At 44.2% G+C, this 72,089-nt stretch overlaps 1 protein-coding gene and 1 long non-coding RNA gene across 2 annotated transcripts; one reads left to right on the top strand and one right to left on the bottom strand.

Annotated features, from left to right (window-relative positions):
- Positions 1–31,347: 31,347 nt before the first annotated feature.
- Positions 31,348–34,813, bottom strand: LOC147857483 (uncharacterized). The gene is made up of 5 exons (XR_015530625.1): positions 34,633–34,813; positions 32,872–32,909; positions 32,635–32,752; positions 32,435–32,532; positions 31,348–31,696 (listed from the first exon to the last, which is right to left on the bottom strand). It is a non-coding gene; the product is annotated as an uncharacterized LOC147857483 (long non-coding RNA).
- Positions 34,814–58,733: 23,920 nt separating this feature from the next.
- On the top strand, positions 58,734–66,061 carry LOC147857482 (ABC transporter C family member 8-like). Its single transcript, XM_087328938.1, has 11 exons — positions 58,734–60,220; positions 60,555–60,875; positions 61,513–61,599; positions 61,698–62,342; positions 62,426–62,590; positions 63,021–63,309; positions 63,405–63,619; positions 64,336–64,641; positions 64,960–65,023; positions 65,191–65,430; positions 65,573–66,061. The coding sequence occupies exons 1-11, from the start codon at positions 58,775–58,777 to the stop codon at positions 65,686–65,688; spliced, it is 3,894 nt and encodes a 1,297-aa protein (XP_087185064.1). The 5' UTR covers positions 58,734–58,774; the 3' UTR covers positions 65,689–66,061.
- The last annotated feature ends 6,028 nt before the right edge of the window (positions 66,062–72,089 follow it).

Here is a 72,089-nt window from a genome sequence, read left to right as displayed (position 1 = left end):
GGTAGATCGAGACGAAAAGCAACATCATTAATCTTTCCAATAATACGGAAAGGACCTAATCGCCGATAATCCAACTTCTCACATGGGCGAGTAGTCTTGATGTGTCGTCGTAGTAGCCACACCCGATCTCCAATATTAAAACTAGATGGAAGTCGATGACGATCCGCGTAGACCTTGTGTGTTTGTTGAGCTTGCTGGAGATGAGTAGATAAATCCGCTTGTATCTTGCGTAACCGCTCCAAACGATCCTCCAAGCATAAAATGGCGTAACTTTAGTGGATGCGTGGATAGAGTTGTTATAGGCAAATTCGGCGAAGTGGAGAATATCTGCCCAATCGTCCTGATGATAGCTGAGAAAGCACCACAGATACTGCTCCAATGTTTGATTTGTTCGTTCAGCTTGGCCGTCAGTTTGTGGGTGGTAGCCGGAAGAGAGGTTACAAGTGACCTTGAGCATGTTAAAAAGGTGCTTCCAGAATTTTGACACGAACTGGGGTCCACGGTCGCTGATGATACTATCGGGGAGTCCATGATGCCGACATACTTCACGCATGACAATTTCGGCAGTGTCTTCACTAGAGATCTCCTTAGTACATGGCAAGAAATGAGCCATCTTCGTATATCGATCGACCACCGTTAGAATCTCATTGAACCCCTTAGAGACTGGAAGATCTGTGATGAAGTCTAGAGCAATGGATTGCCACGGCTTGCTTGGAATTGGTAATGGTTCTAATAAACCATATGGATGATGCCTTGGCATTTTTGCTCTGCAACATGTATCACAAGTCCGAACAAAATCCTCGACAAATTGTCGCATACAGGGCCACCAGAATTATCGTTGTACTAAATGTAATGTTTTAGTACTACCAAAATGCCCAGCTGTATATGTGTCATGACAGTTTTGTACTACTCGAAGGCGGCAAGAACCATTAGGAACATACAAAAGTTCTTTAAAGAAGAGTAATCCATCATGGTATTTGAATTGTCGATAGTCCATACCCGGTGGTTGCGATTGTGAACACGACGCTCGAGAGGGATCAATTTGTGCTAGTATAGCTTGGGCGAACGCATCTGTCTTCAAGTCTTCACGTATGGTATCGATAACGCGGGAATCCATAGGCATGTCAAAGATTTGTGTTGCTTGTAGTCATGTCGGTCCCAAGATGACTTGTTTTTGGTTATCGAAAGTTGGCTCGCCGGGACGGGGTGCTAGATATGAACGCCGTGATAATGCATCTGCCTTCCCTTGGTGCCTCCCCGGACGATATGTAATTTTGAAGTCGAAACGCGTGAGGAAGTGGGCCCACCGAGCTTGACGTCGATTCAACACACGAGCATCCTGAAAGTAGGCAAGATTCTTGTGGTCACTAAATACGGTGACTGGATGAGAGGATCCCTCCAGAAAATGCCTCCATTGCATAAAAGAATCCATTATTGCCAATAGCTCCTTATCATGGATTTCGTAGTTGATTTCGGCGGCATCAAACTTGCGTGAGTGAAAAGCCACAGGATGTAGCTTTTCATCATTCCCCTGTTGTGATAGAATGCTCCCCAATGCAAAATCCGATGCGTCAGCTTCGATAATGAATGGTTTCTCCGGATCGACATGAGCTAGAATTGGAGTCGATGTAAATGCTTTTTTAAGACTCTCGAAAGCCATGTCCGTTTCTTCAGACCAGATGAACGGTTGTCCCTTCCTGGTAAGTTGTGTGAGAGGTAGAACGATCTTTGAGTAATCTTTTATGAACTTCCGGTAAAAATTGGCAAAGCCTAAGAAGCATTGCACATCCCGTACCGAACGCGGAGTCTGCCATTCTACCACCGTTTTGACCTTAGCTGGGTCCATGGAGATGCCTTCTGACGAAATGATGTAGCCGAGAAATTCCACTTGGTTGCACCTAAAACTACATTTTTCTAGCTTTGCATACAGACCATGTTCTCGAAGTCGTTTTAGTACTAATAGTACATGAGAATCATGTTCTTCTTGGGTCTTTGAATAAACCAGTAGATCATCCAAATAGATGATCAAACAATCATCCAATAGATCTCGGAATATATCATTAGCCATGTGCTGGAAGACTGTCGGCGCATTAGTGAGGCCGAACGGCATGACAATATACTCGAAGTGCCCATATCTGGTGCGAAACGCGGTCTTCCATTCGTCTCCTGGTCGGATCCGTACGAGGTTATATGCTCCCCCGTAAGTCGATCTTCGTGAAGAACCTGGCACCATTGATCCGTTCTAAAAGACTTGAGATAAGGGGAAGAGCATACCTATTCCTGATTGTAACCTTATTCAAGCCATGGTAATCTACAACGAGACGAAGCGATCCATCTTTTTTCTTGACGAAGAAAATGGGCGCACCGGCTGGAGATTTCGAATGCCGAATGAAACCATTTTCCAAATTCTCCTCTATATAGGCCCGAAGGACTTCCAGCTCGGTTGGTGACAAATTGTAGATCGGTCCCCATGGCAGCTCTTTTCCTGGTTGTAAATCGATGGGGCAATCGTACGGTCGATGATGAGGAAGTGTGTTGGCTTGTACTTTATCGAACACATCGGTGTAATGGCGATACTTCTCGGGAAGTTGAACGGTGGATTCTTCTTTAGTGGTGTTGGAGGGGTTTACTGATATTGCAAAGAGGAACATTTCCTCCTTGTGCCCTTCTTTACGCAACTGACGTAGCGAAATGGTTGCCATCTTCTGAGTTGACCCTTGGGTTTGTCGACACCGGATTTCTCTTGTTCTCCAATCTATGTCAGGGTTATGTAACTCGAACCACGGTAGTCCTAAAACTATAGGATGTTCTGGGATACTAATAATATTAAATGATACTACACATGCTTAGTTATCTAGGACAATATTAATGGGCTCTGACTCTTCTAGGATATTTCCGGAAGCAATGGGACGTCCATCAATGACTACTACAGAGGCTGGACACTGGAGTTTTCTTAGGGATATCTTATGAGTTTGAGCAAATTTCTTATCCATAAAGCAAGAGTTAGCTCCGGAATCTAGGAGTGTTAGGACATGTACTGGAGGGGTACTTTTAGTACTAACTATTACTTGGGCTACGAACACATCACTAACTTGCTTAGAGGGAATGGAACCACTAATGAGTTGCACAGATCTAGGGCTGTCCAACCAAACGGCTCCTATTTTGGCTGGACTTAGTCGTTTAACTCTTCTTCTAACTGACTAAGGACATCAAATTTGTTTGCTAGATCTGGGATATTAGTACTATTAGGACTATCAGATATCCCTACTGAAATAGACTCGGATTTAGTACAATTAGAACTAGCGACTATTTGGTTTACCTGTCTTCTTGGCCTATGGGGGCAATTTATTGCGATATGTCTTGGTCCACCGCAGTAAAGACATAATCGATTTGTACGGCGTCACTGCTTTTCTTTTTCGGATAATGGCCCTCGACGACGTGTAGTGTCAATCTCCATCGGAGTCGGAGTATTCGCTGGAGACGCATTATATGACTCCCTCGGAAAAGGTCTTGCTACCACTGAGGCGTAGGTGGGCTCTGATCTTGCCCTCGGCATCTGTAGCTGTCGTTCCGAACGTCGCTCAAAGAGGCGGTTGTCACATCTCACCGCGCAACTGATTGCTTCTGTTAAGGACTTTGGCTCTTCGGGGAAGGTCAAGAGTAAATCCTTGACGTCGTTGCGTAAACCATAACGGAATTGCTCCATCAACGCTTGATCATCCCAAGGGATATCGGCGGCAAGTAGGTGAAAATCTGCAGCGTATGCGGAGGCTGGACGGTCACCTTGGCGTAATCGCCGGATTTTGTTTATGCGGTCCTGATGCTGTCAGTATCTCCGAAACATGCTTTAAACTCACCTAGAAACTCTTCAAAATTGTTGAGTAACGGAGATTCCTTTTCTAATAGTGGAGCGAACCATGACAACGTTGAGCCACTTAACAAAGTGCCTACTAAACCCACTCGTGATGCATCGGTGGGATATCGGGAAGGATGCATTTGAATAACTAATCGTACCTGGTTAAGGAACCCTCTAAACTGCGATCGCGTTCCATTGAACTTCGTGGGAAGGCCAATCTTAGGTTCTTTATGAATCCCTTGTGTTCCGGGCCCGTGTTGTTGCATCGCTACGATGGTGGCTTCGAGTTGTTGCACGCGTAACGCAAGTTCCCCATGTTGTTGTTGCGTTTGCTGCTTTTCTAAGGAGATTTGCTGAAGATCCCCCAGCAACCGTTGGTTTTCTTGTTCCAAAGCATGGAACTTCTCCTTCAAGAGTCTTAAGCCTTTTAGCCACCGTTGTATATTCTCTTCATATAATAAATATCTTTCTTATCATCACTCTCTCTCTCTCTCTTTCTCTCTCTCTCTCTCTCTCTCTCTTTCTCTCTGTCTCGCTCACTTCTTCCTTCTCTCGAAGAAGTTCCACACCTCTCATAGTACTAATCCTTCGTTTAGTACTAATTCCTTCTCTGCCTCAGTACTGTTCATGACAGTTTGAACCAATTTGATTCAACATAATGCCTAGTGCCCTCTTTTATAGTGTTTTCAGGAGTAATCCTGAAGCTTCTAGAATGTTCTAGAGAAATCTGGAATATACACTAATTTCCTATAATAAAATGTAAATGAAAATAATATCCTACGTATTACAATAGATGGTCTAATGGTCAAGAGGCTCGACCCATATAACCTAAGGTCATGGGTTCGAGTCTTGCCATATCATGACAGCAGATGGCCGAGATAAGAGCCCAGGCCGACCAAAGGATACACGAGCAGAACGAAGCACTAGGCCGGGTACAAGCGCAAGCTGCGGCCAAGGAAGCCGAACTCAAAAACAAGCTGGAGGAATACGCAGCCACAGTGGTGAAGAAAGCGACGGAGGTTCTAGACCTACAGGCCGCGCTCGACAACGTACACGACTGGAACTAGCGGCAGGAGGAAAGAAATCGCGAACGGGAGGAGAGGATGAACGTGGAGAATGCCGAGCTGCAGAGTCAGCGTACGACCCTGAAAGAGATGGCTGACGAGTTTTTCATCAAATGCAAGCTACTTTCGGAGCAAAAAGACGCCTTATCGGATTCCTACTTCGCCCTACAAGAAGAGAGAATCGTCGAACGAGAACAAATCCGGACCACGTGTCAGAAAAGAACGGGAGCAGGCCACCAAAGAACTCACCAAGCGTTACGAGCAGGCTCTCCAGCTCATAACCACAGATGCAAAGAACAGTCAGACCATCTATGAGCTAAGGACAAAGAAGATTCAGGCCGAGGTCGACGACTTAAAACAGGAATTAGCAGCCATCCGAGCACAGCCCGGCATGGATGAGACACGCATCCGCATACTGCTCGAGAAACAACGCCAACACCTTACCAAAAAGGTCGAGGAAACATTAAGTCGCGCAGGAGACGAATGGGCAGCCCAAGCTGCCGAATTGCATATTTTACGCGCCAACGCCGAGAACCGACAGAAGGAGGGCCGCGGCTTCTACAAAATGGACGACGCCAGCATTCAAAACCTGCGCGCAGATTTAACCGAGGATTACCAGTCCTTGGCAAAATCTCACACCGCGGCAATCGAGCAAATAATGGAGGACTTCAATGATGGTCACATGTTGTTTCGCCTGGAAGCAGAAGCCTTCGAACGAGAACGACTCGCAGCCATCCCCACCAGCCCTCCAAAGGCCACAGAGCAGAAAGAAGAACCTCCCAGCGAGGAGATCACGGACACGGCACAGGAGGAACTTGCCCTGGCCAACAGATATCCCATGGACGTCCACACAGTACCAGAGCCTGTCGAAGGAGAGGCCAGCGGCCACGAACCCACACCCCCACCAGAAGAATCGGCCGCACCCGGGGCGAACGCCCGAGAAGATATGCCACCCCCGGACCAAACTCAACCCCCCGCACCGACAGTCCAACCAGACCACCCTGCCACCACCCCGGACCCCGAAAGCATCCTCGACATCTTAAAGGAGGAATGAAATGAGGATCACGCCTAAAAGGCAATTTTTGTAATATTTTAGTATTTTGTAAGTCGTGGGTCCGACGGACAAGGTCCTGTCCCACGGGCGTGCCAGGTGTTGTCCAGAGGACAGAAATGTAAAATTAGGAAATTAGCAAACGCTGAGTCCGAGTATCACGGGCCACCGATGGCTCGGCTGTGTGTTAGGGGAAAAGTTATTTAAACGAGGAGTAGTACCTCAGAAAGGGAGAAGAAAATATAGGCGGAAACCCTAGCTTAGTCATTCGAAGTAGATAAACTCGTAAGGTCACCGGCCATAGGCCGTGTTCTGTAATCCTTTTCTGCCATAGTAATATATTTTAATTGTGCCTATTTTCGCTGCGTGAGTCTGTGTTTCGATCTATACCTATGAGTTTCACGCCGCCACGTCTATCAAAACCTCGCTAGTGTTTTCTCTCTGAGCCCTGTATCTCTCTCGACGCCTCTGTACGAGCCTTCACGTACCACGCCCTTGAAGACCGATAGACGCCGATCTATCGAAGGTGTTCACCCAAAGGAACGGGTAACACGAGGGTCAAGAGCCAAGATGGGAAGCATTCGGTCCAATTCCTTACGGTGAGGCCCAACCATGAGCGCAATCAAGCCTCCCTCAAAGGGGAGAGCCAAGAGGATTTTTGATGCGGGCTATTAAAGAGTGGGGCCGCAATAGCCCGAGGCATACTAAGACCCTAAACCCTTGCAAAACTATTAAATGTAATAGGAAACAATTTTGGTTCTCCGGAAATGGAGCTTGTAAAATTACTAGTTTAAGTGATAGTGATAAGCCTAGGGCCAAGAGATACAAAAGGTATCTCAAACAATGTAATTTATTGGGGGAAGATGACACCATAAGCGGCGCCATGGAGGCAGTCTCGTTCGATGACACTATCAGAGAGATGGAGAGGATAGTTGTTTCGGGCCTCAATGAAGACAAGGTAATTCTAGTCAACTTAGTTGACATGTACACCGCCATCGAAGAGCTTGGGCGGTTGATCGAGGAAGCGAGGACGGTCAAGGTGCAAACAAAGTACAAGACCGTGGACAAGAAGGTGAAGCCTGTGGCTGCCCCATTGCCTAACGATACTTGGGATCGGATAAAGGGGGTAGTGGTTCATCCTAGGTTGTGGGACCCACGAGGCATAGGGCACCGGCTCACTGATGAGACACGACAGAAGCTCTGGATTGGTGGGGGTGGCTTCCTATTGCCTAGGGAGGAGTAAAGATTTAGAAGGATGATCGAAAGCCACTGAAGGTCTTTCGCCTTCTTGTCGAGTGAGATAGGGTGCGTAAACCCTAAGATCGTGGAGCGAATGGTGATCTTTATTGTACCACATGTACCATTGAACATCAAACCAATCCCAATTCTGAGAGCTCACATCCCGAAGTTGATTGAGCTACTCAAGGAAAAGAATGAGATGGGTATCCTTGAGCCATCAAGTGCCCCATACTCGAATTGGTGGTTCACTGTGTCAAAGAAGAACGACACCTTACACTTCATCTAGGACCTACAACTTGTTAATCAAGTGACAATTCGAAATGCAGGGGTCGGGCCAAGCGTTGATGAATTTGCCGAGGCCTTCGCTGGAAGGTTTATTTATTTAATCGGTGATCTATACTCGAGGTATGATCAATTCCAACTAGCTATGGAGAGTAGGGACTTCACGACGATGCGAACCCCTATCGGCCTAGTGCAAATGTGTACCTTGCCACAAGGAGGCACTAACTTTGTAGCCCACATGGTAAATGCAATGAACAAGGTATTGAGAGATTGCATCCCAGACATCACCATGCCATTCCTCGATGACATCCCCATAAAAGGTTGCTCTGAAGCGGAGAAAGATGAAACCTTGGACGAGGATGGGTGCAGACGTTGTCGCGTTATTACGCGCATGCGTGTAGAAGGGGCAGGACCACGGGGGTCTCGGACGAGGGAGAAGAGGGATGCCAAGAAAACCAACACCGGACATGACCCGGATGCAACCGAACACGAGAGTGAGAGAGAGAGAGAGACAAAGGAGAGGGAGAGCGTGAACGCGACACCGACTCTTATGCACAGGAAGCGAGGGGTTCTGCTTTCGACACCACCAAATACACCAATATGCACAAACAGATACGAGTATGTATATTATAAGGGAAAGAATACATTCCCGGCTTCGAGCCAGACCGAGGTAGGTTAGTTTATAACAACAGTCTGCTGCCAAGCTGCAGATCAGGGGAGCTGTCGGGCTCGTCGCGCCGAGCGGGGTCTTGCACAGGAGACCAAGTAGAAACTAACCCTAAACAGACACAAACTCTCGACCCATACGACGAAGAAGAAGAAGAAGAAACTACTTAACCTAAATCTAACGGTATACCCTCCTAACTCAAAACGGGCAACCCCTTCACAAAGGGCGCTCCCTTCGTTTTATAGAACAAGGAGAGGGATGCGTAACAATGTGGGATAAATCCCTTATTACATGGGATCCTCTGTCCCGACTTAACTCCTATTATTCACACGTTTTTACAAGGGTAAGTGCACATGGTGCACTCTGCCGATTCTTCTGATATTCCCCGATTTCTCACTATGACCCGGAATCTTCACGACATCTGCCCCCACCAAACCGCACGTCCACCGGTACGTGCCAAGTTCGGAGAAGGGTGAGAGATTTCGGCCGGTGAGGAATCTGTCTTCCGTAATTCGCATTCCGGTTGTGCGTTGGCCTCGCCGGTCCGAACCGTCGGCTCTGGTTCCTTCTTTGCGTTTGCCTCCCACAGGCCCATTCGACCCGTCGATAGGCCATTCGCCGTGATCCCGTGGTGCGCGTGTTCCTCCGTTGGCCCTATGCACACTTCTTGTTCCGTCTGATATGCGGTGTCCTCCGTCCGAGGAGCACCCGTGATGGCCCGCTTGGCCTCTGTCGACCTCCACGTCGTTTGGATTCTCGTTCTTGGCACTGATCTCTATCGTCTTCATTGTTAGGAAACAGGTCCCTCAGGATGGGAAGTGAGAAGAACAGTGTTGATGAGCAACTCGGCCGAGGCCGAATCCGGATGACGAGTACCCGACAACAGAAGACCCGGTGAGAACGAGATGACGAGTACTCGGCAAGGAAGACCCAGTGAGATCCGGATATTGCAGGCCCGGTGAGAACCTCTCACCGGATGAAGGGACATATATTTAAATATGTTCCAGAGACCCAATGGGGCTATATTTGTAAATAGCCCCAAAGTCATATTAGTATAAATATGACCTAGGGCAAACTTAATTGATGATGTAGAGTTATTGGTGTAATAGAGAGAGAGAGAGAGAGAGAGCGATATACAGAGATTGTGTCTCTGTTGTAACCGCCTGGTGGCGAAGCGAGGGAGCAAGAGGTCGTTGCCTCTATGCCCCATTGTTGTATTACTTTACATAGTGATAGTTTGCAGTCTGAGGGCTGTCGTGGTTTTTCCCATATTTGGGTTTTCCACGTTAACATCCTGTGCACTCTCTTCTTTATTGTTTCGTGCGTAGATACATCTTCCCACATCCTTGTTTTCTGTGATTGATCCGACGTCTCAGTTGTGGCCGAGCATAGCATAGGGGAGCGTATTCCTGTCATTCATCCCCTCGCCGCCACCTACCTTCTCCTTGGTCTTACGTTGCCACGGCGGCCGAACTGCCAAGGTCTCCGGAACCAGTGTGGAGGGTCCCTCTCTGGCCTTCTACGTGAGATCACCTGGACCGAGAACCCATCTTCACGCCTGTATTCTCGCTCTGGCATCTTTGTGTGCCGCTCCTTGACCAAGTGTTCCTGACAGCTTACCGGAAGATCACCCTTGTCGCATCCCGGCCCGCATGGCCTCCTTCGTTCACGTAATGCCTCGGCTAGTCGGTGCCACTCTTGTTGCCGCCTTCATCCCCTCGCCGCCACCTTACATTACCCTCGGTCTCACATTGCCACGTCCGGGGTCTCCGGACAAGGGTGAAGGATCCTTCTTGGGCCTCCGTTTTCTTGGGTCACCGACTCGTGTACCAAGCGCGTCCGATCTTTGTCTTGCCGACTCTGCCGGTCGGGTCCGTATTCGGTTCGTGGCCACCTCGCTGGCATCATACCTCCTTTCGCTTTGCTTTCTGTCGTCCGATCTCGTTCACCTGCCGTCACCGTCCTTTCCTATAGGACTCACGCCGGCACTCGGGCCGACTGCCGAATCGGTGCGAGGATCTCCGCAGACCTCCCCCTTTTTCCGTCTCGGTTGCCCGCCTTGCCACCGCCACCGTTCCTTTCTTTAGGTCTCGGGCCGGCTCTCGGGCCGACCGCCGGAGTGTCTAGAACCGGTGTGTGTAAGGTCGCGCCAACACCGCTTGCCGTCTTCTCGACCTCTACATCGGCCTCTTCGGCTTGTCACGTTCACTTGCCGCCATCGATCTCTCTTATTGGACTCACACCGGCACTTGGGCCGACCGCCGGATCGGTGTGAGGATCTTTGTAGACCGCCCCTCCGCTGTCATTTCGCCTTCGTCCCCTCGCTGCCACCGTTTATCAATCTAGGTCTCACGCCGGCTCTCGGGCCAACCGCCGGAGTCTCTAGATCTGGTGTGAAGGATCCTCCTCGAGCTTGTCGTATCTCTGACCCTTATCCCGGGTCTTCCTTCTTTGCATGTCGAGAGGGTGGCTTGCTCCACACCCTCTCCCGTATTGGCACCCTCATGCCGATTCTGGCCCAGGTCGAACAATCCACGACCAGATCGTGCTCCACCCAAATCGGAATGGCGCGTGGTTCGGTCCCCGTTCGGGTCGTCTCATGGTCTCTTCGTCGACCTTCTCGTGGGCCACTTCCCATCCATCTTCGCTGGCATCGTGCAAGGACTCCTCGATACAGTCATCCATCTCCTCGGTCTCACATGGGAGTACGGGCCCGAATGTCGAGTTCTTCGGAATCGGTTCCGAGGGTTCTTGTTCGTTCCTTCCCCGTATCGTCTCGCCGGTGATTCTCAGTCTCACGCCACCACCTTCCTCCTCTTCGGACTCACGTGGGCACTCGGGCCCGACTGCCATCGTCTCGGGAGCAAGTGTGGGAAGAAGTGAATAATCGCCTGTCCGTTTTTCGCCCTTGTCTGTAGCCACCGGCTTCTCGTGGTCAGTGGTCGTCTTCTTACCGATCGCGCTAGCCATGCTTGGGCTTGCTTCTCCAACGTCCAGAGTTTCAGGCCGATGCGCCCGAAGCCGCCGGTCCCAACGTTCTGATTTTGTGATCGGTATCTCGACCTTGTCCTTGGTCGTTCTGTCTCCGCAAGCCGAGAGAGCGTTTTGTTCCGCACCCTCTCCTGTGGTACCGTCGTACCGATCTTCTGCCATCTTGTGGGGCAAGTCCGTCTCCTCGACGTTGGCTTGCGGCCTCGATCTTTCCTCATCCTCGAGCATTGCCTTGAGAGCTACGTATGCCTTCGCAATACTAGCCACGAAGCCGAGCCTTGCCGACTCTCTTTGCCGTTCGACCTCTTCCCGCTGTGATGGCGCGCCGTCGCGCACCTTCCTCCTAGCCTTCTTGGCCCGCTCGTCATCTAGCCGTTGGCATACCCTTCTGACCTTCGACCAGTCGTACGTAAGGCTATTCCCTCCGTCCTCATCTTCGAGCTCAATCCCGATGGCCTCCTGTTCCGCTCGATCGATCGACTTAATGAACAACAGGACTTTGTCCGCCCCCACCAAACCTTGTTCCCGCTCCGGGAGCCGAGCAAGCCGCCGCTCGAATTCTCGGAACGCCTTCATTGCGCCCCGGTGGGTCTTCGCCGATGCAACCCACTCGTCGAAGTCGCGTCGTCCCCGGCTCTTCCACCATCCTCCATATGCCTGCAGGAGTGCCTCTTCAAAGGCCTCCCACGAACTATGAGCTTCTCGGAGCTCCTTCACTTCCACGTGCATGCGGACGGCGACGACCCGACAGAAGAACCCCAACCTCAACGCCTCGTCTATGCCTTGCTCCTCCATTTCCGCATTGTAGGCTTCCAAGTAGAACGGGACTTTGTCCCCGTTGAAACGGCCAACTCTTTCGACCACTCACTCAACCGCTTGTTGCACCGACTCTCGTCTTGCTGTTGCTCGTCCGAACTCCCTCACCACTTTGACAAAAAGTTGCGCGAAGTCGTCTTCTTCCAACTCCATTCTCCCTTGCCGCCCTTTCACGTCGGGTTCACCAAATATGTCGCGTTATTACGCGCATGCGTGTAGAAGGGGCGGGACCATGAGGGTCTCGGACAAGGGAGAAGAGGGATGCCAAGAAAACCGACACCGAACATGCAACCGAACATGAGAGAGAGAGAGAGAGAGAGAGAGAGACAAAGGAGAGGGAGAGCGTGCGCGCGACACCGACTCTTATGCACAGGAAGCGAGGGGTTGTGCTTCCGACACCACTAAATACACCAATATGCACAAAAAGATACGATTATGTATATTACAATGGATAGAATACATCCCCGGCTTCAAGCCAGACCAAGGTAGGTTAGGTTACAACAACAGTCTGTTGCTAAGCCGCAAATCGGGGGAGCTGTCGGGCTCATTGTGCTGAGCGGGGTCTTGCATAGGAGACCAAGTAGAAACAAACCCTAAACAGACACGAACTCTCGACCCATACGACGAAGAAGAAGAAGAAGAAACTACCTAACCTAAATCTAACGATATACCCTCCTAACTCAAAATGGGCAACCCCTTCACAAAGGGCGCTCCCTTCCTTTTATAGAACAAGGAGAGGGATGCGTAACAATGTGGGATAAATCCCTTATTACATGGGATCCTCTGTCCCGACTTAACTCCTATTATTCACACGTTTTTACAAGGGTAAGTGCACATGGTGCACTCCGTCGATTCTTTTGATATTCCCCGGTTTCTCACTTTCGCCCGGAATCTTCACGACAACATTTTGTGGCATATCACATCTCCAATTGCGAGAAGGTTCTACAAAGACTCGAAGATGCACGCTTGACCTTCTCAGGTGAGAAATTAGGATGCCTCCAACAGGAGATTCTTGTGGTGGGACACTTGTGCCAGGCATACGGATAGAAGCCATCCCCTACAAAGGTGGACGCCATCACAGACATGAGGGAAGAATGTAAATCCCAAACAGAGGTGAGGCGATTTCTTGGTGCCTGTGCATTCTACCACATCTAGTCGAGCCCTTGTATGGGTTACTCAAGAAAGGGCGGAAGTTCAAGTGGGAGGAAGAGCACACAAAGGCAATGAAGAGGCTCAAAGGAATGTTTGTAGCGGCACTAGCTTTACGAAAAGCCGTATACAAGGAAGGGATGCCCATCTACGTGATAGTAGATACGAGTCCGATAGGGATCGTATGGATCATCGACCAAGAAGGAGAGGATGGTACACGCTACATCATCCAATTTGGAGTCAAGTAAGCGAGCGACAACGAGGATACACCGAAGTAAAATGTGAGCTTTGGGGTATTGTGTCCGCAGTGAAGGTGGATAAAGATTACCTAATCGGGTCAGAGGTGGTAATAGAGACGGATTGCCTTCCAATCCTAGGGATGGTTTCGGGATGTGCAACATCTTTCTTAGCTATGCTAAGATGGATTGCTTACATCAAATCATGAACCTGGAGATTTGCCATATTTCAAGGAAGAACAATGCCATGGCAGATATGCTATCAAGGGCAACATTCGAGGGCGAAAGCGACATGGTGTCTGAAGACAACGATGTCACTCTTGACTTCTTTAAGACAACCCAAGCGTCTATAGATGATCGAGATGTGCGAGTACTCCACGCCTTCAACGAAAGTGAATACGAAGGGGAGTGGCTACACATTGGCAAGTTCTTAAGCTCAATGACGGTGGATAGTTCATGGTCGAAGGAGGAAGCACAGAGAGTCCGAAAGAAAGTGTACAAGTTCTTCCTACGAGGGGGATTTCTCTAGAGGCACCCGAAGAGAAGGATAGGGATGCCACAACGAGTGGTCATAAAGGAAGAGGACCAAACAACATTGGTGTCTGAGTTCCACGAGAGTCCTTGGGTGGGCCATAGAGGAACGTGGGCAACATTCGAGAAGTTAAAGGAGAAGTATTGGTGGCCGGGAATGTACAAGGATATCCCATTTTGTGGGGACGTGTGAAAGCTGCCAGATACACTCCAACATACGCCATAGGGACGAGTTGCACCCGACCTTCCCACTCACCATACACTTCAAATGGATGGTGGATTTGGTTTTGATGCCAATGGAAGTGGGCCAAATGAAATATTTGGTGCTAGCAAGAGAAGACCTAACAAAACAGGTAGAAGGGCGAGCCTTAGCAAACAAAACAACAATGGGGGTGTGTAAATTCTTACTCGAGGATGTCATCTACCAGTACGGATGTGTGGGAAAGATAGTGGCCGATAGAGGAGAGTTGAACGCTCATGAAGCTACAGAGCTCTTTGAATGAATTGGAGTGAAGCTCTCTCTCACGACCGCTTATAACCCGGAGCCTAATGGAAAGATAGAACGCGGACACAGGCCTATCGTAAAAGGCATTGTAAGAGCTTGCGATGGGCGAGTTGGGAACTGGCCTCGGTTACTACCTTATGCCTTGTGGGCCGACAGAACAACTCACAGCTCAGTTACAAGTTTCATGTCAGTTGAACTCATGTACGAACAAAAGCCGGTGATGCCCATTGAAGACACAATCGTGTCATGGGTAGCGATGTCGTGGGAAAACAAGATGAGTCGAGAAGAGCTTCTAGCAACAAGGAGAAGGCAACTTGAGAGAAGACCTGAAGACTTGGAGTTGGCAAAGGAGAGGTTAGAAGCGGCTAGGCTAAGTAACAATGCCCGGTTTGACAAGACACACTGACTACGCCCTCAGAAGATCGAAGAAGGAGACTGGGTGATTGTGTATGATAGCAGTCTCGGCAATCAACATAACTCGATGCAGAAATTCGCAAAGCGATGGTTCGGGCCATACGTGCTAACGAGTGCAAACGATAATGCTACCTACCACCTCGTTGAACTTGATGGGACTAAGGTGGCAATACCAATAGCAGGGAAGCGGGTCAAAATCTTCAAAAAGCGACACGACAGGGAACCAAACCTCGACGACCTTGATGAAGATAAAGACGAGCAAACAACAAGCCACGGGGTCAATGAGGAGGAGGAAATGAACTATTGACCACCCTCAGCCCACCATTCTTGGCACATACCGGAGGATGTGCATTTGGTGGGGATGGATGTCGTGATGTGGCGTGCTCAAGAGTGGCAAAAACCGGCGAAAGGGGGGGTCCAAATGTGCATGTGGAATGTGTGTGCACACAAAGGCAATTAATTGTGCAACCGACCTCACAAAAAGGGGCAACGAGCCCTTGCTCGGGAAGGGGTTGGGAAGTAATATTGTCGTAAAGCAAACCTTGGGTCTTCTCTATCCCTTCAGTAGTCCCTAGTCCCGCCCAAGTAACACACACGCGCGAAACTTCGCGACACCAGAATGAGGTTATCCTCAACAAGCTTCCACATCCTTGTCTCGCTCATGTGGCACACCCTATTGTGCCACAACTCACCGGTTCTCCCGGCTACCACATTTACTTCCTCCCGCCATAGTCAAGCATGCATTTGTCCTCTGGGCTCGGGCCATGATCATGTTTCCATTGCAGAATTTTAGAGTGTCGTTTTGAAAGCTACTCGTGTAGCCTTCATCATTTAGGCGATCGATTGATATCTGATTCAATCTTACCTCCAAAACATGTCGCATATTTTTCAACACTAGTCTGTACCCGGTTGAGGTCATCAAACAAAGACACATCTCCTATGCTGACAATTCTGCATGCTCTGTCATTCCCCATCTTCAAGAATCCATGATCTCTGGCTTTGTATGATGAGAAGCATTTCCAGTCAAGGGTCAGGTGGAACGACGCTTCGGAGTCGATCACCCACGTTGTTTCATTGCTTACAAAGTTTACTTCATTTTGCTCGCTAATAAGCAACAACTCCTCCTCACTTGTCACGATCATTGAGGTGCCTTTTCAGTTTGGAAACTTCTTCGGCTCCGCACCATCAGCTCCCCGTTTCTCTTTCCAGAAGTGTCGGAAATTCTTTTGGAAGTGCCCTGGATTCCCACAATAGAAGCAGGTGGGCCTCCCCCTCGACTTCGACCTCATCCCCAACTTTTCCCAATTATGGGGACTTCATTCAAGCCTCTTCCCCAATGCATGTCACATTTTGAGACTAAGGCCTTCGAGTCAGTTACAGAATCTTTGTCCTTCCAGCGAGCTTCCTCATTTAATAGGCTCGACTTCACCATCTCTAGGGATAAATGATTCCCTTCCGGTTTGGCGTTGCCCAATGTGACAACGAGCATCTCCCAGTTGTCAGGAATGTAACATCCAACTACAAAAGTGGGCAAATCATCGTCATGCCTATGTTGGTTGTGTTAGGAGACGCCACGACGGTGGTATGGGACGCCGATCGAGGCTCGAGTCTGTCTCAATCCTTTCGCTCGGGGGTGGTTGGGTGGATCACCCTTCTTTCTCTCTATCCTTTCTTATTTAGACACCCTTCTTTTATCCTTATCATATGCTTACATTAGTAGCTAAGCTCTAACAATTGGTATCCGAGCCATGTTTCTAATGTTTCTTTTGTTGATTGTTTTTTTTCTTGTTGGATGGTGATCGATCGATGTACGATCAAGCTTGATTCAAATAGCTATCAACAAAGGAACTTTGGTAACTCTTTCTTTCTTTTTTTTCTTTCTTTTTTTCTCCCAATCTAATAATGTATATTTAATATGTGTTTTCTTTCATTGATTCAATGATGTTGTAGTGGTAATTAATTGGTTGTATAAAACATTGACATATTTGTATGAGGTATATTTGATATGTGATTCGTGTCGTATGCATACGAGGTTAATACCTCAATTGCGTATTACGTTCACATACATATGTTACGTATGCATATGAGGTCAATACCTCAATTTCTATGTAAAGGATATGTGATTTGTGTCGTATGCATAAGAGGTCAATACCTCAATAGTGTATTACGTTCACCCTTATTTTTGGATGTTTCGTGTGAGTGGAGGCTATATGCCTCGATTACGTTGTCATAATGTTTCTAACACAAAGCGTGAAACCATCCTCAAAAAGAAGAAAAATAGTAGTTTAAATAAACTAGTATTGTGAAGTCAACTTTATTGGTAGAAAAAAATACTTTTTCATTTTGCCAAAGATAATTCCTTATAAATAAAAGGTCAAAGGATTGAACCTTACAATGAATAATGATGAATATTAAGTTAGAGGTGGTTTTCAAAAGTAGACAAAAGTAGAGAAAAAGATGGAGAGAAAAAGATGGATAAATAATTTCCTCGTCAGATGTCCAAATTAGAAAAGAAAAGATGCATAAGAAAGCTAACCCAAAGAGCTTTCCAAGAATATTTTGCATGTGAAATTTGGGGCTAGAAAACAGAAATAGTGAGGAAAAGAAAAGTCAACTCATATAAACAAGCTTTTTTTTAGGGGAAAAAGGCAAGCAATCCTAAACCTATAAATAAGAGCCTATTCTAGTGAAGGGGGGGAGGGAGAAGGAACGCAGAAGCTCTACTCAATTAGAAGGCAAAAGAAGAAGGATCAACAAAATCTAGAGGCATCATCAACAAAGAATCACCTTCTTCTATATTCCACTCTCTTCTTTCCTCCACCTCTCTTCCCCCTTCCTTTATAAATTATCTCTCATATTCATATCAAACCCATTGTAAAATTGATTCTTATTTTATAAAAGAATCTATTATATAGCAATAAACTAATGTTTGGTTTCACCTACATGTCTTATACGTTATCATCAAACTAATGTTTGGCATTCAAACTTACGTATCTTATATGTTATTGTCATTTGTGCTTATTTTTTTGTGTGTCTTGTGACAAGGGAGCGTTTCGGGCTTGCCCATGCACCTCTCCTTTCACAAAGGCGTTCGAAATCGTGTCTTGCATGTTAGTGTAAATCTTGCTTGTGTGTTCGTGCAACTTGTGGCAAGGGAGCGTTCGGGCTTGCCCATGCACCTCTACTTTCACAAAGGCGTTCGAAATTGTGTCTCTCGTGTGTAAACCTTGCTTGTGTGTTCGCGTTGATGGTCATTGATGGTCGTCCCATTGCTTCCGGAAATATCATAGAAGAGTCAAAGCTCGTTAATATTGTCCTAGATAATTTAGCGTGTGTAGTATCATTTAATATAATTAGTATCCCATAACATCCCATTGTTTTGGGATTACCATGGTTCAAATTACATAACCTAGATATAGATTAGACACCAAGAGAAATCTAGTATCGACAAACCCGAGGATCTACTCATAAGATTGCAACCATTTCGCTACATCAGTTGCATGAGGAAGGACACAAGGAAGAAATGTTTCTCTTCACAATATCAGTAAAACCCTCCAACACCACTAAATTGGAGTCCATTGTTCAACTTCTAGAGAAGTATCGTCATTATGCTGATGTGTTCGATAAAGTACAAGCTAATACGCTTCCTCACCATCGACCGTATGATTGCCCCATCGATTTACAACCAGGAAAAGAACCACCATGGGGACCAATCTACAATTTGTCACCAACCAAGCTAGAAGTCCTTCGAACCTATATAGAGGAATTTTGGCAAATGGTTTCATTCGACATTCGAAATCTCCAGCCGGTGCACCCGTTTTCTTCGTCAAGAAAAAGGATGGATCACTTCGTCATCATAGATTATCGTGGCTTGAATAAGGTCACCATCAGGAATAGGTATGCACTTCCCCTTATCTCAAGTCTTTTAGAACGGATCAATGGTGCATGGTTCTTCACAAAGATCAACTTATGAGGCGCATATAACCTCATACGAATACGACCAGGAGATGAATGGAAGACCGCATTTTGCACCAAATATGAGCACTTCAAGTATACGGTCATGCCATTCGGCCTCACTAATGCGCCAACAGTCTTCCAGCACATGGCAAATGATATATTCCGAGATTTCTTGGATGTTTGTTTGACCATCTATTTGGATGATCTACTAGTTTATTCGAAGATCCAAGAAGAGCATGATTCTCATGTACTGTTAGTACTAAAACGATTTCAAGAACATGGTCTTTATGCAAAGTTGGAAAAATGTAGTTTCGAGTGCAACCAGGTAGAATTTCTGGGCTATGTCATTTCCTTGGAAGGCATCTCCATGGATCCAGCTAAGGTCAAAACGGTGTTAGAGTGGGAGACTCTGCGTTGTCGTGCCTTTCAGCGCCAGATCGTTTGCGTGAGTCGGGTGGGAACTGCTGGGGTTTTGGACTAGGAGAAAGAAGAATATGAGATAATGTTAGTTAGGAAGAGATTGTAAGAAGAAGATATGAAACTCCTGAATCCCACGAGTATAATGTATTAATGGGTAATTAGATTGTAAGAGAGAATTAGATGGTAAAATCGTGAATCCCACAAATATTTTGTATTAATCAATCCTTCTATAAAAAAAATCAACAACCCCTATACATCTTTCTCTCTTCCTTATATAGTGTTGGAAGAGTCTAAGTTTATCACATGCAAGCATCATGCTTTTCCTAACTTTAGTTTTCATGCACACTGCATGTGAATGATTAGCTTTCTATCCCATCTTTTCTTTTAACTCAAGTGTGTATGCATGAATAACTTTTTGTACCATGCATATCTAGAATATTTACACGGGATAAAGTTTAGTATAACTTTAAAATTCATAATATGCTAGTAGTAGTAAGGCTTAAAAATCGTTAACATGGAGGTACAGGTTCGAATCCTGCCCTATGCATGTAACAATCTTTTCTTCTATTTACAAATTTGTCTCTTCATCCGGTGAGAGATTCTCACCGGCCTTCTTTATCCGGCTCTTGCCGGTTCTACTTGATCCGGTTCTTACCGATTCTCCTTACCAATTCCATCCGGAGGGACAAAAATATAATTTTCACGTAGTGTGCGAATTACACTACGACACTCGCCCCCTCCAAACCCGCACATCCTCCGGTATGTGCCGAAGTTCCCGATGCTCGTTGTTCCTCTTCATCCGTAGCACTCTCCGATTCTTCCCATATGTCGATTATCAATTGAAGACCACTTTCTTCACTTTCCGCATCACCGCGATCTTTGTCCGATTGCTCCTCGTTGTCGGGTCTTGTCTAAGCTTACATAAGGTTCTTTGTCAATTCACTTCTTGAAAATCTTCACCTGTTTCCCCACTATAGGCACCCGTAGTATCGTCCCATCCAACTCGCATAGTCGGTAAGTTCCGTTGTCGAAAACTTTCCGAACCTCATATGGCCCAAACCACCTTTTCGCGAACTTCCGTATCATTGTATGTTGATGATCCAAACTACTGTCATAGACAATCACCCAATCTCCTTCTTCAATCTTCCGCGGTCGTAGTTGGTGCTTTGTATCGAACATGCGTTTGTTCCGGAATCACGCTTCTTGTTGTTGGCGTGTTGTTTCTGTTATTTCTTCCGGTCTTCTCTCTAGTTGTCGTATCCAAACCGCTAGTAGTTCTTCCCGGCTCATCTCTTCCTTCCACGGTAGCATTGTCCATGTCGCGATTGCGGTTTCCGTCGGCATTACCGGTGCTTGTCCGGTCATAAGTTATGTCGGCATATAACCGGTTACGAAGCTATGCGTCGTCCGATCCGCCCATAGTGCATACGAAAGCATCTGCGGCCAATCCTTCACCCTTCCATCGCATGCCTTCGCAAGTGCTTTGACGATCGGACTATGTCCTCGTTCGATCTTCCCGTTGGCTTCCGGATTGTATGTTGTTGCCAGTGTTAACCGAACTCCATGTTTGGCGAAGAATCCCCTAGCTTTGTCAGAGTCAAGTTCTCCCCGATCCGCAGTCACTTGTCCTACGCACCCATACCTACAAAACACCTCTCCGAAATTGGCATACTGCGGAACACGTTTTCCTTCGTAGTGCTCGACCTTCTACTTGGTTTGTGAGATCTTCCCGGGCTAACACCAAGTACTTCTTTTGTCTGATCCCGGTTGGCATGGCTACAATATCGACCATCCATTTGAAGTTGATTGTCGGTGAGAATGTCAGATGTAACTCATCTCGGTGTCGAACTCCGGAGTAGATTTGACACTTCTCATAGCTTTCCGTGAACTCCGCTATATCTTTGTACATATTCTTCCACCAATATTTTTGTTTGATTTTCACAAAAGTTGCCCATGTTCCTCGATGTCCATCCCAATTGAATTCATGAAACTCAGACATTATCCGACACGACTCCCCATAATTCTCTTTTTACTTGTGCATATCCACATTGCCTTTCGTTGAGAACCTTTGCTCCGAATCGGATCGGATATTGCGAACCATCCGAGTCGGCTTGATTGATGACCCATTCGATTCCAATTGGACTTGTGTCAACCGTTACTATGATCGATCGGTCATAGTTCAGCTTCTTTAGTGCTTTTTCCCTCCGTAGTGATTTCTTGAGCTTCTTCATGGCTTTGGTATGCTCCAGTTTCCGTTTGAACTTCTTACCCTTCCGCAACAAGTGATAGAGTGGGTCCGCAATATGTGCATAGTGCGGAATCCATATGTGATAGAATGCACATGCTCCAAGAAACCTTCGGACTTCGGATTGTGACTCACATACTTCTTTCATAGCTTGAATCGCATCGATCTTGGTTGGTGACAGTCTTCGGCCGTAGGGCCCACATAGATGTCTGACTACCAATATTTCTTCTTGCCTGAATGCCTATTTCTCACCGGAAAGTGTTAGGTGCACATCTTCTAACTTTCGAAGCACTTTCTCGCAATCACGAATATGGTCGACTACGAACTTTTGGCATAATAGTTTCATCTTTTTCTTCTACCGCGCATCCTTTCATCGGAATGTCATCTAGGAACGGCATCATTATCTCCGGAATGCAGTCTCGAAGCACCTTGTTCATTGCATTCATCATATGTGCGACCGAGTTCATCGCGCCTTGTGGTAGCGTACACATCTGGACTAATCCTATCGGTGTCCTCATGGTAGTGATGTCTCGGCTCTCCACGGCTAGTTGGAATTGGTCATACCCCAAGTATAGGTCTCCGATGGAGTATATCGCACAACCGGCAAATGCTTCCGCAAATTCGTCCACTATCAGACGGACTCTGGAGTTCCGGATCGTGACCTTGTTCACTGGTTGCAAGTCTTGGATAAATCAGAGTGACCCATTCTTCTTCGGAACTGTAAACCATCGATTTGAGTACGGAGCGTTTGATGGCTCTAGAATCCCCATCGCCACCTTCTCCTTGAGCAAGTCGATGATTTTGGGAATATGCGCTCGTGGCACCGGAATCGGCTTCAGGTTCCACGGCACATGGTCAATCATGAAGATCACCATCGGCTCCACTATCTTCGGATCGACACACCCTATCTCCTTTAATGTGAATGCAAATGCTTTCCCATGTTGTTCCAACATCCCACGGAATCATTCTTCTTCATTTTGTAAAAGGAAACCACGTCCACCAATCCGAAGTTTCTTCCGGGTCTCATCCGTGAAGGCATGTCCGATATCCACGGACTTCCGAAGTGTCGGATCTCCCGAGACTTCTTTCCTCTTTTGCTCACTATCGGCGGGTAATGGTCTCGCGGCCGGTTTCACTTTCTTCTCCACGGTCTTGTATTTCGTACTTACCATTGCTTCTTCTTTGCGGAGCGCATCTGGCCCCATTTTCGCAACGATCTCGTACATCTCCACCGATTCCACCGGGACTACCCGGTCTCCTTGGCTTTTATCCTCCACAAGCTCTTCAAGCCGTTGTAGCGTGTTCCCATAGAACACTTCTTCAACTACCCCCACGATTTCTTCGTCTTCTTTTATTATTGACGCCGACCACAACTTATCCTCTACTTTTCGGTATTCTTTCTTCATTCCTCCGGTTATGGCCGTGTACATAGATGCCCCATCCGGACCGATTCGTACTTGTTTTGCTCCGAGATTTTTCTTCCTGTGTGGGGTATCAGGGCTTCTCGGACTATCACTTCCCCACTCCGCAACAGTCCACTCTAAAAATCCATCCTTGTTTGGGACAAGAGCTCTCTCTTGTTCCTTTCATGATTTGCTGGCACAGTTAAGAATTGGACGGATTTCCCTCCGCTTTGGCTCCGAATTCATGCGAAAGTCGCACCGCTATCTAGCACCTTCGTCTCCATTCGTGATGCCGTGATAAATGGTTGCCCGAGGATCACGGAATGTGAGACCTCGTCTTGTACGAAGAAATTTTGGTCGATCTCGACATCCCCGATCTTCACCATCACATCCGAACAAGCCGCAAATAGATCTTCCGTTCCCATATTTGAACACAAAAATCCAATTTCACACGAGCCAGGTATGAACATTTTCATTTACTCACGCGCTCTTGTCTACGAACTCCTCAACTTTGTTATTTTCATCATGTCTCTCTATCTGAGTTTCAAAATCATAATTTTTCATTTTCATATCATAGCTAGCGAAATTAGCAACGATTCGCAGATTTGAAGACAAAAATCCGATATCACACGAGCCAGGTATGAACATTTTCATTTACTCACGCGCTCTTGTCTACGACCTCCTCAACTTTGCTATTTTTTTCATGTCTCTCGATCTGAGTTTCAAAATCATGATTTTTCAAACCCATATCATAGCCAGCGTAGTTAGATTCGATTCGCATGTTTGAACACACAAATCTGATATCAGACAAGCCAGGTATGAACATTCTCATTTACTCACGTGCTCTTGTCTACGACCTTCTACACTTGGCTATTTTCTTTATGTCACTCGATCTGAGTTCCAAAATCATGATTTTTCAATTTCATATCATAGCCAGCATAGTTAGCTTCGATACGCACGTTTGAACACAAAAATCCAATACAACACAAGCTAGGTATGAACATTTTCATTTACTCACGCGCTCTTGTGTACGACTTGCTCAACTTTGCTTTTTTGTCCTATTTCTCGACGTGAGTTTCAAAATCATGATTTTTCAATTTCATATCATAGCCAACGAAATTAGCTTCGATTCGCACATTTGAACACAAAAATCTGATATCACACGAGCCAGGTATGAACATTTTCATTTACTCACGCGCTCTTGTCTACGACCTCCTCAACTTTTCTTTTTTTGTTCATCTCTCTCGATCTGAGTTTCAAAATCATGATTTTTCAATTCCACATTATAGGCAGCGTAGTTAGTTTCGATTCCCATATTTGAACACAAAAATCCAATTTAACACGAGCCAGGTATGAACATTTTCATTTACTCACGTACTCTTGTCTACGAACTTCTCAACTTTGTTATTTTCGTCATGTCTCTCGACCTGAGTTTCAAAATCATATTTTTTCATTTTCATATCATAGCCAGTGAAATTAGCAACGATTTGCAGATTTGAAGACAAAAATCCGATAACACACGAGCCAGGTATGAACATTTTCATTTACTCATGCGCTCTTGTCTACGAACTCCTCAACTTTGTTATTTTCGTCATGTCTCTCGACCTGAGTTTCAAAATCCTAATTTTTCATTTTCATATCATAGCCAACGAAATTAGCAACGATTCACAGATTTGAAGACAAAAATCTGATATCACACGACCCAGGTATGAACATTTTCATTTACTCATGCGCTCTTGTCTACGACCTCCTCAACTTTGCTATTTTTTTCATGTCTGTCAATCTGAGTTTCAAAATCATGATTTTTCAATCCCATATCATAGCCAGCATAGTTAGATTTGATTCGCATGTTTGAACACACAAATCTGATATCAGACGAGCCAAGTATGAACATTCTCATTTACTCACGCGCTCTTGTCTACGACCTTCTACACTTGGCTATTTTCTTCATGTCACTCGATCTGAGTTCCAAAATCATGATTTTTCAATTCCATATCATAGCCAGCGTAGTTAGCTTTGATACGCACGTTTGAACACAAAAAACCAATATCACACAAGCTAGGTATGAACATTTTCATTTACTCACGTGCTCTTGTGTACGACTTGCTGAACTTTGCTTTTTTCGTCCTGTTTCTCGACGTGAGTTTCAAAATCATGATTTTTCAATTTCATATCATAGCCAGCGAAATTAGCTTCGATTCGCACATTTGAACACAAAAATCCGATATCACATGAGCCAGGTATGAACATTTTCATTTACTCAAGCGCACTTCGGATTTCATCATGGTCGGCTTTCTCGAAGTTTCTAGCACTTCCGGCCAAAAAGACGCCTTTGTTGCAGATGACTCCTCCACACGTATTCCCGTTGTTGTTGCATAATTGTTTTTTGCCGCGATCTCCTCCTCTAGGACCTTCTTCATGCCGCCTTTTCGGAAGTTCGGTCGGAGTGGGTTCCAAGAATCCATCGAATGAATCTGATTTCCCTCGTAGTAGATAAGATCCCGTCGTAACGCCTCCCCTTGTGCTCGTCGCAATCTCTCCGATCATGTTTGGTGCTATCGCACCATATGCATCGAGGTCCATGTACTTGGAACTTGTGGGACGGTCTTCCATCTTCTTCACCATCGAGATTTTCAGATTCTCCATCTCTTTCAGCAATTGCTCCACCGTGGTTGCGCCGATTCCCTTCTCAGTCGTAGTCTCCCGAGCCCGCGGTTGATGGTCTTCCAAACTGGATCTCGGCTTCGGAATCGGTTCCAAAACCCTCTTTTCTTCGTTAGCAAGACATTGCCCCCTCTTTGTATATCGTGCGACGATATCTCGCACATTATCCCATGTATCGGTGAGACCACTCTCGGTGGTCGTGTCCTCCAGAAGCACTCCAAGATCTTTCTGGTCCCGGATGTCCACGACTCGTAAGAACATGATAACTTTGTCCGATGCGAGGATAGCTTGATCTCTCACAGACAACCTCCCGAACCGATTTTCGAATGCCGAAAACACATCGAGGACCTTCATCCCCTTGTCCGGCATTTCCACCCAATCCTCGAATCCTCTCTGTGTTGCCTTGGAGGAGTCCTCGATAGCGAACGTGGTCTTTAACGCCTCTTCAAACGCTTCCCACGTTGGATTTTGTTGTCGTAGCCCGTGGATACTTGCTTGAAGCCCGTCGGTAGCTACCCGGTTGAAGGATGTCACATGCAGTCCTTCCGAAATCCCACACCGTATCATTTCTGCCTTGTAGTCCTGAAGATAGCATGATGCGTCCTTTCCGTTGAATTGCCCGATCCGTTGCACGAGCCGCTCTACTATTGCCACTATCTCCGACATCGCACGTTGTTCTTGAAGCATCCGCTCGAACATCATCATCATGTTGTTAGTGTTGGGAATAGACGCTTACATTCACCTTCTTCGCTCGGCCACAACCGAGTAAGCGCGAATCGATGGTGCAGAAAATGGGAACCACACGGAGAAACAAAACGCGGGTACACAGTGATTAACGTGGAAAACCCTGGACGGGAAAAACCACGGGAGTACAAGACTCCAAATCAACACTATACAGAGAAGTATACAATGGCGAGCTACAAGGCGACGACCTTGAGCTCGCTGTCCTCGCCACAGGCGGCGGAAATACACAGAGGCGTCTACCTCTTCCTCTCTCGCGCTCTATCTCTCTCTCTCTCTCTCTCACGGCTGCTCACACTTCACTCCTCTTGAATGGGAAAACAGAAAAATGAGAAGCAACAGTAAAACTGTTTGCCCTAAGTCATATTTATACTTATATGACTTTGGGCTATTTACAACTATAGCCTCAGGGGCCCATAGCGAACATATTCACGGATATGTTCCTGCATCCGGATCGCTCTCCGGGTACATTCTTCATCCGGCACCGAAGCCGGGGTCTTCGTCATCCGGATCCGAAACCGAAACCGGGCTTGTCGGCATTCATCTCCAATATCCGACCATCCCATCCGAAAGGGACCGAAATCCCAACAAACTCCCCCTTCACTTCGGCATGGGATGTCTCTCCAATCCGATCCTCTTCCGGCATGCTTCCAGCTTGTCGGGTGTGAGCACTTTGGTTAGCATATCCGACCCGTTCTCGTCCGTGTGGACCTTCGTCAGCACGAACTCCTTGTCTTCTATCCTTTCCCGGATCCAGTGATATCTTCGCTGGATGTGCTTCGTCCGGGAGTGATAGGCCGCGTTCTTCGCAAGGTGGATTGCACTCTGACTGTCGCAGTAGAGTCGGTACTCCTCCTGTTGGATACCGAGCTCTCTAATGAAGTCCTTCATCCATATTATTTCCTTGCCGGCTTCTACAGCCGCCATGTACTCCGCCTCAGTGGTTGACAACGCAACCGTCTTCTGCAGCCTCGACTGCCATGAAACAGCTCCCCCTGCATACGTCATCACATACCCTGATGTGGACCGGCTGGTATCTGCATCAGCCGACATATCCGAATCGGTGAAACCGTCGAGTTCGGGTTTACCGGAGCCGAATCGGAGGCATACGTTTGCCGTGCCCTTCAGGTATCGGAGTATCCACTTGGCCGCGTTCCAATGCTCTTTGCCAGGATTGCTCATGTACCGGCTCACCACTCCGACTGCATATCCTATGTCCGGTCTCGTACACACCATGGCGTACATCAGGCTCCCGACGGCTGAGGCATACGGCACTTTCATCATATCCTCCTTTTCAGCCTTTGTCTTGGGACTTTGCTTGCTGGACAGCTTGCAGTTTGCCGGGAGGGTCGATCCGACCGGTCTTGCTTCCGACATGTTGAACCGGTGAAGCACCTTCGTCACGTTGTCGTGAAGAAAACCGTCCATAGGCGGAATCGGCGCACCAAGCCGTGGGAACCGGTTCTTCACGCGCGCACGCTCCGAGTTGTACATAGAAACGAATTGAGAGGATAATCGGCAGGAACGGGCCCTAACTCAAGTGGAGACAAAGACCGCGCGAACAGTCTTTTCGGTCGCGCGCGCGAACTGTACGAGTCGGCGGCGTAACTACGCGGATCCGTGAAAAACGGAGCGGATCCCTGTCCAAAAGGGACAGGGAATAAAGCTGACACGACGGCCTGTTCGTCGGCCTATATAAGGAGCGGGAAAGAGCTGTTGCAGGGAGCTGGCGCGGAGAGGACGAAGTGCTGTCGGACCGTTTCTGGACGCTTCGCTCTCTCTGTTTCCTTCCTTCTTGAGCTCCAAAGCTTTCTGTGCAGGGTTCCGGGGAGGCTCGCGCTGTTTCGAGGAACGCCCGAGTGCTTCCGGCAGCACCTCCGACCTGCTACCCCCCCCCATTTCCCCGTTTGTGCGTCGAAGCGAACAGGCATCGGCATCTGTTCGCCGGCCTGTTCGGTTGCAACCAACCTGTGCCCCATCGGGGGTTGTAGTCGTGTTAGCCATTTTTGTTAATACACATATTTAGTCATTCGCATCCGTCTGTGTCGGTGTCTGTTCGCGTTCTCCGTGCTAAAGGGCCGTGTCCCTGTGTATCCCCGGTCCTGCGTAGCCGGTTCTCTCTCTTTCTCCTCCCTCGCTTGCTCTTTGGTTCGAGACCCCCGCGGTCCCGCCTCTATTCCACACGCACTTGCGTAATATCTCTACATCTTTGGTGAACCCGACGTGAAAGAGGCGGCAGAAGAGCAGAAGATGAGGGGGTCGGATCTCGCAGAGGCCATGGCTTCGGCCGTGGATCGGATCGTAAACGCGCGCGAGGGTACCGGTGCCCTCGACAGAGCTATTGAGGCGGTCGTCGGCACGATCGGCCGGTTCGATGGGAGGGATGCCACGAAGTATCTGGCGTCCTACGGTGCAGAAATGTTGATGCGGGACATTCCGGAAGAAAGGCGTCTTGCCGGTTTTCCCCGAGTGGCAATGCCGAGCATCCATGCGGAGGTGCTCGAGGTGCGGGCGGAGAGTCGTACCTGGGAGGAGTTCGAAGGTCGGCTCCTAGAGAAATACGGGCTGGACGACGCGCTCCGGCTTTCGAAGCGAAGGTTCATGGAATGGGTGGAGTCCCCGGGGAAGGGAAGAAACGCGTCGGCACTCCTCCGGGAGTTCGAGGAAAACTTTGCGCGCCTTTCGGCGCTCGACCGAACCATCCTGGACACGAGCCGGGTCTTGCTGTTTGTCAAGTCGGTCGACGAGCGGGATCGGGAGCAAGTGGGCCTCTTGCTGGAAACCGAAGACGGGCTCACTACCGACTGGGCGGCTGTCAGGAAGGTCTGTGGCCGTTTCGACAAACGGCGAGAATGGGCGGATAACGGGGCGACTGGGTCGGGCTCGGTCGCAGCAAGGAAGCTCGAACCAGCGCCACAGGTGCGCAAGGAAGAGACCCGGGAGTGGTTGGAAACCGGTTCGGCTTCGACCGGCGTGGTCAGAGGCTCAACCGGAGGAGCGGCGCTGGAGGAATTGACGAAGGCGATAAAGGACCTCCAAATCGCGCAGGCCCGAAGGGAAGGAGGCGAACCGGCTCGTGACCGACGGCCGGCGGCAGGAAACAGGTGCATGTGGTGCGATGAAGTCGGCCACGTTCGGAAGGACTGCGGCGACTTCGCGGAGGCGCTGAGGGACCGGGTGGTGTACCTGTGGGAAGGACGGGTGCATGCCAGCGACACCCGAAGGGCCCTGAGCCGAAACGACGGAAAGGGTGGTATGAAAAGGTTGATGGAAGAGGCGGCGGCCCGACACGCGGAAACCGTCCACTACTCGGCGTCGGCCGGCATTCGAGTCGGGGGCGGCGAGGCCCGAAAGGAAAGCAAAGCCGGATTCTGGCCGACGATGCTGGAAGGCCTTGCCGGTGCAGGGCTTAAAAGGGAGGAATCGGACCGTGCGGAGAAACGGGTACGGGAGATGACCGGGTGGAGCGACCCGGTCGAGGAAAGGACGGGCTTCGTGGAAGCCGCTTGCCGGAACTACGAGGCTCTGGTAGAAGAGAAGCGGGTGGGAAAACCCGGGACGACCGGGCCCTCACAACGATACGAGACCCGGTCCGGGCCACGACGGGACGAAGCCGGCAGGGCCGGTACGCAAGATAAACCCCAGAAGGGCGGGTACCGTCTGGGGACGGAGATAGAAAGAACCACGGACTTACGAAAGGTCCTGGAGGAACGGATCCTCGACAGCAAGGTGGAGCTGTCGCTACGGGAGGTGCTTGGAATCGCCAAGAAGGAGTTCCACGACTCCATCGTGGACTTGGTGAAACGGAAGAGGCTGTCAACGGAGACAGAACCGGAAAGACCGGTGGAAGTGCGGACGACGCACCTAGACGACATGGCGCTGGGAGACGAGTGGGCGGAAAGCCACTATTCGAGACCGCACTGGGCCCGAGCGACCACGGAAACCCCGGTGAAGATCGGCGATGTCCAGGAACCGGTGATAGCTTTGGTGGACCACGGATCGGAGATCAATTTGATGTCCATGGACTTCTATAAGAAGGGCAAATGGCCGATCAACACCAAGCACGGGTGGAAAATAAGGGCAGCAACGCGCGCCACCGAGGAACTGCACGGGGCCTGTCCGAATGTGCGAGTCAAGATCGGCGACGTCGAGATTGACCAGCACTTCTTCGTGCAGGAGACGTCTTCGCATCCGGTCATACTGGGAGAGCCGTACATCACGGCGGCGCGAATGGAGACCAAGGTGCTGGACAATGGTTCGGCCTATGCGCGGGTCAAGAGCCAGGACGGCCGCCATTCGGTCCAGTTTTTGACGGTTAGGCCGAACCACGAGCGTAACCGCGACTCCCTCGGTTCCGATAACCGAGAGGATTTTTAGAGAGGGCTGCCAAGGCGTGGGGCCGCGACAGTCCGGACACCCCGGGAAAACCCCACACCTGTACGATAAAACCGAAGAAACCTTCCCGGGGACTCCACTATATATAAGAAGGTTGTATCACGTGCGTTCATGACATCATTTATAAACCCCTTATACGTATGTTTTTTACTATTTTAGAGGCCCTTTTGTAAAAAAAAGATTAATAAAAATACCCCCTATTACCAATATATTTTTTGATAACCACCTATTTTAAATGCCCTTACATAGAAAATATACATGCACACATAGTTTCTAATCCAAGAAACCTAGAATGGATCTATGACCCTCTTTACAATTGATGACTCACAAATATGTGGAAGAACATTAAACAACATATGCAATTTTGTAGAAAGGTTTCATCAAGTACCACATAAATTGAAAACACAATGTGTAAAGTATATAGTAATGCACAAACAATTCAAAAACATTACCCAAAAACATTAGAGGTATATCATATATAAGCCACATATAAGTTCATGTCAATAGTTTATTTCAACATATGAAGAATATGAAGTGATAAAAAAGAATGTAATTTACAAAAAAATCAATCTTGAACTTGACATGCATATCTCAAAGAGCACACATGGGACAATCCAAATGCATATCAATAATGAAATTACTAACAAATTAACATTATGTTTGGTTTCATGGATAAACTCATAAGAAGCCACTACATTATTTTTTCCCAAATACATTGATCAAACAAATGACAACATATGTTATATTTCCATTTGAAATATAGGACATCACACTATAAAAATGAGATAAAATTAATCATTTTGTTGTTCAATGTCTACTTAAAATACTTATTACAATAAAGGTTATCTTCATAAAAACCAAGTATATAAATAGAAAACCCAAAGAAGCTTATTTTAGGTTCTAAATTTCATGTAGTTTCTATCTTCAATGTTGGACCTGTATTATAGCCATGACATCACTCTACGCCCTCTCCACATCTTTGGTTTGTTTCATACTTTCTTTTTGAATCTCAATAATATGACCTTTCAGGGAGGATGACGCTTGTTGCTCTCTTGGTTACTCGTTTCCTTCTGAATAGTTCATGCATGTAAGGCATGAGGAAAAGCAAAAGTTGCATTTCTATCAAAATCAGTAACTCATAAATAGAATCATCATAAAAAATACCATAATAGTTATAAAGGATCATTGATATAGGACTTCTATATAATTGGGTCCAAACAAACCTCTTATACTTTCTTTATGACAAAACAATCCAATCTTAGCTTATGTATTTCAAATATCAATGACTTACGTTCAAAAAAAAAACTAAATTTTATCCAAAATATGTTCTTTTCCAAATTTTTGGGGGTTTCAAATTTCTTGCTGTAAAATTCAGAAACCTATTTGAGAATAAGTCAAGTTATTAATGTTCATAACATGGGACACAAGTACGTACCTACACCAATGGGCCTCATATAACTCTTATATGGTTTCTATAGATGATATATCATATCTAAGGCATCCTTGGAAAAATAATGCTTCAATTTCTCAACTTTAGTGTTACTACAAGACCATATGAGAACCATCGTATATTATCAATATATCAACCATATGTGTGCATATCCAAAACTATGAACATTTATGGTAAATAATTATGAATAAATAGATCCACAACTATGAGGATTCATGATCAGTAATAAAAAACAAATTTACATATTTAAGAACAACCTGGACAAAGATGTATGTTTTCTCTCTAGCGGAATTGTTTCTACCACCATCAAACAAGCAAGCAAGCAAATAAACATGGTTGGCCACCAATGACAACTAACCGTTTTAAATAATTCAATAGAAACCTGGGATACAAAAAGTTGGGCCTATCCCCTCCACCCAAACAATCCTTGAGCATACGTAGATGATACTCGAGCATCTAATAATGGCAATAAAAAAAGAATCTTCATAAAAATTAGAGAAGGCTCAATCAATACCATTATAATTATGAAATTATACAGTAAACCAAAGTTTATATTACCTCTCAATATATGAGTTCCCTTACATCCTTTTTTGAAACTCTTTTCCTCTCGAATTCAAACTCCAACTTACTGATGGGTTACCTTAGCTAAGCCCTTGAAGTAATGATTTACTAAGGCCTTCACAAAAACTAGTAAAACTTTTAGCAATCTCTTCTTGGACTCAAACTACAATAAATACAAGCACAAACTCTACTTTCCTATTCATCAAAGATGAAACAAGTTCAATGAGAGTGTACCTTCTTTGCAAAATAATAAGTTAATTATCTCTCGTCACCTAAAGATTGCAAATTGTGTGTTAAGAACATGAAATGTGTATATTTAAATAGATTACTATACTATCTAGAATATAGTCATTAGGTTGTCATGAAATACAACTTTTGTCAATCCGAAATCACATATTTTAACCTTGCAATCAACATTTGCAAGCACACGAGTGTGTGTGTGTGTGTGTGTGTGCGCACATATGTATGTATTGTATTGTATTCCATGTTCTGTATGTATGTGTGTACATATTGTATTGTATTCATTGAATTGCATGTGTGTGTATTTACATATTGTAATGTATTCATTGAATTGCATGTGTATGTATTTACATATTGTATTATAATGCATGTGTTGTATGTATGTAATGTGTGTGTGTTTGTGTGTGTGAATTTTCTATACATGTGCATATGTATGTATTGTATTATATGTATGGAATGTGTGTGTGAATGTTCTATACATGTGCATATGTATGTATTGTATTGTATGTATGGAATGTGTGTGTGAATGTTCTATACATGTGCATATGTATGTATTATATTGTATGTATGGAATGTGTGTATGCATGTATGTATGTGTTAGATGTGTGTGTGTGTGGGTGTGTGGGTGGGTGTATGTGTGTGTTATATATATGTGCATATGTATGTATGGAAAGTGTGTATGCATGTATGTATGTGTTAGATGTGTGGGTGGGTGGGTGGGTGTATGTGTGTGTTATATATATGTGCATATGTATGTATGGAATGTGTGTATGCATGTATGTATGTGTTAGATGTGTGTGTGAGTATATGCTCTATACATGTGCATATGCATGTATTGTATTGCATGTGTGTGTATGTATGTGTTGTTTGTGTGTGTTATATATATGTGCATATGTATGTATTGTATTGTATGTATGGAATGTGTGTATGCATGAATGTATGTGTTAGATGTGTGTGTGAGTATATGCTCTATACATGTGCATATGCATGTATTGTATTGCATGTGTGTGTGTTATATATATGTGCATATGTATGTATTGTATTGTATGTATGGAATGTGTGTATATGTGTATGTGTATGTGTTATGTGTGTGTGTGTGAGAGAGAGAGAGAGAGTATATGTTCTATACATGTGCATATGTATGTATTGTATTGCATGTGTGTATGTATGTGTTGTTTGTGTGTGTTATATATATGTGCATATGTATGTATTGTATTGCATGTGTATATATGTATATGTGTATGTGTTATGTGTGTGTGTGTGTGTGAGTATATGTTCTATACATGTGCATATGTATGTATTGTATTGCATGTGTGTATGTATGTGTTGTTTGTGTGTGTTATATATGTCCATATGTATGTAATGTATTGCATGTGTATATATGTATATGTGTATGTGTTGTTTGTGTGTTATATATATGTGCATATGTATGTATTGTATTGCATGTGTATATATGTATATGTGCATATGCATGTATTGTATTGCATGTGTATATATGTATATGTGTGCACGTGTATTGTGTGTGTGTGTGAGTATATGTTCTATACATGTGCATATGTATGTATTATATTGCATGTGTTTGTATGAATGTGTTGTGTGTGTGTGCGTGTTCTATATATGTGCATATGTATGTATTGCATTGCATGTGAATATATGTATGTGTGTGAGAGTATATAATCTATATATGTGCACATGTATGTATTCTATTTGCATGTGTGTATGTGTTGTGTCCGTGTGTGTATTTCTTTTACATACCTGTAAATATTTTATGAACAGTAGTTGTGGCAGCAGCTACAGAGGATAGAGGCGACCAATGGCGGCACAACGAGGCGACCAATGGCAGCACAACGAGGCGAGCAGAGGCGGCAATGACAATACGAAGAGAACAAAGGAAGTTGCAAAGAGAGTAGAGGCAACAAAAACGAGAAGAATAGAGGCAACACCAAAGAGGAGAACAAAGGCGGCAAAACCAAGAGAGTAGAGGAGGCAGAATTAGGCGGCAAAATGGGGCGGCAAAACTCAAAATTAAAAAATGTCAATGTATCAATGTTATGTTGACTATGAATGTATGTATGTATATGTATATGTCTATAATATACATATGTAATGTATGTATATATGTATGAATGAATATATATATATGTATACATTGATATATGTATATATCTAATATGTAATATGTAATGTATGTATGTATGAATGAACATATATATATATATGTATACATACATATGTGTATATATTGAATATGTAATATGTAATGCATCTATGTATGAATGTACATACGTGTATATGCAAGATGTAATGTATCTATGTATGAATGAACATATATATATATATGTATACATACATATGTGTATATATCGAATATGTAATATGTAATGCATCTATGTATGAATGTACATACGTGTATATGCAATATGTAATGTATGTATGTATGAATGAACATATATATATGTATACATACATATGTGTATATATCGAATATGTAATATGTAATGCATCTATGTATGAATGTACATACATGTATATGCAATATGTAATGTATCTATGTATGAATGAACATATATATATGTATACATACATATGTGTATATATCGAATATGTAATATGTAATGCATCTATGTATGAATGTACATACATGTATATGCAATATGTAATGTATCTATGTATGAATGTACATACGTCTACATGTAATATGTAATGTATGTATGTATGTATGAATGTACATACATGTATATGCATATATGTAATGTATGTATATATATGTATATAATGTACATATGTAATGTATGTATGAATGAAAATATATATATTGTGGTGTGCATGTGCACAATATGTATACATACATATGTTTATATGTCTAATGTGTAATAGGTAATGTATCTATGTATGAATGTACATACGTGTATATGCAATATGCAATGTATGTATGTATATGTATATAATGTACATATGTAATGTATGTATGAATGAATATATATATTGTGGTGTGCATGTGCACAATATGTATACATACATATGTGTATATATCTAATGTGTAAATAGGTAATGTATCTATGTATGAATGTACATACGTGTATGTGCAATATGCAATGTATGTATGTATATGTATATAATGTGCATATGTAATGTATGTATGAATGAATATATATATTGTGGTGTGCATGTGCACAATATGTATACATACATATGTGTATATATCTAATGTGTAAGTAGGTAATGTATCTATGTATGAATGTACATACATGTATGTGCAATATGCAATGTATGTATGTATATGTATATAATGTGCGTATGTAATGTATGTATGAATGAATATATATATTGTGGTGTGCATGTGCACAATATGTATACATACATATGTGTATATATCTAATATGTAATATGTAATGTATGTATGAATGAATATATATACATGTGTAATGTATGAATGTAGAATGCGTATATATGTAATATGTAATGTATGTATGTGGATGTTTGTTTGTAATATGTGCGTAATATGTATGTATATATGTACATATTCTAGTTCATATGACCCCATGTGACCTACATATATGCTGATATGTGGAACATGTATGTATGTATGTGTATGAGTGTATGTTTGTAAAATTTATACACATATCATTGTAACCATAAATACATATATACGTGTAGCAATGTATAAATGAATATATGCATGTCCATGTATGAATGTACATATGTGTATGAATATGTAATGTATGTATATTTTTATGTGAATGCATATGTGCATATGTGTGTCTGTGTGTGTGGATGTTTGTTTGTAATATGTATGTATGTGTATGTGTAATATATATGTATATATATATATATATATATACGTATGTGTGTGTGTATCTAATATATGTATGTATGTGTATGTATAAAAGACTAGATGCATGTCCATGTACGAATGTACATATGTGTATGCATATATGCATAGGTCATGTATGTATGTATGTATGTATGTATGCATGTGTGTGTGTGTATGTGTGTATGTGTATGGATGCATGTATGTATGTGTATGCATATATCCATATGTCAACAATGTACATGAATCAATGTGTATGGATGTGTGATTGTAATATGTGCATAATATTTATGTACATATATATCTAATGTATAAATGAATATAGTTATGTCCATGTATGAATGTACATATGTGTATGCATATGTAATGTATGTATGTATATGCATATGTCAATGTATATGAATGTGCGATTGTAATATATGTGTATGAAATGTATGTATGTTCACGCATGAATGTACATATATGTATATGTATATATGTAATGTATGTATGTGTAAAAGTGGTTGTATATATGCATGCGTACATGAGTGTGTGGATGTTTATTCGTAATATTTATGTATGTGTATGTATATATGTATTTATTGTAGTTGGTGATGATATATATGTACATATGTAATGTATGTATGCATGTGTATGTAATGTATTTATGTGTATGGATGTCTGTTTGTAAAACTTATAACATTGCAGACATATGTACGTATATATAGGGTGATATGTGGAACATGTATGTACATATGTAATGTATGTGTATGCATCTATGTATATGTCAATATACATCATTCAATGAGTATGAATGTGTTTGTAATATGTGCATAATATGTATGTATATATCCAATGTATGTGTGTGTATGTGGTCATATGTATGTAAATGTATGAATGTGTATATATGTAATGTATTTATGTATGTATATTTTTGGGATATTTTCATGTTTAGTATGTATATGGCTCCTATATGGATGTATGTTTGTAATATGCATTTATATATCCAATGTACGTGTAAGTATACATATATCTAGTGTGTGTGTGTGTGTATGTAAGTATTGTGGTTCATATGGTCCAATATAATCTATATATATGGTGATATGTGGAATATGTATGTACATATGTAATATATCTATGTATGTATCTATACATATATCATATATGTAATAATAATAATGTATGTATATATGTAATTTATGTATGTGTAAATTTGTATATTGTGTAATAGGTATGGATTATATGCTATGTAATATCTAATTTATTTATGTGTGTGTGCACGTGTATATACATAATATACATATATGTAATATATGTAACTTGTTTGTAAATTGTAAATATGAATATTTGTATACATATAATATGTATGTGATGTGTACATATATAATATATAATGCGTAATTTAATTTTTTGTGTTTTGTATGTATATATGCAATATGTAATTTTATTGCATGTATTATGTATATATGTATGTCAATACATACATATATAAATAATACATATGTATGTTTTTACTTTCGATGAATGGGTAAATACCCCATTTTTTGTTGTAAACCAATTGTCTCATGGGCCAAATTTGGTCTTAGAAGACGTTAATATATATTTCTTTCTTTCTTTCAATATATATGGCTGATTCTAATATGTATGCAGTATGTAATGCATGCATGTATGTGTATGTACATATTTACATATGGTAATATATATTTGTACATATATTTATGTTTAGTCAATATGCATGTATAAATGGGTGTAATGTATGTATATACATATTCATGGATGTAATGTTTGAATGTAGGTATATATGCATGTGTGATGTGTTGTGATATATGAATGTAGGTATATATGCATGTATGTGGTATTCATATGTGATGTGTGTTATGTTTGTACATATTGTATTGTATTGTATGTATGGAATGTGTGTATATGTGTATATATATAATATGTAATTTATTTTTTTTCAGTTTGGTTTGTATATTTGCATTTGTATAAAATTGTGCGTATAATAATATATATGTGTAATATGTAATATATAAAATATGTTTGTAAATTGTAAAAATGTGTATACATACATACATACATATATATATATATATATATAAGATGTAATTTTTATGTATGTAGTATGTAATGCATGTATGTACATGTATGTACATATTTACATATGGTCATATATATTTGTACATATATTTATGTTTAGTCAGTATGCATGTATAAATGGGTGTAATGTACATATATACATATTCATGGATGTAATGTTTGAATGTAGGTATATATGGATGCATGCATGTGTATGTATTTATGTATGTATATATGCTACTCCAAATTTGAGTATTGTTTGCATAATACATTCTTTACTATCTCATTGAAATATCTAATATTTCATGGGCTTATGTAAAAAAATTTCCCAACATAATTGATAATACCCTTATGTAAATATATTTTCAAATCCTTATTAATACCCTTATATATATATATTTTGTATCTCACTGATTAATTTAAACCCCTTTTGATGAACTCACGTGCTATCATACAAGTTTTGACAGTGAAGCCCCCGGGGAAACCTTGTACCATAGGTAGGGAATTTTTGTTCTCCGACAACGGAGCGTGTGCGATGGTCGGCATCGCCGGCCGAGAGAAAACAAAGACGGAGGCGAGACTTCGAGCGTGCGGAGTTCTCGGCCCGGACGAGGAAATCAACGGAGCCGTGGAGGCGGTCTCATTCGACGACACCTTGGGAATGCTGGGAAAGGTAGTCGAAGAAGGCCTTAACGACGACCGGACGATACCGGTGTGTTCCGAGGAGATGTACGAAGTCATCGCGGACTTCGGTCGAGGGCTCGAGTCAGTTCGGACGGCCCACGTAAACACCAAGTACAAGACTGTGGACCGGAAGGTAAGGCCAGTAGCGGCACCCTTACCGGAGGACAGCGCGTCGAGAATCAAAGGGGTTGCATCAGACCCTAGTCTACGAGATCCGGCCTGCATAGGGCACACCTTCACTGACGAGACGCTCCGAGAGCTCAAAATCGGTGGGGGCGGGTTCCTACTGCCGGCGGAGGAAGACCGGTTTCGGAGAATGCTCGGAAGGCACGGGAAAGCCTTCGCATTCTCGCCGGAGGAAATCGGGTGCGTTGACCCGACGATCGTGGAGCCGATGGTGATATTCACGGTACCGCATGTACCATGGAATCTCAAGCCAATCCCGGTTCCGAGAGCTCACATCCCGAAGTTGATGGAGCTGCTGAGGCAGAAAGTTGATATGGGAATTCTCGAGCCGTCGAGCGCCCCATATTCGAATCGATGGTTTACCGTACCGAAGAAAAACGGTTCGCTGCGCTTCATCCAGGACCTGCAGCCGGTCAATCGAGTGACCATTCGGAACGCAGGAATCGGACCGACCATAGACGAGTTCGCGGAGGCCTTCGCCGGAAGGTCAATTTACTCGGTCGGGGATCTATACTCAGGGTACGACCAGTTCCAGCTGGCCGTGGAGAGCAGAGACCTTACGACGATGCGAACTCCCCTCGGCCTAGTTCGGATGTGTACACTGCCGCAAGGAGGGACCAACTCGGTGGCCCACATGGTGAATGCGATGAACAAGGTTCTGAGGGACTGTGTCCCGGACATTACCATGCCGTTTCTGGACGACATCCCGATCAAGGGATGCCCGGTGGAAGAAAAGGACGAGACGATCGGGCCGGACGGATGCCGGCGATTCGTGGCGACGCACGTCGACGACTGCGAGAAGGTGCTGCAAAGGCTAGAGGATGCGAGACTCACCTTCTCCGGGGAGAAGTCGGCCTTCGGGCAGTCAGAAATCATGGTGGTCGGACACCTGTGCGGACCATATGGCCGGAAACCGTCTCCGGCGAAGGTAGAAGCCATCTCCGCGATGAAGCCCGACTGCAGCTCGGTCACGGAAGTACGGAGATTCCTGGGGGCATGCGCGTTCTACCACATATGGATCCCGCATTACGCACACGTCGCGGAGCCACTGTACGGGTTGCTGAAAAAGGGGCGAAGGTTCGAATGGCTAGACAAGCACGCGGAATCGGTCCGGAAGCTGAAAGAGGCCCTTGCAGCGGCACCGGCACTCCGGAAGGCGGTTTACGGGAAGGGTACCCCGGTATTCATAACGGTGGATACCAGTCCGACCGGGATCGGATGGGTCGTGAACCAGGAAGACGAGGACGGCAATCGGTTTCCGATCCGATTCGGCGCGAAAGTCCTCAGTGAACGGCAGCGAGGATACGCCCAGGTTAAACGCGAACTCTGGGGTATTGTTTCGGCGGTTAAGGCCGACAAAGACTACCTGATAGGGACGGAAGGATCATCGAGACGGATTGCCTGCCGATTCTCGGTATGGTTTCCGGATGCGCGACTCCGGACCTGGCGATGCTCAGGTGGATAGCGTACATCAAGTCCCTGGACCCGGAAATACGACACATTTCCGGGAAAGACAACGCCATGGCCGACATGCTTTCGAGGGCGAGGTTCGACGACAAGGGCGGCATGGTTTCGGAAGACGAAGAAGTCGGCGTGGATTTCTTCGAGGCGGCATACATAACGACCGACGGGATGAGCACTCCGGCGCTTAACGAGTTCGACGCGAGCAAGTACGATGGGGAATGGCTGCAGATCGGCGGGTTTTTGAAGACGATGACGCCCGATGCGTCATGGACGAAGGACGAGGCCAACCGGATCCGGAAGAAAGCATATCGATTCTTTCTCCGAGATGGGCATCTATGGAAGCACCCGAAGAAGAGGGACGGCGTCCCGCTCCGAGTGGTGGCGATGAAGGAAGAACAGGAGGAACTGCTGACGGCCTACCACGACAGCCCTTGGGCTGGACACCGTGGAACATGGGCTACGTTTGAGAAACTAAAGGGGAAGTATTGGTGGCCGGGGCAGTACCGGGACGTGCATCGGTTCGTGACAACTTGCGGGAGCTGTCAGATGCACTCCATAGTCCGACATCGGGACGAGCTTCACCCCACGTACCCTCCGACCATCCACTTCAAATGGATGGTAGATCTGGTGACGATGCCAATGGGGGTAGGACAGATGCGGTACCTGGTCCTAGCGCGGGAGGATCTGACGAACCAAGTGGAAGGCCGGGCCCTTCCAAACAAAACGACCGCGGCCGTATGCCGGTTCCTAATCGAGGACGTGATATGCCGGTACGGGTGCGTCGGGAAGATCGTGGCTGACCGAGGGGAATTGGACGCCGAAGAAGCCGCGGAGCTGTTCGACCGGCTGGGAGTCCAGCTCTCGCTCACCACTGCGTACAATCCGGAGGCGAATGGAAAGGTGGAGCGCGGACACGGACCGATCGTCAAGGCGTTGGTTCGGGCATGCGGAGGCCGAGCCGGTGACTGGCCGCGGCTGCTACCTTATGCTTTGTGGGCAGACCGGACCACGCACAGTTCGGTAACCGGGTACATGCCGACGGAGCTCATGTTCGGCCAGACGCCGATCATGCCGATTGAACGGACGATCTCCTCGTGGGCAACGGTCGACTGGAGGGACGAGATGAGCCGGGAGGAGTTGTTGGTCGCACGTATACGACAGCTCGAGCGGAGGCCGGAGGACGTGGCACTGGCTACGGAGAAGCTCCGGGTGGCGAGGACAAAGAACAAAGCCCGGTTCGACCGAACGCACCGGCTACGACCGAAGAAAATCGAAGAAGGTGACTGGGTGCTCGTCTACGACAGCAGCCTCGACAACCAGCACCGAGCCACACGGAAGTTCGCACGAAGGTGGTTCGGGCCTTACGTGGTACGGAGCGCCAATGACAACGGGACATATCACCTGGCGGAACTTGACGGCACGAGAATGGCGATACCGGTTGCAGGGAAGCGGATCAAAGCGTTCAAGAAGCGACACGACGACGAGCCAGACCCGGCTCTCCTGGTCGGCAGTGACGAACGATCCGAGAATGAAGAAGAACCGACGGGCGAGGAATGAAGACGGGCCGGTTTTCTCCGTCCCAACTCTCTTGGCGCATACCGGAGGATGCGCGGTTAGGTGGGGGCGGATGTCGTGAAGAAAACCGTCCATAGGCGGAATCGGCGCACCAAGCCGTGGGAACCGGTTCTTCACGCGCGCACGCTCCGAGTTGTACATAGAAACGAATTGAGAGGATAATCGGCAGGAACGGGCCCTAACTCAAGTGGAGACAAAGACCGCGCGAACAGTCTTTTCGGTCGCGCGCGCGAACTGTACGAGTCGGCGGCGTAACTACGCGGATCCGTGAAAAACGGAGCGGATCCCTGTCCAAAAGGGACAGGGAATAAAGCTGACACGACGGCCTGTTCGTCGGCCTATATAAGGAGCGGGAAAGAGCTGTTGCAGGGAGCTGGCGCGGAGAGGACGAAGTGCTGTCGGACCGTTTCTGGACGCTTCGCTCTCTCTGTTTCCTTCCTTCTTGAGCTCCAAAGCTTTCTGTGCAGGGTTCCGGGGAGGCTCGCGCTGTTTCGAGGAACGCCCGAGTGCTTCCGGCAGCACCTCCGACCTGCTACCCCCCCCCATTTCCCCGTTTGTGCGTCGAAGCGAACAGGCATCGGCATCTGTTCGCCGGCCTGTTCGGTTGCAACCAACCTGTGCCCCATCGGGGGTTGTAGTCGTGTTAGCCATTTTTGTTAATACACATATTTAGTCATTCGCATCCGTCTGTGTCGGTGTCTGTTCGCGTTCTCCGTGCTAAAGGGCCGTGTCCCTGTGTATCCCCGGTCCTGCGTAGCCGGTTCTCTCTCTTTCTCCTCCCTCGCTTGCTCTTTGGTTCGAGACCCCCGCGGTCCCGCCTCTATTCCACACGCACTTGCGTAATATCTCTACAACGTACTTCTCCTGTGACAGCCACAACTGCTTCTTCTTCCGGTCCCGGATGATGTGCATCCCTAGTATTTGCCTCGCCGGACCCAGGTCCTTCATTGAGAAGGTTCGGTGAAGAGCCTTCTTCAGCATCCGTATCTTGACCTGGTTCCGTCCGACGATCAACATGTCGTCCACGTACAGGAGGAGTATTAGAAAGTCTCCTCCTTCGAATTTCTTCACAAACACGCAGTGGTCGGACTGCGTTTTGAGGTACCCTTCGTCGGTCATGAAGGAGTCGAACTTCCGGTACCATTGCCGGGGAGCCTGCTTCAGTCCGTAAAGGCTCTTCTTCAACCGGCATACCAAGTGCTCCTTCCCTTTCATCTCGAATCCTTCCGGTTGCTGCATGTAGATCTCTTCTTCGAGGTCACCGTGAAGGAATGCCGTCTTCACGTCCATCTGTTCTACCTCGAGGTCCATGCTTGCCGCTATGCTCAGCACCGTCCGGATGGAGGTCATCTTCACTACCGGGGCAAATATCTCGTCGAAGTCGACGCCCTTCTTCTGCTGAAACCCCTTCACCACGATCCTGGCTTTGTATCTCGGGGGGTTTCCGGCATCTCCCGGTTTCAGCTTGAACACCCACTTGTTTCGAAGTGCCCGCTTTCCTTTCGGCAACTCCACAAGTTCATATGTGTGGTTCTCATGCAGGGAATCCATCTCCTCCTGCATGGCACTCAACCACCTGCGGCTCTGGGTGTCATGCTTTGCTTCTTCAAAGCTCTCCGGCTCCCCTCGTCGGTTAGCAGCACGTGCTCTGGTTCCGGAAATCTCCGGGGAGCCCTTCTCTCTCTTAGAGGATATCTCCGTTCCGGAGCTTCGGTAACCGGTTCTTCCGATTCTTCTTCTTCATCCGAATCCATTTCGGGATCGGGGCCGGTTCCGGTATCATTTTCATCTTCTTCGGCCGGTTCTGTTTCTTCACCATCTTCGGCCGGATCCTCGAGTGCTAACCGGTCCCTTGCCGGTCGGGACTGCTCCTCACAGAGTTTATCCTCACCGGTCGACTTGGAGCTCTTCATCTTCTTCTCCGACTCCCAGTCGGCGAGTGTCTTGTCCTCCATGAAGATGATGTCTCGACTCCTGAATATCTTCTTGTCGACCGGGTCCCATACTCGGTAGCCGAACTCGTCGTCGCCGTAACCAAGGAATATGCATGGCCGGGTCTTTGGATCTAGCTTTCCTCTCCGGTCCTTTGCCACATGCACGTATGCGAGACACCCGAACACCTTCAGATGCCGGTAGGACACTTCCTTACCGGTCCACACTTTCTGTGGCGTGTCTCCGTCCAAAGGTACTGAGGGTGATCTGTTTATCACGTATGTCGCCGTCGACATTGCCTCAGCCCAAAACCCCTTGGGTAATTTCGCATGTGCCAGCATACTCCGGACCCTCTCCATTATGGTCCGGTTCATCCTCTCGGCCAGCCCGTTCAGTTCCGGCGTCTTCGGCACAGTAAACTCGAGTCGGATTCCCTTCGAGCGACAGTACTCCTGGAACTGCCCCCGGTATTCCCCTCCGTTATCCGCTCGTATCGCTTTCAGCTTCTTGCCGGATTCTCTCTCCACTCTCGCGTGGAGTTCTTTGAAGACGCACAACACTTGGTCCTTTGTCTTCAACGGTGCTGTCCACAGCTTCCGGCTGTGGTCATCAATGAATGTCACGAAGTATTGGGCTCCGCCATGTGACTTCGTTTCTACTTGACACACATCCGTGTGCACCAACTCCAATGGTGCACTGCGTCTCGTCGGTGGCCTTGAGTGGAAGGAGGTTCGGTTCTGTTTACCGGCCAGGCAATCGGTGCACTTCTCCAGGTGCACATGCTTCACTGGGATAAGGTTGTCTTCTGCAAGCCTCTTCATCCCCTTCTCACTCATGTGGCACAGTCTTTTGTGCCACAGCTCACCGGCAGTGTCGGCTGCCACATTCAGCTCTTCCGGACATAACCGGGCATTCATCAGGTACAGAGTGTTGTCTTTCCGGGCCCGAGCCACTATCAGGCTCCCCTTGCTGAACTTCATTACGCCGTTCCGGATGCTACCTGTGTAGCCTTCATCATCTAGCCTCCCGGCCGAAATCAGGTTCAGTCGGACCTCCGGAACGTGTCGGACATTCTTCAGCAGCATTTTGCATCCGGTCGGGGTTGTCAACCACACGTCTCCTATGCCGGCAATTCGGCACGTACCTTCGTTTCCCATCCGAACACAGCCATGCTCGCCGGCTGTGTAGGATGAGAAGTATCTTCTCTCCGGGGTCAGGTGGAACGATGCTCCGGAATCGACCACCCAGGTCGTCTCATCGCCGGCAATGTTTAGTTCACCTTCTTCGGTGATGAGCATGATTTCTTCCTCACTTGCCGCGAGTGCCGTTGTTCCTTTCCGGTCCTGCCCTCGCCGATCCGAACCTCTCCGGTCCGTGGCTCCCCGGTATGCACCGTTTCTCTCCGGTGACTTCTTCGAATCGGTGTCGTCGGCTCCGTTGTCTTTTCGGTAATGCCGACAATTCTTTCGGAAGTGCCCCGGCTTCCCACAGTGGAAGCATGTGGGCCTTCCTCTTGACTGCGACCGGGTCCCCGACTTCTCTCGTCTTTGCGGACTCCGGTTCCATTGTCTTCCCCGATCCGATTCGGTAAGCAGCGCCTTCGAGTCGGAGGCCGGTTCTTTATCTCTCCGACGCGCTTCTTCGTTCAAAATTCTTGTCTTTACCGTTTGTAAGGACAAGTTATCTTCGGTGCAGGAGGTGCTGAGAGTCACCACCAAGTTCTCCCAGCTATCCGGCAATGTGCACATCAGGATGATGGCTTGCATTGCATCCTCCAACGGGAACTTGATCGCCGCAAGCTGATTCACGAATCCCATGAACGTGCTTACGTGTTCCACCATACTCTCGCCGTCCCGGTACTTGAGATTCACTATCTTCCTCATCAGGGAAGTCCGGTTCAACGCATTCTTCCTCTCGTAGAGGCCCGACAGCTTCTTCCACATCTCATATGCATTGGTGTCGTTCGCCACATGTTGTAGGACGCTTACATCGACATATTGTCGGATCGTCGCTACGGCTTTCCGGTTCAGGAGCTTCCACTCCGACTCAAGTACCCCCTTCGGTATTTCCGACCTGTCAATCGGTTCGTACAGGTCCCGAACAATCAGAAGATCCTCCATCTTGATCTTCCAGTCGGCGTAATTCAGCGCATTCAGCACCATCATCCCCGGCTGCCCGCTGCCGCCGCCTTCCATTTTCTGCAGCAGTTCGCTCTGATACCAGTTTGTTGGGAATAGACGCTTACATTCACCTTCTTCGCTCGGCCACAACCGAGTAAGCGCGAATCGATGGTGCAGAAAATGGGAACCACACGGAGAAACAAAACGCGGGTACACAGTGATTAACGTGGAAAACCCTGGACGGGAAAAACCACGGGAGTACAAGACTCCAAATCAACACTATACAGAGAAGTATACAATGGCGAGCTACAAGGCGACGACCTTGAGCTCGCTGTCCTCGCCACAGGCGGCGGAAATACACAGAGGCGTCTACCTCTTCCTCTCTCGCGCTCTATCTCTCTCTCTCTCTCTCTCACGGCTGCTCACACTTCACTCCTCTTGAATGGGAAAACAGAAAAATGAGAAGCAACAGTAAAACTGTTTGCCCTAAGTCATATTTATACTTATATGACTTTGGGCTATTTACAACTATAGCCTCAGGGGCCCATAGCGAACATATTCACGGATATGTTCCTGCATCCGGATCGCTCTCCGGGTACATTCTTCATCCGGCACCGAAGCCGGGGTCTTCGTCATCCGGATCCGAAACCGAAACCGGGCTTGTCGGCATTCATCTCCAATATCCGACCATCCCATCCGAAAGGGACCGAAATCCCAACAGTTAGCCTCTGGTTGATTTTCCATCTCCTTGCCACCCGTGTTCACGTCGGGTTCACCACTTGTGCCATGCCTTTTGGCGCCAGATCGTTTGTATGAGTCGGGTGGGAACCACTAGGGTTTTGGACTAGGAGAAAGAAGAATATGAGATAATGTTAGTTAGGAAGAGATTGTAAGAAGAAGATATGAAACTCCTGAATTCCACGAGTATAATGTATTAATGGGTAATTAGATTGTAAGAGAGAATTAGATGGTAAAATCGTGAATCCCACGAATATGTTGTATTAATCAATCCTTCTAAAAAAAAATCAACAACCCCTGTACATCTTTCTCTCTTCCTTATATAGTGTTGGAAGAGTCTAAGTTTATCACATGCAAGCATCATGCTTTTCCTAACTTTAGTTTTCATGCACACTGCATGTGCATGATTAGCTTTCCATCCCATCTTTTCTTTTAACTCGAGTGTGTATGCATGAATAACTTTTTGTATCATGCATATCTAGAATATTTACACGAGATAAAGTTTAGTATAACTTTAAATTTTATAATATGCTAGTATAGTGGTAAGGCTTAAAAATCGTTAACATGGCTTTTGAGAGTCTTAAGAAGGCATTTACATCAGCTCCTATTCTAGCTCATGTTGATCCGGAAAAACCATTCATCATTGAATCAGACGCATCGGATTTCGCCTTCGGTAGCATTCTGTCACAACAAGGCGATGATGAAAAGCTACATCTGCGGCTTTCCACTCACACAAGTTTGACGCCACCGAAATCAACTATGAAATTCATGATAAGGAGCTATTAGCAATAGTGGACTCTTTTACCCAATGGAGGCATTTTATAGAGGGATCTTCTCATCAAGTCACCGTATTCAGTGATCACAAAAACCTTGCCTACTTTCAGAATGCTCGTGTGTTAAATCAACGTCAAGCTTGGTGGGCCCAATTCCTCACTCGTTTTGACTTCAAAATTACATATCATCTAGAGAAGCAACAAGGGAAGGCAGATGCATTATCATGGCGCTCATATCTAGCACCGCGGCCTGGCGAGCTAGCTTTCGATAACCAAAAGCAAGTAATCCTGGGACTGGCACAACTACAAGCAGTGCAGGTCTTCGGTATGCCCTTGGATTCCCACGTTATTGATACCATACGTGAGGACTTGAAGACAGATACTTTCGCCCAAGCCATTCTAGCACAAATTGATCCCTGTCGAGCATGTTGTTCAGAGTTGCAACAACCAAGTATGGACTATCGACAATTCGAAAGTCATGATGGATTACTATTCTTTAAGAAACTCTTGTATGTTCCTAATGGTTCTTCTCGCCTTCGAGTAGTCCAAAATTGTCATGACACATATACAACTGGGCATTTTGGTAATACTAAAACATTAGATTTAGTACAACGATCATTCTAGTGGCCCCATATGTGACAATTTGTCGAAGATTTTGTTCGGACTTGTGATACATGTTGCAGAGCAAAAATGCCAAGGCATCATCCATATGGTTTATTAGAACCATTACCAATTCCAAGCAAGTCGTGGCAATCCATTGCTCTAGATTTCATCACAGATCTTCTGGTCTCTAAGGGATTCGATGAGATCTTAACAGTAGCAGATCGATATACGAAGATGGCCTATTTCCTACCATGTACTAAGGAAATCTCCAGTGAGGAAACCGCTGAAATTGTCATGCGTGAAGTATGTCGGCATCATGGCCTTCCCAATAGTATCATCAACAACCATGAACCCCAGTTCGTCTCGAAATTCTAGAAGCACCTCTTTAAAATGCTCAAGGTCACTTGTAACCTCTCCTCCAGCTACCACCCGCAAACAAACATCCAAGCAGAATGAACAAATCAAACGTTGGAGCAGTATCTTCGGTGCTTATGGGTTACCGATGGATATCATGAGTGATCGAGATCCAAATTTTACTAGCGACTTTCGGACGCAAGTCTTTAAGAAGTTAGAAACTACATTGAGCATGAGCTCCACGAATCATCCTCAATCCAATGGACAGATAGAACGAGTAAATCAAATTATTGAGGACATGCCCCGTGCATATGTTGGTACAAAACCAACAAAATGGGAACGTTATCTCCCAAATTTGGAGTTTGCTTATAATAGCTCCAAACATACATCGACGGGATATAAACCTTTTATGTTGATGTATGGTTTTCAGCCACAAGCCCCGATTGATGTTAATATACATCATGATGAGTTGCGAAGTACGCAAAATTTTCTTCGGGATATGCAAGATATGTTGCATATTGCACGAGATAATATAAACACAACTCAAGGTAGAGCACGTTTTTATGCCAATCATAATAGTCAACCTCGTGTATTCAACACTCGATAGAAGGTATTTTTACATGTACCTCACAATTCTAAGTCATTGTCTACGGGTAAGTGCGTTATGTTAGCCCCACGGTTTTGTGAACCTTTTATAGTCATCAAACGCATTGGTTCATCAACCTATCGTCTCGCTCTTCCTGATGGCGTTGAAATCCATCTAGTTTTTCATGTAAGTCGTCTAAAAGAACTTCTTGGTTCTGGTGACAATACAGTGATAACTGAAACTCTGGTTATTTCTAAAGAATTATCTTCTAAACCACATGTACTAGAAAGAATTCTCGATGTTAAAACAAAAAAATTGCATTCTAAAATAATCAGAGAATTTAAAATTAAATGGATGGATAATTCTATAAAAGATGCCACATGGGAACGTGAAAATACTCTTAGAACTAACTTCCCTAACTTTCCATTGCAAGAGTGCAATGTTTTAAAGAGGGGGAGTATGTTACGGGCATGACCATATAATATCTCGTGGTGAGAAATTACCGTAGTATTCTATACATATGGATAAAGTGTGAGGGTTAAACAAAAGTGTAAAGATGGGGAGGATTACTTTTAATCCTCAAGATTGAGACACCCATTAGGCGTAGTGTGAACTTGCATGGGGGCCTTAGATCTGGCTATAAATGTGAGGCTTAGCCACTACTGGTGGGTCAACTCTTGTAGCGAGCGCGCCAACACCAGGTATGACTCGACGCCACGACGGTGGTATGGGACGCCGATCGAGGCTCGAGTATGTATCGATCCCTTCGCACGGGGGTGGTCGGGTGGATCATCACCCTTCTTCCTCTCTCTCCTTTCTTGTTTATCTATCTTTTATCCTTATCATGTGCTTACATTAGTAGCTAAGGTCTAACATTTCCACTTCGAAGTTGGTGTAATAACTAAACAAGCAAGTGAGAAACAATAAGTTCTCATGAAAATTGAACTACCACAAGACAAGCATTGCTTTCATTTCATGGGTGTGATTATGAGGATTATATTCATAGTTGTGATGCATGTTACTAGTCTAAATGTCGTCGACACCCACCATATGGAGTACTCCAACCCTTACCAATTCTTAATGATATAAAGTCTCTCTATTTATATTTCAAAGATTTTAACATCAATCTTACTGTTGTGGATTCACTAAGATAACACATTCTTGTCCATGTACAAAGGCCATTAATTTTCAAGAGGTCATATCTAGTTATGCGTGAAGTATTCCGACATCATGGACTCCATAATAAAATTGTTAGTGATTGAGGCCCATAACTCATCTCGAAATTTTGGAAACACTTTTTTGCCCCCTCTATTAATTGTAAACTCTATTCAAGCTATCATCCAGAGACTAATGGTCAACCCAAATGTACCAATCAAACATTGGAACAATATCTTCGTTGTTCCATCAACTATCAACATGAATATTGGGTTGACTACTCGCCTTGCATGGGGTAAATTGGATAATTGGCCAGCTGCATCTGTAAGAACTTGGACTTAATTTCAACAAATGCCACAAGAAGATCGTCTTGCACATTTACAATCTATTCATGGCACCAAGATAATGATTGCTAGCATATCAGAAGCATATTCTTCGTTCTCTACAACCTTCCAACCCAGGCAGAATCATATGTGCTTTGGATGCTTCATAAATGAAACATTTATGGATGCCACGGGTGTTTCACCTAATGGGTGCACTTCTTATTTTTAGGTCCTAGACAACCATAGATTGCAACCTTATACCTTTGATTGCCATTATCTACAACACTTGCGAATTGCACCAATTAGAGTGGTTGCTAAAACTGGAAAGAAATGGATGCTTGATCCTTATCCTTCAATTGATCATATGTGTGATATGTTGTGGTTATACGCAAAAGACCCTATTGCAAGATTAACATGAGATCCAGGGGCTTGGTTTTGGTCACATTCCTTGGGGGAACGACTCAGTAAAACTTCTTTCAGTACTCAGTAAAACTTGGAATATCATTGATGCTCTCTCGAAATGTAACAATACCAACAGCTCAGAAACATTGGACCACCTGGGGTGTCTCAACTTTGCAAACCTACTGAGATGGATTTGGTCATTTAAGGGGCCAAATAAATTTATTCTCTTCAAATGGCTATTAGTGCATATGGCACTACCAGTTGGTCATTCATTGAAAGGGAATGTAGCACCCAACTTCAACAATGTGGCTTTTGCCATGAAGCTCAAGAGACTGCCAAGCATGTCCTCTAGTCTTGTCCTTTCGCTCAACAAGTATGGAATAAAGTCCTTTTGTTATTCTTAACAATCAATGTTGATTGCCTATTTTCATGGGGATCAGCAATGTGTGGAGTGTTACATTCCAACTTGATGTTGTATGAGGTAGATGATGTTCAAGAGGCAATGGGGATACATAATAGAATATTGATATCAGTTAGCCCCTTTCAGCAACCTCGAAACCAGGTGCAATCTGTCCAAGTTTGGAAAACAGTGACTACAACGTTATGGGCATTATGGAAATGTCAATGTAACCAACTTTATGATGCGATAGATCTTCGTCTCTTAGATGTCCTCCTTGAGATATGGGAGAACTTGTTGGCAGTAGTCTGTGGCCAGTATGACAATATGCATGGTTCCCCATAGACTGTGAACAAGAGGAGGAATAAGCTTCTTCACTTATGGAAAAAGTTGCCCCTGTTTACAGAGTCAACTCAAGGGCCTCAATGGCACTATCGACTTCCATAGACCCTTTCCTGAATATCAGTAAATCATGGCAGTGTACATCAACAAATTCTAACACCTTCTACAAAGTCCTATATTTGGTCTTAGGATTATTGTACATCATTGTACATAAAAAGTTGTAAGCTTTTGGGTAGACAAGTCCAAGTTGTAGCCTTCATGCATTTTTTCTTAATACTATTGAGGAAAATATTTGAATATATATTGGGTTGACTATTCTTGTTTTGTGGAGGTCGCTTAAAATAAGTCAATTCATTTGTTTACCAAATTTACTTCCTTCTTTGCCCACACAAGTGTTCATACCTATTGGACAATGCTTGAGCATCCAGAAACTCAAAAAATCTTGATATAGAGGATTGTTTACATCGACACCAAGAGATCCATGTTACTATTTCTCGCCATTTACATAATGCCTCAAGCCAAACATAAGAAATTTGTATATTTTCATTGTCTTAACTCATCCCTCAAAGAACCCAAGCTTCGAGTTGGAAATCACTTATGGCTCTTACAAGATAATGTAAAGACCATTATGCCTTGCACGAAGTTGGATTATCAATGTCTTGGTCCATATGAAATCTTTGACTAAATCAATGATAATTCTTTTTGTCTCAATCTCCCCATCATGCACATCTTCATCTAGTGTTCCATGTAACACTTTTGGAACCTTACGCGTTGAACTCTATTCCAAATCATGTTATTCCCCCACTCCTATTGAGCTTGATTAAGTTTCAACATATGAGGTAGAAACCATTTTGGACTCCAAATTTGTACAGAACAAATTAACTTTTTCTTGATCTGTTAGGTTATACGCATGTGGATCGAATATGGGAGCCTATTGAGAAATGTCAGTTATGCTACAAAACTCATAGTTGAACTTTATCATTGATATCCATAATTAGCCAAACCATAGTTTGTGCATTGTGACTCATGCAACTCATTATCAAAGGCGAGAGTTAATCATTGTTATGACCATAATGTTATAAAACTCTAAAGATTTAAACGCAAAGAAAATTTGTAACCTTAACCATTAAGATAAATCACATTACACTACATTTAATTTTCATTAGATCAATTAAAATATTTATATAATTCAATCTTGCGTAGGCTAATTATTGAGAGATCAAGCTCAACTAGAGTTAGTTATTTAATCAACCATGTAACTTCATAGTTACCTAAATAGAATCTAGTTAGAAGTGCTAACTATAATGCCTTAAATAAGACCTTGTACTTAAGTGGGATATTCTAGATCCTCCACTCCTAAGTACATTTAATATAGGACTTACACTTTTGTACCTATATTATCCTCACACATGTGCACCCTTACACATGAAATCTATATATACCTCATTGTAGGTATTTTTGTATTTGATGATGATAATGCTAATTTAATATAGAGTTAATCATCCCCCATCTTGTGTTGTTCATAAGTGTTAACGTCCTCTCTCTCTCTCTTCCTCTCACACACATATCACATAATCTTTCGCGCTTAACTTAATCACATAATTAGGTGCTTATTAACCCTTGCTTAATTACTTACCTAATTCTTAACACTAATGCATGATCACCAATTTTCATGCTAGCATGAATTTAAAATGAAATACTTGCATGATTACCAAGTAATCATGCATGCATGCAAGGTGGCAAGTGTTCATGTGTCCAAACCATGCTATTTAAGCATGTCTTTAAGTATTGATGAGCCATCATGATTCAACACTAGTCTTCAATATATTCATGTAACACTTGTTCTTATTGTTAGCATATTGCCGATCTCCTCTTGTTTCTCTCTCGTTCTCTTCTTCAAATTGATCTTGTTCTTGGCAACAACCTTGACACTTGCAAGTTCTCGTGACAACCCAAAGGATCCGATGATGGGTCTACTAATCCCTTGAAATAGTAGTAATAATTGTTGTTTATATGTTGATGCCAAAAACACTATGACTACATAAGCGAAACCTTGTTGTTGAGGAGTCAAACCGTAATGATTCATCAATGACTAGAGCAAATACTTATATAACACAATTGAACACATGCATGCTTTGCACCTAACAGTGCATACATGATCGCCTCTTGTCATTCATCTAAGCATGTCATTCGATGAATATGCATTCACATTTGCGAGTTGACAACATCTAGTAATATTATGTGTATCGCCCAGATTGTCTATGAAAAGTTACACCCTTTTCCTCTTCTCCATATGTATGGAAGTTAAGGTTGGTTAGATTCACCAAGTTGCACCAACAAATAGAATGAAGGCCTTTGCTTTGGTCTCATTGGTCGCAAATAAATTGGTGATGGGTTGAGTTTCCATGTTTTTTTAAAGATTATTCAAAGAAAATCAATTGGTTCTTATTTGTAATTGGGATGTAGGAGTAAAGTATTGCATACAAGGAAGATCTCCATGTTTTCAAACACTTTCACTTCAATGTCAATCTTCGACATAGCCGTGTATATCTCATTCGTCTTATCTATAAGTTTCCTTATTCACTTTTCAAAATTTAGTATTGTTTTTGTCTTTGCCCTTGATAGTGTAAGTTCTTCCATCATCTAAGATGCCATTGAAGGTTAAATGACTCACGGGATTGAAACAAGGCATACGAAATCCACACTATGGAGACGGATGTAAATAAATGTCTACGAGATTATATCTTTATACAAATGTATAAAGCAAAAAGGAACATACGGGCATAGTGGTGGTTGACAAGGGGTAGTCAACTTAAGTGTGTGTCACCCCTCTCTTGTAAGTTTGTGTTGGTAATGATGCATTCATATTTGTTTTCTCCAGTTTTTTACTTTGTGTCAACGATCTAACTTTGCATCCCCTTATTTGCTCTAAAGTTTTACAAATGTACTTGTAGCCGTTGTCTAAATTATCAAAATTAAGTAATGTGCCCCTTAAAATGGTATACCTAAGTGGCTTACGATCATAATTCTAAATTCTAATAACTCTAGAAAATCACTATTCCACAGAATTGATCACTCATTGAGAGAGATGTACTTAAATGCACTAAGTAATAAATAATTAAATGCAATAATGTGAATTGCAAAAGACATCACAACATGGTTAAAGCAATTCGATCATGATAATTGTCATTACCCTTAACACAAGGATAGTGATATCATAATTTGCATTTCTGGCTAATGCAATGATTAACAAAGGGAAATCATAATTAGTAATATGGTTAGTGTAATGATTGGTTGTTCATTAATTAGTTAGCCCACATGTAAGTCTCGATCCGAAAATTTATCGTTGTGAAGTAATGGCTTTGCAAAATATTAAACAACAATTTAAAGAAAGTAGTTGTACTCTCTATTTCATCAATGGAAAATTGCGATACTATTTGATAACTTCCCATCAATGCATTGTACTATATTTAAACATTGGTGCGAGGTACGACCACGTTCCACGATTTTCGAGCATTATGAATGAAAGAAAGAAGACTCCCCTGTGGTAGCGAAAAGGGAGCGAATAAAGAAGAAAGAAGATATATTTAAATAGGAAAGGCTGCAAATTGTAGCACAATAAAATGAACTTTATTTCGCCAGATTGCATGGGCATCTCAACACTTTGAGAGATAACAAACGTGGCAAAGCACATAACTATTCAATTGCCACGAGTGTGATTATTTGAGAAAAAATCAAGTTTTCCAAATCTTAGACAATCGGTATCTCTAAAGGTAAAAAACACGTGTAATAAGTATTAACCTTTAAACAAGGTAAAAACATGTGTAATAAGTACTAACCTTTAAACAAGATAGCTACTCTTGAAATGGAGGGAGTTCCATAGACAAAAAAAACAAAAAAAACATGTGTTACAAATACTAGCCTTCAGACACGATAACTATGCCTACAAGCTAGAGAGGTCGTGTATTCCAATACCTGACATTTAACTCCAAAATCATTCCCTTATATAGCAAACTTTAGATGCATGGATGCCAAGTTCTAAATGTGTACATGTTTCGTGAATATTTTGTCCACAAGAAACTCAATTGATGCGGAATCATGTTTGTATTGCAAGGGAAATTGAGTTCAACATACCACGAAAACAACAAGAAAAAACATGTGTTACAAATACTAACCTTTCGACAATATAACTATGCCTACAAGCTAGAGAGGTAGCATATTCCAATACTTGACATTTAACTCCAAAATCGTTCCATGTATTTGGGAGATTTTAGATGCATGGACGACAATTTCTATATGCGTACTCATGTCATGAATATTTTGTCCATAAGAAGCTTGATCGATGTGGAATTGTGTTCGTACCACAAGGGAAATCGAGCTCAACATACCACATGAAACAACAAGATTTGATGCAAGGAAATCAGGTGTCAATAGAAGACATGCACAAATTCAAAGCAACATGTTTTTAATCGATAGGAGACCAAATTAGAATGAAATATAATTCTAGAGAGCATGCAAACTAGGATTATATGCAAGGGGCAACATTGCCACTTGTACCAAAGGTCTTCATTTGGAGAGTTTTGATTGGGGGATTGCCTTTGGGATTAACTCTAGAGCGTTGTGGGCTATGAATGGGCAATTGCTTCTTTTGCATTGTTCAAATGGAATATTGTACTCATCATTTTATACAATGTTCATTTGCTTGTCTGATTTGGAGTTAAATTTCTCACATTTGGTCGAGTTTTATCATGATGTTATTTGACCCCTACACAATGGTTATTTCTACATAAGTTACATAGGTTGACCCAAAATCAGAGATGGAGATTGTTTTCCTATTTCTGCGGTATTGGGGATTGCATCATAATTGGGATATGTGCAATGTTTTTTTATTTGATGGTAGACATGGTGCAAAAGCATATCTACGAAAGTTGAAAGGAGTACTAATGTGACAAATTTATTTATTGGAGCGCGTGCAAATTCCGTTCCCTGTGGAGTATTCATATTGCCTATTTCCATTTGAACATGTTCCCACTACATGGCATGTAGTTAGTGGGTGACCACACTCTATTGTGACACCCCATTGTAAGTAGTGTTTTCCACACACATTTATTAATATAATTGTGTGTTTTCGCTAATAGAGAGAGAAAGAAAGAAATATTAACGTCTTCTAAGGCCAAATTTGGCCCATGAGACAATTGGTTTACAACAAAAATGGGGTATTTACCCATTCATCGAAAGTAAAAAGAAAAACAAAACAAAACAAAACAAAACAAAATAAAGCTTAAGCTAGAGAGAGAGAGAGAGAGAGAGAGAGAGAGAGAGAGAGATGTATGTAGCTCAGTTGGTAAGGTTGCCCAATGGAGACCATATTATTATCTAGTATATAATAGAGGGGTGAGTAAAATTGGGTTTTAAACCTAAGATATAGTGACTTGTAGTGTAACAACTTACCAATAGGGTATAACTCTAATTACGATAAAGAGAGAGAGAGAGAAAGAGAGATGTATAGAGTAATAGCCGAGAAAATTGGTCTTGAAACTCAGTTGGTTCAATCCCCTACATTCCACAATGGTGAAATGGAGACGAGGAGGTAATGTCGTGGGTTCAACCCCCTACATTCCACAGTGGCGTATATTGCATTAGGAGGATATCTACACACACACACACACACACACACACACACACACACACACACACACACACATATGTATAATGTAGTGCTAGAATGCATTAAAACTTGTGTTAGATAATGGAGGGTATTTGTGTAATTATGTAAACATGAGGGGCTATTTCTGTAATTAGGTTTGGCTCACCTCATGGGCTCTCTGTTCTTGCATTAGGAGGATATCTACACACACACACACACACACACACACACATATATATGTATAATGTAGTGCTAGAATGCATTAAAACTTGTGTTAGATAATGGAGGGTATTTGTGTAATTATGTAAACATGAGGGGCTATTTCTGTAATTAGGTTTGGCTCACCTCATGGGCTCTCTCTCTCTCTCTCTCTACTGTCCATCTCTCTCTTCTCCATCTGGTGAAAAAAAGCTCTCTCTCTCTCTCTCTACTGTCCATCTCTCTCTTCTCCATCTGGTGAAAAAAGCTCTCTCTCTCTCTCTCTACTGTCCATCTCTCTCTTCTCCATTTGGTGAAAAAAGCTGATTTACAGTACTACAGTTGGGCCACACGAGAACTCCATGACCACAGAGCCTCTCTCTCTGTGTGTCTCTCTCTCTCTCTCTCTCTCTGTGTCTCTCTCTGTGTCTCTCTCTGTGTCTCTCTCTCTTCAATCAATTGCTGCTGCCTGTCTTCTTATAACAACTACATTACCACACTCTCTTCCACTGATACCTTATCTTCTTCTTCTTCTTCTTCTTCTCCTGCACCATGGCTCCTTCCCCTGCCTCCTCTACCCTAACAGATCCTCTTCTCCCTTCGCCTCACCCTAACCCTAACCCTAACCCTAACCCTAACCTCCCTGCAGCTGTCGACTACACAAAGGCTAGCTTCTTTAGCATCCTCACATTTCACTGGACGCTACCACTGCTCAAATTGGGCAATTTGAAGACCTTGGAGACCTCAGATGTCCCGCCCATCCCACCCTGGCATCAATCCTCAATGCTTGTGTCGAAATTCCAAGAAGCTTGGAGAGCTCAACCAAGTGGGTCTCACTCCATAATTAGAGCCCTAGTAAAATGTCTGTGGAAAGACATACTGTATACGGGCATTCTAGCCTTATTGAAAGCCATTGGTCTCATTTTGGGACCCATCTTCCTGTACTTCTTCGTCGATTACACGTCAGGTAACCAGGTTATCGAACATGAAGGTATCTTTCTGGTTGTGGGCGTTTGTTTGATTAAGCTAATGGAGAATTTTAGCCAGAGGCATTGGTTCTTTGGGGTTAGAAAGCTAGGTATGAACATGCAATCAGCAGTGACAGCGGCCCTGTATGAGAAGGAGCTACGGTTATCGAGCCTCGGGAGAAGGCGGCATGCTGCTGGAGAGATAGTCAACTATATCTCTGTCGATGCTTACCGCCTTTGTGAAGTCGCGTGGCATCTACATTGGGCTTGGGTCATACCCTTTGTGACAATCGGTGCTTTATGTGTCCTCTTCACAGTTGCTGGATTGGCTGCCATCCCTGGGCTTATCTTAGTTCTCCTCTTTGTTGCTCTTATTACCCCACTCATGTTTTACATGCAAAAATCTCAAGGAGAGTTCATGATCGCTCAGGACGAGAGATTACGCTCCACTACCGAGATCCTCGGTGGTATGAAAGTCATCAAACTTCAAGCTTGGGAGGAGAAATTTGCCGCATTTCTTCAAAAGATGCGAGATCTGGAGTGCAAGTGGCTCCACGAGACTCAACGCAAACGGAACTATGCTACCGTCATCTATTGGTCTATGCCCACTATTGTCACTTCTTTTGTTTTGGCAACTTGCATTCTGCTCGAAATGGAGCTAACCTATACGTTGGTTTTCACCGTTCTTGCGACTTTCCGGATCATTCAAGATCCCATCCGGAGTGTACCGGATGTGCTATCTACTTTTATCCAAGCTAATGTCTCTTTACAAAGGCTCAATGCCTTCTTGGAGGAGGATGAACTCTCAGATAGTATTGTGAAACGCAATAGATCCGGCCAATCGGAGTATGCAGTCATTGTTGATAGTGCTTACTTGAGCTGGGATCCTCATGCGTTGAAACCTTCACTCCGAGACATCAATATCGTCATTAAGCGAGGACAGAAGGTTGCGGTATGTGGAACTATTGGCTCTGGCAAATCCACGTTGCTCCAAGCTCTTCTTGGTGAGATTCCCAAGCTATCAGGGAAGGTAAATTGCTGACCTCTGGTTGAGCTATATGTAAACCTCTATATCATGTGCATTCAAAGCCTAATTTAAAAAAATGTGTTGTCCCTACATTTTGTAAAATTAGAATGCACCCTTTTCCTATTCAATGAATGTAACATCCCCTCTAAATTGTACACCTTCTCGATGCACATGAAGCACTCAATGTGGATACAATGTAAACAAACGCTTAAAATTCCTGTCTGTGATGAACTGGCATGTTGTCATTACATAGTGTCTGAGTGAATTCCCCAAGCTCCATGCTTTGTATCAATGATACCGTTGGAAATGATCTCTCTAACATATCTTCTCGTTGCAGTTGGAATTGTCAGGAAGAATAGCCTATGTTGCACAAACTGCATGGATTCAAACAGGAAGCGTGAGAGACAACATTCTGTTTGGCTTGCCATATGATGAGGTGAAATACAAGAAAGCTATAAAGGCATGTGCTCTTGAGCAAGACATAAAGAACTTCAGCCATGGAGACCTCACAGAGATTGGGGAAAGGGGGATCAACATGAGTGGAGGACAAAAGCAACGAATTCAACTGGCACGGGCTGTATATAATGATGCTGATTTGTACTTATTGGATGATCCATTCAGTGCAGTTGATGCCCAAACCGCAGCAACACTATTTGAGGTACGCAAATTGCTGGAAATACATATAGAGACAGACCACTCTTGGCTTGAAGAATCAATAAGGGTGTTGTGTGATAACTCCACAAAACAAGGGTCAATCCTAATCTTGCAAATTAAACAAGCTAGACTGTAATAATTAGTTAATAGTGTACAACAAATAAGAGAAATTGGGGGACATAAAGCATGGATGTAGATCATGCATTTTTCAAAACATAGCCAGGCAATGCCACCTTCGATGAGGATGGATCCCTCCACAGAATGTGTTTTTATTCACACTTGCCAATTCGCTCCTTGTCGAATGAAGTGAGAGATTGGAAAGCTAGTTATGGAAAGAAAATAATGTGTGAACCTGCAAATCTTACCTTACGAGCAGGAGAGAAGAAGAATAAGTGCACATGGTAGGTTTAAATCCTTCATACACTGAAAACCTAAGCCTTTACTAGACCATATTTGTTCCAGACTCGTGGCGGCCATTCCATTTGTCGGTTGGGCCTAAGCCTTTTAACTTTAATGCTAGCCATAATCCATAGTTACATACATGTATGCCATAGTATCATGCCATGCATGAGCCTCCGCTTGTCTTTTTAATGATATCTATCAATGATAAACCAAAACCAATGTGATGGGTTTTTTCTCAGGGATGTGTGATGGGAGCTCTGCGTGAGAAAACAGTAGTGCTTGTAACTCATCAAGTGGAATTTCTTCCAGCTGTCGATATCATCTTGGTAGATCTCCCTAAGATGATGCCATTCTTACATTTTTTTACACCGTCATGATGGCCTTATCATAATCATAGTCGCGGTACTTGCATGCACCCTTATAGGTCTTTGACGACGGAGAAATCCGAGAGAATGGGTGTTATGATGATCTTATGCAATGCAATGATACATTCCACAAGTTGGTTATTGCCCATCAACAAGCATTGCATTCAGTATCTGATGAAAACGGCCATGTGCAAAATGGCCATGCTAATGTGCATGAAAAGAGGTCAACGCCTGCCCAACAAAAGCCAATCAATGTCAGGCCATTAAGCAAAGAGCAGCTCCTCTCTAAGAAGACAAGTTTGACTGAGGATCAGCCTGTGCACGATCAGCTCATACAAGAAGAGCAAAGAGAAACATCGGCTAGTGCTTTGCGCCCCTATCTCGATTATGTCAATGTTTCAAAAGGATGGCTAGTTACAGTAGCCACATTAATTGGACAAATCGTCTTTTCTCTGATACAGCTCTTTGGAAATGTATGGTTGGCAACACAGCTCACAAATACCACGATAACGAAAGGTTTCCTAATCGGTGTCTATGCTGGAACCTCAGTCTTAGCTGTTGCTCTTTTCTACTTCCGTTCAAACATGGTGGTGAAGTTGGGACTTCAAGCGTCAGATTCCTTCTATCGTGGTGTTTCTAGTTCTATCATGAAGGCTCCTATGTCATTTTTCGATTCCACCCCATCCGGCCGTATCCTTAGTCGAGTAAGTTTCATTTCCTTGGAATAACTCTTTCAATTGCTAATTTTCAGTGTAAAATAACTTTGAATTTTGACCCATTGATGCAGGTGTCTGTTGATATGAGTATGGTGGATCTTGATATACCATTCACATTTGGAAATGTGCTGGCCTTGGCAGCTGATATGGTGACTATGATTGTTCTCATTGCAATAGCAACATGGGAAATCCTTCTTATTGCCATTCCAGCAACTATCTTAATTCAATACATACAGGTAAATTCCATAGGTGCATTCGTAAGGAAACATCCTGAAGTATGTGCCTCTATCTTTATATATGTATGTATACATGCAGGCACATATGATATGTACCTGCATATGTATGGCGTGTATGCATGTGTATGTATAAGCCATCTTCAGATTTTTTGACTTAATACTGCCACAGTGAGTTGCTGGCCGTTTTCTTGTGATAGTAATTTGCAGGGTTTTCCATCTCACGTGGAGGTTTTCCATCACTAATGTAATGTATTACGTAAAGAAATCTCTTTCTACACATGTCTGTGTGTATGCGTACTGTTTAATGTATATGGATACATGTGATGAATAATGCAAAATAAAAGTATGTTATGTGTATGTATAAATGCATCTGTATCTGTCACCCTACTTGAAGTTCGAATATTAACTTGGGGCTTATATTCTTCTTCAGAGTTTTTACGCAGCTCCATCTCGGGAGTTGTCGAGATTGAATGCCACCACTAAGGCCCCCATTGTAAATAGCTCAGCAGAGACCATCAGTGGAGCTGCCACCATCCGAGCATTTGATATGGTTGACGAATTCAAGCGTAAGAACCTCAAATTGATTGATGATGATGCCAGCCTTTACTATTACAAGTTTGGTGCATTAGAATGGCTTGTTCTATGTATCGAAAGTAGCTGCACTGTCATTATCACATGCGCTGCATTGTTCGTATTACTCAAAAATGGCATTTCTCCAGGTAAACTTATCTCCCTTCTTCTTGTTTTGTCTAGTTTTAAAAAGATACAATGTGTGAAATTTGATAGATATTTTATGGTTATACCTTATATGCAGGTCTCGCTGGATTATCCATAACCTATTCCCTGGCACTCAACAATTGTCAGATCTATCTCTCTTTTAGACAATGCACTCTAGCCATATTCATCATTGCAGTTGAGAGGGTAAAGCAATACATGAGTCTACCGAGTGAGGCAGCTGCAATAATCGAGACGAATCGCCCTCCTGCCCAATGGCCGAATAAGGGCACCATTGTTCTGGAACATCTATATGTAAGGACACAAATTTGGTGATGGATTCTTGTTAGCATCACCCTCAATGGCTATATAATAGCTAAGATGATTAGTCTAACCTTAATCAATGCGTAATGAAGGATTTATGCATAAGCTCCTAAGAGCTATGTGTTGTGTTTGGAGTATATAGCACACCATTGGTTTATTTCGGTTTTAAAGAAGGGTGCCAAAATTTGGATAATCTAAATATAAGGACATGAAGTAGGGGTAGTTTCATGTTAACAATTGCACCTAATGGCCATCTAATGGCTATTGGTCCTACTCTCTAGCCATATTAATCTCTAATAATGTAACTATGCACTTGCACACAATAGTGTATTAGGTCAGAATATATAACCCATCAATATTTATTTCCCAGTCTTTGTGTGTGTAGCCATACTATAGCTATAATTAACCATGTAATAATGTCAGTTATGCATATGGCAAAACACCAAAATACCCCTAAATTGTTGGATATTTACAACACCTGTAAGTTTGCTAAAAATACCAGAATGGTCCCATGTAGCAGTAAATTTTGAATTACAAAGAGTATTCTGATGGTTTTGGAAAACATAGGGGTAGTCAGGCAACAGCGAACAATTGAGGGGTATTTTGGCATTTGCCACTTATACATATGCACATCACATAGTATGAAGTCCAGAGTATATACCGCGTCAGTGTTTTGTTCTTTCTCAATCTTTGTGTGTTTTCTGCAGATCCGCTACCGACCCAATTCACCAATTGTGTTGAAGAATATAACATGCCGATTTGAAGGTGGCCGCAAGGTTGGAGTCGTGGGGCGAACAGGAAGTGGTAAGACTACACTTATCAGTGCGTTGTTTAGATTAGTTGAGCCAGCAGGAGGACGAATCTTGGTGGATGGCATTGATATAACCACCATTGGTCTCCATGACCTCCGTTTCAAGCTTTGTATCATTCCCCAAGAACCCGTTCTTTTTCGAGGAACGGTGCGAACCAATCTTGATCCTCTCAATCAGTTTACTGATCTTGATATTTGGGAGGTAATAACTATAATGCCTTTACAGAAACTATCTCAAACAACAATAAACAAAAGCAAACAACATTAGAAATGAAAATAAGAGATTTGCAACGTTTGCATATCAAACTTTAAGACTACATGGCATTCCATTAAACAAATCTTAGATAAAAGCATCTGAACTGGATTCTTGATATGCATGCTTGCAAATCTCTTCTGCCTTTTTTTATTTGCATGAGATGGTCTATGAGATAACACATTCACATTTCAAACACTTATTTGTTGAGGAAAATAACATATGAGTTATTTACTGAAAAAATAAAACACTTCATTTTTTTATTAGACATTGGGGAGATGTCAATTGGGTGATGTGATTCGTCAGCTTCCTCTCCAACTAGAATCTCCAGGTATATTTTCTTATGGGTGCGTCTCATATCATCTAACTCTTTTAAGTAAAGAAAGAATGCTACCATCAACTGGTCTCATATTCGCATTTTCAAACCAGGCTTCTCAAAAAATGATAGACTCCCTCTTCATAGAAACAATGTCTAAAACTTAAACATCATGCATGCAGTGACAGATCAAGGTGAGAATTGGAGTGCGGGACAACGGCAACTCTTCTGTTTGGGGAGGGTGTTGTTGAAACGAAGCCAAGTGTTGGTGTTGGATGAGGCAACTGCATCCATTGATGCCTCAACTGATGCCCTCTTGCAGGCTGTTATTCGAGAGGAGTTTGCAGCGTGCACCGTCATCACTGTTGCCCACCGCATCCCGACTGTCATTGACAGTGACATGGTCCTTGCTCTTCGCGATGGTAAAACATCTCATAGACTTGCACACAATTTAAAAAAAAAGAAAAAGATAATTACATTTTGCATATACTCTTGCTATTCTACTCATGGAGCCTTAACATTTTTGCTGCTTGCTGCTGCTGCTGCTGCTCTCTCTCATCATAGGCATTCTTGTTGAGTATGCTCCCCCGAAAGAGTTGATCGAACGCAATGAGAGCTCATTGTTTGCGCAATTGGTCGCGGAGTATTGGGCTCAAGCCGGAAAACGCCAATTCGATTGATGACAAGACAAGAGAGACCTTTCGTTTGAAAACCACTTGCCATAGAAGCAGTTTTGTCGACAGCATGATTTAGCTTCAATTACGAAGCTAATAGTATCAACTAATCTTCCATTGAATCTTTTCCTAACACCATGATGTACCTCCAACATAGGCGAGCTATTTTTACAAGAGCTCATAAACTCTCGAATATCGAGGGAGCACAATTCATTGAGTACATTTTAGGGTTAATATTTTTTGGGGCGTCAAGATGCCATTAGGATATAATCCCTTGTATACAATTCATTTAAAAACATGAATGCACGAAGAAGAAAGACTCAAGTTTTGATTGTGCATGCGATTTATTGCTATTATTTAGATGAGAAATGTGATTGCAGAATTAAAAATGTCGCAAGTGTCATGGTTTAGGTTCTCAGCTGTGGGCATCCGTGTTCCTCTAGCTTCATGAACTTTCTGAAATCCTGTTTCTGGGTTTGTATTGCTCTCTTTTCAGGAATTCAACAAGCCATATTGATCAGATTTCAAGATTATGAGATCAAAGCTGATGAGACAAAAAGATGAGGACGTATTTGTGTCGACAGGGGCCAATGTGACCCAACAATCTTCCAAGGCTTTCACCCAAGTTTGTGAGGTGATAGATTTTTAAAATGGTACACACAAAAAATAAAATGCAAATGGTTTGATGGATGTTGATATGTCAGAAGTGGGATTTCTTCATCCAACACTTCAGGAAACAAAAATGTGATAACAAATTTCTTGTCTTGATTAATACACTAGAGAAATGGAACCATGTGAGATCGGGTGGTCCTTACATATGCAAACTTGCTTGACATTAACCATGTGGAATGAGAAGATCTTGGACAGATGGGCTAGAGACATAGATCCCAACAATCGGCTCTCTGGGCAAGGAATTCGAAATCGGATAAATAGATGGATTTTATTATCATCTTCGGAGTTCCTTGAACCTTTGCCCACACTTCTTTATAACTTTGAGGAGTCTAAAATCTTGACCTATCTTTCCTGAAAGTCGTTTTTCCTTTCTCCACGTGGACAACATAACATCTTAGATTGCTCAACATTGTCCATCTTAGGTAGATAAATAGATGGATTTTATTTTCATCTTCGGAGGCGAAATATCACCTACGAGACCAGAAGATATAACATTTTCTCATGTCATACATGTGAAAGTGATTAGAGACTCTTAATGTTCAAGAACTTCACTGATGAATGTTGCAATCGAGAGTGCGCACTATGATTGTGAGAGAAATTCGTGCAATGGTTGAGTTTATTGAAGATGTGTATAAACCATAGTTGAATGTGGTCAAAGGTAGAGAGCATTGTTTCAAAGTGTGATACATAGATTCTCGAACTTGTTTAGGGCAAAATGTGTATATTTTGTTAGTCTCATCACTTGTGTCCCAACATAATCCCATTTCACGAGGAAGTGAGTGTGAACTAACTCAAGTATGGAAGCAATGGTTCACATGAAAGACAACAAGATGTATTGACCTATGCGGTTTCCCCATTTAGTGAAGAATATTGTTTTGTAGTTAGGTGCAAAATATGTAGAATAATGTGTGAAGCATGAACCTCCACATCTTTTCCATGTCATGATACATTGGCATTGCAAAAGGCCTCATTCATAGAGGAGACTATTGATGCATCATGAAGCAAGTGTATTGTGTCCCATCTTCCAAACCAAATTTCCATATCTTGCATCTGTCAAGATTCAAACTCTTGACACGACCATGTTATAATATAGTATCATGGGTTAACCAATATATCTAGTACACAGTTATGTATGTAATTGGTCCTTATTATTTTGCTAGCATCATGTGCATAGTTGCTCCCTTGCAGTATTTACACTTGGCACATGCATGCATACCTACATGCTCTATTGTAGATTCACATGCGTGCAACAAGTATGCATGCCATGTAGTATAAATAGAGGAGTTCACCTTGAAGGAATTCAAGGTGAACAACACCAGTTATGGAGTCTTTCCATTAATACTACTCATCCATTTGTCTATCTTCTTTTTTGTCTCTTGAGCTTATGATCTATCCGTGACAGTTTGTGCACCTTCCATCCTCATAGCTCTCCCTCTCATAAGCCATAGCTATGTCCGACTCAACTAGTGAGTTAGGCCAAATAATGGTAGCCTTACGACAACTCCAGCTTGAAAATGAAGCTCTTCGAAATTCTTTACAAGAACTTCAAGTCAGTGCCTCCCTATCCTCACAACCCCCGAAGCCTAGTCTCCCACAACAACCTAGCCTAGAGCCTGAGCTTCTACCAACATCTAGCCTAGCTTCCTCGCATTTTCTTGAGCCTAAGGTTAGCCTCCCAGAAAAATTTGATGGAACGAGGTAGCGTTTCCGAGGGTTCATCAACCAAGTTCAACTTATCATTCGGCTACAACCTCAACGCTATGGAGATGGTCTTCGACAAGTCGGCCTTGTGGGCACCCTTCTCTCCGGTCTGACCCAAGCTTGGTTTGCACCATTGGTAGAAACCTCTTCACCTCTATTGGAGGACTTTCCCACCTTCATCGCCGAGTTAGAGGCCATATTTGGAGAGACGGACCGACGACGTACAACTCTTAACAAGATTTATGCACTTGAACAAGGTTCGCGTGCAGCTTCGATCTATGCTTGAGAATTTCGACAACTAGCATGCGACGTCACTTGGGATGATCAAGCTTTAGTTGATCACTTTCGGCGTGGCCTTCGAAGCAATGTCAAGAATCTTCTCTTAAACTTTCCGGAGCCCACCTCGTTATCCCAAGCGATTTCACAAGCAGTCCATTGTGACAATCGTCTATTCGAATTTCGCCAGAAAGAGCGCCGTACTTGGGTTCCACCTCATTCACTTCCACGACACGCCCCAATCATACAACCCCAACCATACCCCCCACCGACTGCGTCACACTCCCCTACTTTGGCAGATGCTCCTGTCCCCATGGAAATTGATCAAGCCCGATTTCGGCCATTGACAGATGCCGAACGACAATTTCAGCGGGCTAATGGCTTGTGCATGTATTGTGGCGCCTCCGATCATGTTGTTCGCCATTGTCCTAGGAGTAATCGCCCACAATTCCATCGAGCTAACGGACCCCACCATCTGGAAAATGACATCGTTCGGTTGCAGTAGGAGCCATGCAACTGGACATCTCCCCTCGCCCACATTCTCTTGGTTCCATTGCCGGACCATCAGGCAATTTCACATTGGAGGTATGGCTTTCATTTAACTCTAGTTCCATTCAGTTTGTTGCTTTACTTGATTCTGGGGCATCTTCTTGCTTCATCGACATCGCGTTTGCCCAAGCACATGGCGTACTTGTCGTTGGCCTCTCAAAACCCATTCCCATTGAAGCCATCGACGGGTGCGTCCTCTTGTCAGGTGCAATTACTCAAGCTACAATCCCATTAGGGCTTTGTGTGGGCTCACACCAGGAGGAGCTCGCCTTTTACCTCATCGCATCTCCTTGACATCTGAACGTCTTAGGACTAACGTGGTTGGAGGCGCACAATCCAATAGTGGATTGGTGCAACCGCTCGATCACATTTAGCAAGCCAGGATGCTCGTGCAAAAGTATGAAGGTAAATTCAATTTCCCATCCTTCGGAGAAGGTCGATTCCGATTTGACTACCCCATCATCGGTCCAGGATGGGTTTGTTTGTGGTGCCGTTTCTAACACACTCCATGTTATTCCCGACAAATACCAACACTTCTTCGACGTATTTGAAAAATGTAATGCTGATCGTTTGCTTGAACACCGGCTCTACGACTGTCCGATTGATCTTCAAGAAGGTGCGTGTCCACCCTTTGGTCCTCTATATGCGTTGTCTGCACTAGAGTTGAAGGCCCTTCGTGTGTATCTCGATGAGAACCTCGAGAAAGGATTTATTCAACCTTCTAAGTCACCAGCCGGGGCCCCCATTTTATTTGTGAAGAAGAAGGACGACTCTCTACGCTTATGCGTCGACTACCGAGGTCTCAACAAACTCACTGTGCACAACCACTATCCGCTACCTCTGATCCCTGAACTTCTTGATCGGCTCCGAGTTGTGCGTGTCTTCTCCAAAGTTGATCTGCGTGGAGCGTACAATCTAGTACGCATCAAGCCGGGGGATGAATGGAAAACCGCATTTCGAACACGGTATGGGCATTTCGAATACAAGGTAATGCCTTTTGGTCTTACTAACGCTCCAACAGTTTTTCAACATATGATGAACAATATATTCCGGGAATATCTTGATCATTTTGTTGTCATTTACCTCGATGATATTCTCATTTTCTCGCCAAACATGGAGGAACACACTCGCCAAGTCCGATTAGTTGTTAAGAGCATGACCATTTAATATCCCGTGGTGAGAATTTACCGTAGTATTCTATACACGTGTATAGAATACTACGGTAAATTCTCACCACGGGATATTAAATGGTCATGCCCGTAACATTAGTTCTTGCCAAACTTCGCGAGCATGGCCTTTATGCCAAAGGCGAGAAATGCGAGTTCGACCATACCTCGATCGAATTTCTAGGCTACATCATCTCGCCCACTAGCATCACCATGGATATGAAGAAGGTCTCTGTCATTTAGGCGTGGGCGACTTAAAGATGTGCAATCCTTCCTCGGCTTCACGATTTTTTACTGTCGCTTCATCAAGGGGTTTTCCACCCTAGCACAACCTCTTATCGCTCTCACCCGTAAAGGCATTCCATTTTTATGGACCTCGGAGGCACAAAATGCGTTCGACTCACTCAAACACGCATTCATCACTGCCCCAGTACTGCTACATGCCGACCCCACAAAACCCTTCCAAGTTGAAACCAATGCCTCTGACTTCGCCATTGGTGCCATCTTATCCCAGGCACCCAGTGGCTTACTACTCCCGGAAATTCACAGCATCCGAAATCAATTATCCCATATACGACAAGGAGCTTGCTGCTATCATTGCTGCCTTTGAAGAATGGCGACCCTACTTGGCCGGCGCACAACATCGTGTCCAGGTAGTGACTGATCATAAAAATTTAGTTTATTTTTCCACCACTCGTACTTTGAATCGAAGGCAGGCCTGTTGGTCGACATTTCTCACCGACTACGATTTTGAGATCGTATTTCGACCTAGTGACCAACATGGGAAGGCCAATGCCCTTTCTCACCAAGCTGACCTTGCACTCCGCCCTGGGGATGCTGCTTATGCTCAACAATCTAGATGTTTGTTGAAACCCGACCAATTGCATCTTTTTGCCACTTGTATGTTGCAGGATGATTCATTACTCCAACAGATCACTGATGCGTCCAAGACCGATGCATTTGCCAACGAGATTCAAGATAGTCTGCAAAACCCCTCCAAGGCGACCAAAAGGAAGGATCTTGACACCTTCACCATACAAGAGGGTTTTTTGTTCCGAGATCATCTCTTATACGTCCCAGAGGGCCCATGTCGCACCCGGGTGTTGCGGGAATGCCACGATGACCCACTTGCAGGTCATTTCGGGGTCGCGAAAACCCTCGAGCTACTCTCTCGGGGGTATTGGTGGCCACAACCATGGAAGTTGGTCAAAGAATACATAAAGAGTTGTGAGGTTTGTGCTCGCTCCAAAGCCATTCATCATCGACCATACGGCTTACTACAACCGCTTCCATGTCCTCGTCGTCCCTGTGCCTCTATCTCTATGGACCTCATAACTGATCTACCCTTGGTCAATAGCTATGACTCGGTGTTGGTCGTTGTCGATCGGTTTACGAAGATGGCTCACTTCACTCCATGCTCCAAAACCATTTCCGGAGAAGGAATGGTGCATCTACTACTCAACAATGTGGTACGCTTGCATGGACTCCCCGATGATGTCATCTCCAATCGCGGACCCCAGTTTGTCTCTCACTTCTGGCAGTGCCTGCTACAAACTTTAGGCATCTCTGTCAAGTTGTCATCCGCTTATTACCCCCAAACTGACGGGCAAACAGAGCGTGTCAACCAAATCCTTGAGCAGTATCTTCGGTGCTCTGTTAGTTACCAACAAGATGATTGGGTCAACTTACTTTCGCTCGCGGAATTCGCCTACAATAATTCTCTCCATGCATTGACTGGCGTCACTCCCTTCTTTGCCCACTATGGTGTACATCCTCGCTTCAACATTTCCCTTCCTACCACTTCCGTGAACCCTTCGGCGGAGGATCGTGCTCGCATTTTGGAAGAACTACATCATGATTTATCCTTGGAGCTTAGTCTTGCTAGTGAACGATACAAGCAGCAGGCAGATCGCCATCGATCTGCCACTCCACACTTTGTCGTTGGAGACATGGTTTGGTTGTTACGTCGGCACATCTCTACTACTCGTCCATGTGTGAAACTTGATTACAAGAAGTTGGGACCATTCCGTATCATTGAGTGCA

Source organism: Azolla caroliniana, unplaced genomic scaffold (assembly GCF_043228905.1).
Source record: "Azolla caroliniana isolate FFs.n. ecotype wild unplaced genomic scaffold, voAzoCaro1.0.p SCAF_12, whole genome shotgun sequence".
NCBI classification, from domain to species: Eukaryota; Viridiplantae; Streptophyta; class Polypodiopsida; order Salviniales; family Salviniaceae; genus Azolla; species Azolla caroliniana.
The sequence above is the reverse complement of the archived record's forward strand: the minus strand, read 5'-3'. Positions and strand labels throughout refer to the sequence as shown.

Bases quoted from the DNA above. Each gene is read 5' to 3' on its own strand.
- LOC147857482 (XM_087328938.1), top strand. From the start codon at position 58,775: ATGGCTCCTTCCCCTGCCTCCTCTACCCTAACAGATCCTCTTCTCCCT. The intron at 60,221-60,554 runs GTAAATTGCTGA...TTCTCGTTGCAG, and splicing joins TTCCCAAGCTATCAGGGAAG to TTGGAATTGTCAGGAAGAAT. The intron at 64,642-64,959 runs GTAATAACTATA...TTTTTTTATTAG, and splicing joins CTGATCTTGATATTTGGGAG to ACATTGGGGAGATGTCAATT.